The 71,667-nt window shown below is 38.4% G+C and overlaps 2 protein-coding genes across 2 annotated transcripts; one reads left to right on the forward strand and one right to left on the reverse strand.

The window, feature by feature from the left end:
* The first annotated feature begins 20,135 nt into the window (after positions 1-20,135).
* LOC107792283 (SNF1-related protein kinase catalytic subunit alpha KIN10-like) lies at positions 20,136-29,152 on the forward strand. Its single transcript, XM_075250449.1, has 11 exons — positions 20,136-20,341; positions 22,029-22,222; positions 23,668-23,852; positions 23,921-24,103; positions 24,217-24,348; positions 24,826-25,011; positions 25,788-25,877; positions 25,967-26,050; positions 26,262-26,399; positions 26,719-26,955; positions 28,728-29,152. Exons 2-11 carry the CDS (start codon positions 22,033-22,035, stop codon positions 28,839-28,841), a joined length of 1,539 nt encoding a protein of 512 aa, XP_075106550.1. The 5' UTR covers positions 20,136-20,341; positions 22,029-22,032; the 3' UTR covers positions 28,842-29,152.
* A 558-nt stretch (positions 29,153-29,710) lies between these two features.
* On the reverse strand, positions 29,711-31,395 carry LOC107792279 (uncharacterized). The gene has a single exon (XM_016614472.2). The coding sequence runs from the start codon at positions 31,113-31,115 to the stop codon at positions 29,820-29,822; it is 1,296 nt and encodes a 431-aa protein (XP_016469958.1). The 5' UTR covers positions 31,116-31,395; the 3' UTR covers positions 29,711-29,819.
* Between the last annotated feature and the right edge of the window lie 40,272 nt (positions 31,396-71,667).

Raw genomic sequence — 71,667 nt, forward strand, 5'->3', positions numbered from 1 at the left:
AACGTGACAGAAATGAGAATCTCTAATCAGGAAATACACTGCATGGTCGAGGTTAGTCCCACAAATCCTCCTTGGATATTGTCTGCAATATATACTAGTCGGCATTATCAGTTACGTGATATTCTTTGTCAAAGCTTAAATAACTTGCATTATAATACTGTTATGCCCTGGTTAATAGGGGAGACTTTAATAAAATTCTAGAATCTAGGGAAAAATTTGGAGGTCTTCCTATGAATAATAATAGAGCTAATAAATTTGCAAATTGCATGCATTACTGTAGCCTTATTGATTTAGGTTATCAATGTAGTCGTTTTATATGGACTAAGTAACAAAGAAATGGTCGTACAATATTAGAAAGGCTCGATCGTTTTCTAGCTAATTATGACTGGTTAAGCCTATATCCAAATATAACTGTGACACACCTTCCTCGTACTCACTCAGATCATTGTCCAATCTTAATTAACTTAGAACCTCCTCAATCTATACAACATAGGATATTTAGATTTGAGACGATATGGGCATCTTACCCACAGTTTCAACAACTTGTTCATGCAACTTGGTCGAATAACCTGCCTTTACTAGCTACTACTAATAATTTTAGGATAGTGGTCACACGTTGGAATCAAAATACTTTTGGTAATATATTCCAACAAAAAAGAAAGCTTCTGGCTAGACTATCAGGGATACAATCTTCCATCCATTATCCTACTAGTGTTTTCTTACAAAACTTAGAAACTCAATTGACCTTAGAATATAGTCACATTCTACGTATAGAAGAGGAATTTTGGCAATTAAAATCATGAATTAATTGGTTAAATGAAGGGGATGCCAATACTAAGTTCTATCACCTCTCCACACTTCACCGACGTCGAAGAAATAGAATTAATGCTTTACAAGATAATGTAGGCAACTGGGTATCTACCATAATGACATACATAGTTTAATTAATAATTATTTCAATGACCTTTTTCAAACTGATCAATTAATTTCGGAAAAAAGTACTATGAATACTTACAATTGCCAGATCTCTTCTAATGATATACTTAGTCTTGATTCACCTCTTCATCAAGATGAGATTATATCTGCATTAAATAGTTTTAAGGCTTACAAAGCCCCAGGTCCAGATGGGTTACACCCATTTTTCTACCCAAAATACTGATCGGATGTAGGTGATAAAGTTAGTTCATTTTGTAATGATATCTTCTGCTCAAAGATCATTCCTCCAGAACTAAACAAAACCCTTATATGACTTGTTCCTAAGGTAAAGCATCCTACAAAAATTCAACAATTCAGACCTATTAGCCTTTGCAATACTGTCTACAAGCTTATTACTAAGATAATAGTTAATAGACTTAAGCCAATCATTAGTAAAATTATAGATCCTACACAAACTAGTTTCCAACAAGGCAAAAGAGCTTATGATAATGCTATAATAGTACAAGAATTCTTAAATTACTTAGCTAAAATGAAAGGCAAATATCCATCAATGTTATTAAAACTTGATTTAGAAAAAGCATTTGACAGGCTAGAATGGTCTTTTATAAGACGTGCATTATTTTATTTTAACATACCTCCCTTTATGATTTCCTTAATCATGTCTTATGTTACAATCACTTCAATTTCTATATTAATTAATGGTTCAAAAATTCAGTACTTTACACCAACAAGAGGTATTCGTCAAGGAGATCCACTTTTACCCTACTTGTTTATTATGTTCATGGAATTATTTTCACGAAGTATCTCCCTATCAATTGACTATTTAAAGTGGCAACCAATTCGACTGTCTAACAAAGGTCCACTTCTCTCTCACCTCTTCTTCGCATATGATATTATTCTTTTCTCTAAGATTACTACCAAAAGATGTCATGCGATCATTGATGTTTTGAATAATTTTTTAAAACATTCAGGGCAAAAAATCAATTTTGAAAAGTCAAAAATCTTCTTCTCTAAAAATTGTAGCTCCTTTGATAAAGATTTTGTTATTACTTCCTTCAGGTTCCTTTGGTAAATACTTGGGATTTCCTATATTCCAAGTAAGACCCAAAAATGCAGACTTCCAGTTCCTCCTTGATAATTTCAAAAATAAACTAGCAGGATGGAAGTCTATATTTTTAACATTGGTAGGAAGAGCCACTTTAATAAAATCTACTCTAAACCAGTTACCGAACCATATCATGCAGTACATTCGCATTCCAGCTCACATAGTTAATAAAATGAAACAATATCAACAGAATTTCTTATGGGGTACAACTTCAGGAAAAAAAAGAAACTACACATTGTTAGATGGAATGAAATTAGCAGACCAAAGGAAGCAGGAGGATTATGAATTCAAAAATTACGTCAAAAGAACCATGCTTTGCTACCAAGCCTAGCTTGGAGGATATTTAAGACACCACAAGCTATGTGGGCTAACATCCTTCTGAGCAAATACCTTAATACATCACCCAATAATATTCACTCACAAATTTGGACTAATGTTATCAATGGCTGGCAACACCGTCAACTAGGTATAAAATGAAACATAGGAAAAGGCACTCATATTAAGTTTTGGGAAGATCTATGGATTGGTCCTGGCACAACAATTAGATCAAAAACTTCAGGGTTCGTTACCATTAGACCAACAGAATATCGCTATCTCCTCTTTAATAAATAATAAGGGATGGGATTGGAATAAATTGTCATTTGAGTTGCCCAATAACATTACTAACACAATTCAAGCTACTTATCTATCCAAATATAGTAATAAGGTAGACAATATATTCTGGGGTTTAACCCCAACGGGCCACTTCACAACTAGATCTATGTATAGTATCTTGGAAGCACAACTAGATGAATCAATTAATAGTTCTACAAAATACAATTGGATATGGGAACTTCCTGTACAACCCAAAATCAAAGGGTTCATTTGGCTTTTTCCTAGAAAACGACTACCCACCAAGGACTACCTTAGGCATATTAATTTAATTCAAGATACTACTTGTCAATTCTGTCGTCAAGAGGATGAAACTACTAGGCACTTATTCCTTGATTGCACAAACGCAAAAACATTTTGGCAAGAATTGGGTATTCTTTATTTTATTAACCAAAAATTACCCTACACAAATGCTTTTAATTGGGTATATGACCTCATAACTTGTAAGGATCTTCGATTTCCTTACCACATGAATCCAGCTACATACTTGCCCCTAAGCTTATGGAATATATTGTTAGCACGTAATAACAACTGTTACAGACTTACTATGACACGGCTTCTGCTAAATTAACAACTCAACAAGCAGCAAAATATACATACCTAGTAGCTAATAAACATACTTGTGTTAAAAAAAAGACAACAAAATCTAAAATGGAAACCTCCTAAGGAATATTTTTATAAACTAAATACTGATGGAGCACATACAATAACCAAGGCTGGTATTGGTAGACTAATACGAAATTCAAAAGTTGAATGGATGTTGGGCTTTGCAGCAGCAGTCCCAAGAGATTCATCAACTTCAGCTGAATTGCATGTTTTGTTGCAGGGACTTCAGATAGCTTACTCACACAACCTTGTTCCACTAGAGGTGGAAGTGGATTCACAAGACATTATAACACTACTTTACTCTAATAATGTCTCATTTGACAACTTGATTATTGACTGCAGGTACTTCCTGGACAGGTTAGGTAAGTCAGTAGTACAACATGCATACAGAGAGCAGAATAAGGTTGCGGATAAACTAGCAAAGGTAGGCTGCAATTTTGACATTAACTCAGCGGTGCGTATTTTGGAGGACAACCCGGACTTTGCATGGTCAGTTTTTGAGCAAGAAAGGAGTGCAGTGCAAGTACATATTTTGGAAGACTTTAGCCCTCACTCAGATAACTATGATAATGTAAATAGGTATTGTAATAGTAATGCAGTAGATAGTAGTATTAATATCGGCTTGTATAATAGTTTGGCACCCACTACTGGTACATTAACATGTAATAGGATGCAGCATAAGCATCCTCCCTCTGTACACACTACTTAATCTTAATATATGGTTATCTTTTAAACAAAAAAAAAAGGCACAAGAAAGGTTAAAGAAAGGTACATACCGTAAAAATGGTAACAAAAATTAAATTTGATTTTGTGGTTCTAAAAATACGTGACCTATTTTTATGCTAGTTGTTGGAAAATGGATGCAAAATTAAGAGATTAGATAGCAAGGTTATAGCTAGAAAGCGATGTAATAGTCAAACCGAATGGCTGGAGATCAGGGCGTCGAGCTGTCGTATATGGGGCCTCGAGCTCGAGTTAGATGACCGACTTGGAGTGGTCGAGGGATAAATAACAGTTATGAGGGCTACGGCAGTGGTTCTTTATGATCAATGATAAGCAATAAATGAAGAACAAAAATAGAACACAATGAATATAAGCAATAAATGGAAGCAATGAAATCAAGAGAATATGTTAGAGAGCAAAGAGAATGTTCTTGTGTATTAATGTTGAGTATCTGGTGTTTACAAAATGGCAAGGATCTCCTTTATATATGGGGGAAATCCCAACATAGTACAAATGCATTAATTACAAAGATATAGGCTGGTACAACCATTTAATGCCTTGCTTCGTTTTGGACTAGCCCACTAGGCTTTGCCATCCTTATTTATGTGCCTTGGCAGCTCCCCACTTTCCCATCATAGCTGCTAGTTTGTATTGCCTCGAGGCTGAGCGCCAATAGCCCTTCGGGGGTCAGCCTCGACAATAGCCTCGAGCTTTTGAGATGTGCTTACGAGCCATCGTAACGACGGAAGATTGGACCCTCCAATTTTATCGTATACAGATAGTCACAGCGTTTCTTAGAGTGGAACGATAAGAAACGACTTTAATACTCATCTCTTAGAACTTCTCACTATGATGTCATACTTATGACGCAAGCCTTTGCGATAACTGAGGTGTCCCGATGACTGGTTTTTTTAGCGCCATTCAATGTACTGCCGATTCTCATTCTCTAAAGCGATAATATCATCGCCGATTTAGTTCCCAAAAATGCATTGATTGCGCATGACGATACGTCTTTCAAAGATATTTATGGCGTTATCGATTACGTTTTTCAAAGAGTATTGATTGTGCATGTTGGTTACGCTACCCTTTCTCTATAAATGGGAGCTTTCTGGAACCAATTCTTTATTTAAGTGTTCTTCAATAGCCTTTTACCCCTTTCTTCTCTTCATCCTTATTCATTGTTATTCCCCATGCTTGGGGCCCGCGGCCTTAAGGTTACATGGCGGTGTTCTCATCAGTCGCGCCATGGCCTTTTTCCAGGGCTTTCCCTTACCCATCGAGATTGCACTAACTTGTTGTTGTTGTTATTACTGCTGTTGTCGTTGGCTTGAGGCGATGAGATAGGGGGGCTGATTTCTTCCGACTTAGGAAAATGTTTAGACTCTACACCGCTGCTCAGGAGGGTGTTCGGACTTTACACCGCTGCTCACCCCCTACCCTGGTCTGGTGTGGAACTTCATCCCTTTTGCTTTCCGTGGGGTGAAGTGGTACTTCTGGCCGGTAACTTGCATGACACAATGTCCCAAGAAGTGGACTCAAAGTAGTCATGCAGGTAAGGTCGATGCTCGCCAAGTCTTCTATCGGGTCGTGATCTTCTTGGCCTGGTAGAGCTTTTGCTCTTTGGCGGGCTATGACTTTTTCTTCATCTTTTTCTGCTTCTTCACTTTCCTCTTCTCCATCTTCCCATTTTCCTCTTCTTTATCTTCTCCCTTGGAGATACCATTTTGGAAGGCCGAGATGAGACCCTCGAGGAGATGGTGCTCGAAGATACTGCTGTCGAGGATGTACCCCCGAGAACTTGCCCCCGAGAATAGATTAGGCTCTTGGCTTCTACTATATGTATACTTTTTTGCTTCTTTGTTTCTGTGTAAGGACCCATCGTGGGCTTTTTTAATCATATGTGAGGACCTTTCGTGGGCCTTTGTAATTACGTGCTTATGAATATAAAGATATTTCTTCAATTTGTCTCTGATTTATGTTATATCTCTTTTTATCTGTATTTGTGGAGAATCTGAATGCATGACTCCACCGATTGGTGCGAATATCAAACCTGGATGCAAGTATTTATTCCGGCCCTTGATTGATTAATACGATTCCCCGTAAAACCATTTGTCGTTCCTTGGACCGAGCCCATATTGGATTGATAAACTCGGGTTGTCGGGATCCCTAACTTCGAGTTGAATGAGAGTAGGGCTTCGAATCTTTCGGTACGAGACATAGCCTTTAGGCTTTCGGAGCAGTCCTCGAGTGAGGGCTCATTCAAGCTCGGGCTACCTAGAAACTTGTTTTGAACTCAGTGTAGATAGCCTTAAGGCATTGCGGATAGATTCCGGATGAGGGCTTACCCGGGTCTAGATGGTACCTCGAGGCCAAGCCCATACGAGTAGGTTTATAGCATTTATCTTCTTTTTTGAGAGAATCCCTCGAGATCGGGTACCATCTCGAGTCTCACAATGATATTGATGGCTCCTTAGGCTTAGAGCATATCTTCTTTTCGGTAGAGGTCCTCGAGATCGAGTACCATCTCGGGACGTATAGTGATGTCATTGGCTTCCTGGAGCCTATTTTTTTATGGAGGTCCTCGAGATCGGGTATCATCTCGGGACTTGCAATGATGCTAGTGACTTCCTGGAGCTATTTTCTTTTTAATGGAGGTCCCCGAGATCATGTACCATCTTGAGGCTTGCAATGATGCCAATGGCATCTTGGAGCCTATCTTCTTTTTAATGGAGGTCCTCGAGATCGGGTACCATCTCGAGGCTTGCAATGATGCCAATGGCTTCCTGGAGACTATCTTATTTTTATGGAGGTCCTCGAGATTGGGTACCATCTCGAGGCTTGGTTGATGCGGGGGTGTCTGACCCCAAAACATCACATGGAGGCGTCGATTGTATGACACGACCATGAAATGACTGAGGCGATCCCGCCGGCACATCTTTCCAAAGCGATAAAAGCTTTAGCTGGTATTTTTAATTGGCCTTTGAGGTAGGCGGGCGGTCGCCGCTTTTTTCATATATAGGGTTGTCTTCGCCCTTTTGGAGATTTCGCTATTCTGAGTAGTTATCCTCTTTTATATAGTTCTCCTTTCTTGCGCCAATTTCTTCCTCATTTCAACTTTGATGCATTTGCTCAAGTTCCCACTCCAGTTCTCTAGTTTACCATAGTCATGACTGCTACTTCAAGGTCCGCTCGGCAAGGAGAAAGGAGTTCTGCCTCTAGTTCCCGCCTGGTCGTTAGTGTACCGTCAGTGTCAGGCGAATCATCCTCTTGGCATTTTGTTTTGGGAGGGAATCTCTCGTCATAAAACTCTCCCAACGTTCAAGGTCATTGGGAGCACGGCTCGAAGTTTTTTTTCTTTAATAGGTGAGGAGCATCTTGAGTTGGCGAGGAAGGACTATGGATGGGGGGAAGAGGTAGTATTGTAGGTACCTTCCCCAGAGGAGAGCATCATGGACCATGCCGAGGGATTTTTGAATGTGTACACGTACCCCTTTACGTTGGTCCCCCTTGACAGGGTTGTGCTCGACTTCTATCAAAAGTACCAGGTTACCTTGGCACAAATTCATCCGTGATTTTGGCGGATAGTATTGATGATGAGGTTCTTTGCGGAAAAACAAGAGCTCGAATTTACTCTTAGCCATCTTATCAGGCTGTATCGGCCTTTTCACCATCGAGATCTGCTAACCCTACGATGCCGATCCACCGCGCCTTTCGTTGTTGATGATGAAGAGATGGAGACCGGGGATGGATGAGCCGATTCGTCCGAGTATGGATTGTTAACATTATTCCTGTGGAGTTTCTACCATTTCCTGAGGAATGGAATTTTACACGTAAGTGGTATACTCGTGCCTTTTGTAATTTTTTAATTATGGCGAAGGCGGGCTCCATAAATAAGCCTTGTTTTCCTTTTCTGCAGCGATTTCGTGGATGTTGGGCGAGGTTCCCGATTTGCCAGATTGGTCTCGGAATTTGGAAACCCACTCGACTTATAATGAGCGTAAGTGGCGAGCTTTGTCCAGGGGCAGGTGGGAGGCAAAACGCCACGGTACGTGCTATGTGATTTGCTCTCCCCACTTTCTCTCGGAAGGGCGCTTTTTCTTTCTCTGTACTAACTTTGTCATCGTAGGCATTGGGGAGTCCCTTAAAGTGAGGTCATGCCCTTTAGGAGAGGGAGAAACACCGTCGGTTTTAGGACTGGGGGAAGATAATAACAACAAGCAGAAGAGGCCTTTGCAGGACGACAGTGATTGTAGCAAGACGAGTCTAACCTGAAGGCTTAGAGAGGATGTATCAGCCGAACCTGCAGCACCCGAGGTATATGGCTTTAGAGAAACGGTCCCTCTTCCGCTTCCATCTTCCTTTATTGTTGAAGGTGCTTCGAGGAGCGAGGGTTCTCGGCCGCTGGCTTCTTCTCCCGTCGAAGGCACTTCGAGGGATGTTCGACGCCAATGGGTACGTGTATCGGGCGACCGTGTCCCAAACCGGGGCAGTTCTACCAAGGTAGATGGAGCTAGGCCAGTAGATATATGCTGGACTCTTGAGGAAGCTCAACGGCTTTACTTGGAGGTAGGTTTAGGCCATTCGTACTGGTTTTATAGTTTCGTAATTTTCACTTTCTCACCATGTCTCTCTTCCACAGGATTTTGATAAGCTCAAATTTGAGCTGCTTCGTTGTGAGGCCCGATTGCGAAAAACCGTAGATGGGGAAAAGTCCCTCAGGATTCTTTGTGATGAAAGGGAGGACGAGTTGGCACACTTGCGATATGAGGCGAGTAGCAGTTTGAACTACAAAAGCTACCTCGAGGAGCAGGTAACTTTTGTTTCTAGGGAGACCGTGTTTCTTTTTCTAGATCCTAAGGCTAATATTTTGTTTACTTTAGCTGCATAAAAAGACAGAGGACCTAGAATGCCTTCGGAGCGAAGCTAGTCGAGCCAAGCGCGAGTATGATGAGTTTAAGGTTCAGGCGGACGTTCAGGCTTCAGCGGAGAAGGGTGCTTTGGCTAAAACTTTTGCCTTTGAGGTTCAACTTCGCTTAGCTCGTGATAATAACTTGGTTCAAACAGATATGATTACAAAACTCGAGTTTGAGCTTTTGAAGATAAAGGTCGAGGTCGTGGATGCCCGGGCTGAAGCCATAATGAGCCCAACCAAGGCTGACAAGAAAGTGGTGGTTTATTTGAAGGATGCTGTCGATACTCGTGATAAGATAAGAAGGGCTCTAGATCGGGAGAATAGGAATGAAGAGTATGTGAGGTGCAAATCTCGGAGGGAAACCCTCGAGGAAATTCATGCAAGGGGCTTCGATCTCTCGGAAGAGATAAAGCAGGCGAAGGCGGAAGAATACGATGCTAGGTTCCTTCTGTCTAATACCAAAGATAGCGAGAAAGAGGCCAACGGACCATAGTCCCCGAGGGGGACGTAGATTAGGCCTTTCCTTTCTTGTTTTGTGTATAGTGCTTTCAGGAACCTTGACGATTGTATTCCTTCACATGTATGTATAAAAGGAAACCTTGCGGTTTTATTTTTCATGCATTTCCGTTTGCCTTAATTTTATCCAGACGAACTGGTTTTTAAGTTAAAAGGAATCCTCGGATTTGTGATATAGCCCTGGGGCTTATTGGGCTGGCCTGTAGGCTCTTACGCGCTTGGTCGGTACGACTTTTTAGTGTGAGCTGGCAATTGTGGCTCTTATGCTCTTGCTTTTAGGCGTATTTAGATAACTGTTTTGGGTTCAATCTCCAAATCGGATTTCGACTCGAGCTCATTCAACCCTCAAGTTTTTGAATTTCAAGCTGGCCCTTAGGCTCTTACACATTAGGTCGGTATGACCTTTTGTGTGGGCTGGCGACAGTGGCTCTTACGTTTTGGGTTGATACGACCTTTTATGTGGGCTGGCGATAGTGGCTCTTACGCTTTGGGTCGATGCGGCCTTTAATATAAGCTTTATTTTTTCCTTGTTAAGGATTTTTGAAATTTTTTTTGCCTAACTCTTCGACGGTTTGATAAAAACCTCGATTATGAGTCGTTTATATGGCGATGAATGAGCACCTCAGGAGGTTTGGCTCGGTGACTGAGTATCTCGAAGCCTATATTTAGGAGCTGACTTGGTCGAAGCTTATTTGCCTATGTCGAGGGTAGCCTGTTTAACCGATTCTTTTCGAAGTATTTTCGAAGTAATTGAAGGCCTATGATTTTATAGCGACGGTCGGGCATCCCCGAGTCGCATTTAGATTGGCTGGTACAACCTTGTGACCGTAGTCATTTGTTTTTGGCCGGAGTCTTTCAGTCCCCGAGTGAAGTAGTTTCGGCGTCTATATCGAGGGTATGCCTTTTTAGGGGTCTTACAAGTTCGATATATAGCCTTAACTTTAAGATCGGCATTATGCCTTTAGTAAGGTCTTACAAATTTTACGTGCCTTTAAGGTCTTACAGTTTTGTTGTTGCTCACTTAGTACAAGTGTGGCTCATGCCTTGCTTGAGGTCTTACAGATATTGTTGTTGCCCACTTGTTAAAGTGTGGCTCATGCCTTGCTTGAGGTCTTACAGATATTGTTGTTGCCTTATATAGGTCTTACGAGACCAAGGCTGCCCGCATATGGTCTTATGGCCTCGGGCTTTAATAAGTCGATGGAGATGGCGATTGACAGCAGTCCCCGAGTCATCGAGGATTTCTCAGCTTGGGAGCCATTACTTGTAAACTTGGTATTGCCTCATTGAGGGCTTATGATTTCAGAGTTGTCGACCCGGAGTTCATGTGGCCTTGAATTTTCGATACCAGCCCCTGAGTGTTCAGGACATTTTTGGCTCTGGAGCTGTTTTGTGAATTTGTTGTTGCCTCGTTAAGGGCTTACGAGTTTGAAGCTCCGACTCGGGGGTTGCATTGTTTTGAATTGTTGACGCCAGTACCCGAGTATTTGGGACGTTTTTGACAAAAGAGCCATTTTTGCAAAAATATCGAGCTTCGCAAAATGCTTTGATGAAGGGGAAAGTGTTCTTTTGATTACTTGGTACAAGTATACACGTTTTCGCTATTACGGGCTCGGTTGTTCTATGTGGACACGGTTCGTTCGACCGTTTGGCCCGGTACATTATTTCCCTATCGAGACCCCATTTAGTGCATCTTGGCTTCTCCGAGTAGGTGACCTTCCGGGGGAATACCTCCCAGTATTCGAGGTTGATTGCAAAAAGAAGCCTTTGAATACTTGTAGAGTCCTCCTTAGGTAGCATATAGATATTGCCTCGTTAAAAACCTTGCCGGTAAAACCTTCTCGGGATAAAAACCCGGTCGAAGGAAAAGAGTGCAACACATGCTTTTGAAACCTAAGGCCTTCGAGTTGGGAAGTGCCTCGGCCGTTTCGATCGGATACCTGCATTCAGGTTAGTATAAAATGTAACTGAAAAAAGATGGCCATACATTAGTGCTGATGGCGCTTCGAATCTCGATATGATTCAATCATTTGTTATGAGAACCCGGTATGAACCTTTGTTTTGTTTAGTAAGAGTCAGCCGAGAATATAGCTTGTTATCGCTATTTTACTATTTACTTATCCTTTGGTGAGGTATTGGTGTTGGCGTCACATAGTGTACCGCAAACATTTCTCTTGTCACATTTTGTTCCCCGTAGACGGTTTTTATGCCATCTTTTGTCAGGAATTTAATCATTTGATAGAGGGTGGATGATACTGCTCTCATGCAGTATATCGATGGCCTTCCGAGCAAGGCATTGTATCTTATGTCTCCTTTGATGACATGGAATTTGACATGTTTGGTTGTGCCGGCCATGTTGACTGGGAAGGTGATTTCCCCTTTCATTATTTCGCTCGCCACGTTGAATCCGTAGAGGACTCGAGAAGCTGGCATGATTTGGTCAAGCAGTCCGAGCTGCTCTACCACCCTCCACTTGATAATGTTGGCTGAGCTACCTGGATCCATAAGTACATGTTTAATTTGAAATGTATTTACAAGGAAAGAGATTACTAGTGTGTCTTTGTGAGGCTAAGACAAGATCTCGATGTCCTCGTTGCTGAATGTAAGAGCATCCTCGGGTATGTAACCCCGAGTTTGCTTTTCTCTGGTGATGGATATTTTTGTTCTTCTGATCATGGGTTCTCGTGGGGCATCAATGCCTCCCAAAATCATGTGGATGACATGTTGTGGCTCATCCATTTTGTTCTTCCTGGTCGCCTCTCTTTCCCCGAACTGATTTTTAGCCTGGTCGCTGAGGAATTCTCGGAGGTGACCTTTGCTGAGTAGTCGGGCTACTTCTTCCTGGAGCTGGTGGCAATCCTCAGTTCATTGGCCATGCGTGTTGTGAAATTCACACACAAAGTTACGATTTCTTTGCGAAGGATCTGATTGTATAGGCCTAGGCCACCTGGTGTCTCTGATTTTACTGATGGCGAATACGATGTCTGAAAAATCGATATTGAAGTTGTACTACGACAAGCTAGGTGCCTTCGTCGGCCCTATGTACCTATCAAATCCAGCTCTACTGACAAGTCCCCGAGGGTTCTGTCCTCGGTCTGTTCTTCAATCATTCCGGGGTATGTTGCACCTCGGGGCGTTTCTTCTATCTTCAGGGTATGGTTGGTATCTCCCTTTATTCGGCTTCGACTCCTTCACCAGGAGCCTGCTAAGATATATCGAGCCCGAGGGGGCTCCTAATTGGTCATCCTTGACCCTGATCTTCGACTGATATCAGTTGTGAATGTCCGACCAGGTAACGGTGGGGTACTCAACTAGATTCTATTTCAGCTGTTTCGAAGCCACCGAGCTTTGTTCATTCAAACCTTGAGTAAAGGCCTGCACTGACCAATCATCGGAGACTGGTGGTAGTTCCATCCGTTCCATTTGAAAGCGAGATACAAACTCTCGTAGCATCTCGTTCTCTCTCTGCTTGATCTTGAAGACGTTAAACTTCCTTGTTGCTACTTTGATGGCACCAGCATGTGCTTTTATGAAAGAATCTTCCAGCATGGCAAATGAATCTATTGAGTTTGGGGCCAGGTTGTGGTACCACATCATTGCCCCTTTAGAAAGTGTTTCTCCGAACTTCTTCAGTAGGACGGACTCGATCTCGTCGTCCTTTAGGTCGTTGCCCTTCACTGCACAAGTGTAAGCAGTAACGTGCTCATTGGGGTCTGAGGTTCCATTGTATTTCGGAAGGTCTGGCATTCTGAACTTCTTTGGAATGGGTTTTGAAGCCTCCTCCTCTGGGAACGACCTTTGTACGAACTTCTTCGAATCCACACCTTTCAGGATCGGGGGTGCGCCCGAAATTTGGTCGACCCTAGAATTGTAGGTCTCGACTTTTTTGTTGTTGGCTTCTATCTTCCTCTCGCCCGACTCGATCCTCTTTGTGAGGTCCTCGAGCATCTTTATGATAGTGGGGTTGGCTGCCGACCCGTTGTTGCTTGATCTCTCTAGTACTAGCTTGGTTGGGGGAGCCGTCCCCGGTGCTACCGTGCTAGGAGTTTTCTGGTGACTTTGCAGCTGAGCAATCGCCAGCTGTTGTGCCTGTAACATTTCAAAAATAACGTGAAGGCTAACCTCTCGTTCTTCCCTAGTTGGGGTTTTCTGAGCTTCTTGTTGGTCTTCTTGATGCGCGCTCCTGTTAGTGTAGGAGCTTATATCGACGTATTGAGCATCGCGTGAGACCGCGTTTACGGGAATTAGTTCTGGTGTATTCTCAGGGTTTCACGGTGGTACACCAACACCTGGAACATCCACACCATTCTCTCCATGGTCCTCAAGATTGTTGTTTACTGAGTTAGACATTTTGACCTGAAATCAAAGATCTTGGACAAGAAAAAGTATGAAAGGTAACCTGCGTTACGTAGTTAAACTAGCAAGAAAATAATCACTATTATTTTTAACCCCACGGTGGGCGCCAAACTGTTTACCGTGAAAATGGTAACAATATTTGATTTTGTGGTTTTAAAAATATGTGATCTATTTTTATGCTAGTTGTTGGGCAATGGATGCAAAAGTAAAAGATTAGAGAGCAAGGTTATAGCTAGAAAATGATGTAATAGTCAAACCGAATGGCTGGAAATCGGGGCCTCGAGATGTCGTATATGTGGCCTCGAGGTCGAGTTGGGTGATCGGCTTGGAGTAGTCGAGGGAGGAATAACAGTTATGAGAGCTAAGGCAGTCGCTCTTTATGATCAATGATAAGCAATAAATGAAGAACAATAAATCGAACACAATGAATATAAGCAATAAATGGAAGCAATGAAATCAAGAGAATATGTTAGAGAGCAAAGAGAATGTTCTTATGTATTAATGTTGAGTATCCGGTGTTTACAAAATGGCAAGGATCCCCTTTATATATGAGGGGGAATCCCAACATAGTACAAATGCATTAATTACAAAGATATGGGCTGGTACAGCCATTTAATATCTTGATTCGTTTTGGACTAGCCCACTAGGCTTTGCCAGCCCTGTTTACGCGCCTTGAGAACTCCCCACTTTCCCATCAAAACTGTTGGTTTGTACTGCCTCAAGGTTGAGCGCCAATAGCCCTTCGGGGGTCAACCTCGACCATAGCCTCGAGCTTTTGAGATGTGCTTACGAGCCATCGTGACGACGGAAAATTGGACCCTCCGATTTTACTGTATACAGTACAATTTACTTCATTTGTGTCACCTCATAAGAAAGGTATAATTAATTAACAGCTAACTCATAGTTTAAACAAAAAGATATATACTATCTTACTTTCAAGTACTTGAAGCTGTCATGGAAGATTTGCTATAGCTACTCATTTAGAAATGATGTTTTAAATTTCTCTCTTGATGCATGTACTAATTCAAAAGCGGATTCAAAATTTAAGTTTGATGATTTTGATATTTAATATTTTTTTTATCAATACACTCATTGTATTTTTTAAAAATTATGAGTCATGTTTTTAGTGAATTTTCAATCATGCACGCACAAACACATATATCTGTATATATATTTCACGTAAAAAATATTAGATTAAAATAAACCCCTAGCTGAGGAACTGCATCCGCCACCGGGTACGATATAATAGCTAGAATACTTTACAATTTAATTAACAGATGGAACGAAGAGATCGATCGTAGCATATAGGAAGGGAAGGGAATATTTGGGAATTATCGAAGGAAAAACAGATGCATGTGGTGTATAATATAATGCAATCTTCTCAAGGCTCATTATATCACTGGATAATAAAGCAGTGTTTTAATATGCTTTCTTGTCATGTGGCATTGCCTGCTTATTATTACTTTGATTTCATTTCCTTAATTTATTAATCACTCATATCTTTGGAGCCTCACCATTTATCCTTTCAACAATTAAAATACCTTATTCTGGCCCTTATGTCTAATTAATTTGATACACAATACCACATCTAGCAGCTGGTCCTTCAACTTTTTCAAAGCTATCACCAATATATACTTCGATAAAGGCGACAATACATATTAATTCAAAACTTTATTCAGAAAAAAATTACACTGTAAATGTTAAAATAATTCGCCAAAAAACGTATTCACTGAGGAGATGTTGATTAATCGTTTTTAAATAATTCATATTTTGTAATTGGTAACTGGTTGTTTATTAGGTATCTGATGCATTTAATGAATTTTGCAAGGCCTGATATAGCCTATGTCGTGTGTAAACTGAGTAGATATACTCATAATTCCAACAGAGAGCATTGGTCTGCATTAGTTAGAATAATGAAATATTTGAGATGAACCATGAATTATGGTATCCTGAATTTTCTTCTACTTTAGAAGGGTATAGTGATGCAAACTAGATCTCTGATTCAGATGAGACAAAATTCACTAGTGGTTATGTATTCACCCTTGGTGGCGGTGAAATATCGTGGAAATCAGCTAAATAGACGATCATTGCTAGATCGACTATGGAATCAGAGTTTGTAGCTCTGGAGTTAGCTGGTTCTGAGTCTGAGTGGCTAAGAAACTTCTTAGCTAATATTCCTTTAATAAAAGACGTATTGTCTCTCGTATCTATGCATTGTGATTGTCAAGCAACTATAACTATTGTAAAGAATAAATCTTATAATTGTAAGGTAGACACATAAAATTGAGACATGATGTCATAAAACAGTTGTTAAGAGATGGAATAATTTTCATTGACTATGTGAAGTCAGAGATAAATTTGGTCGATCCTTTGACTAAACATGTGGGAAGAAAATTAATTCTTCAACCCTCAAAAGAGACGGCGTTAAGGCCGACATGTTGCCAATAGAAATGGTAACCCAGCTTATGTAATTGGAGATCTCGTGATGTAGATTCATATGGATAATAACAAGTTGATATTGACACTGAAGCACTAAAAGAGTGTTTGACCGCTACTAATTGAGAGGTTGAGTTATAACTCTTAATGAATTCATATTCCTTATAAGGTGATGTATTTAAAAGCAGTATACACTTGATGAATGCACTTATATGAGACTGGAGTGGGGTTGCTCCTATGAGATTTTGACCTAGTCTTTAGAGCTCTCATGAATAACCAAGCATGCGCATGGCCTAGTGGCGCAAAACGACGTTGAACGGCAAAATTACGGGGGTCAAAATGTGATTGATAAGATCTATGTCTTATACTAAGAATTATTAGTTCATAGAAATATTATATTTCACTAGTAATTCTATAAGTCAAGTTTTATTGATCTAAGTTTGATTTATAGTCCAAAAGACACCAAATCTATTACATTTAGATCATGCAAATCCAGTGAGTTTATTTCAAAAAAAAAGTCTTTGAAATAGTGGGGGCTGTGGCTATATTTCAAAGCTTAAATGACAAATATCTTAATTCTAGAAGCCTATGATAAGTGGCAAAAGAAGTGTAAAAGGTGACAGGTCCTCTGTCACATTTGTCGATGCCTACTAACATGTAGATTCATACATTAACAAATGAAAAAATGACAATGTATGGCCGCTCTCGGAGCGAGATCGGTGCACAATCTCATTCAATAATAGCCGAATATATTTTTTGTATTCATATACATATTGTATGTTATAAACAAAAATTATATAAATTTTATACACTTTTTCGGCTATCGAATATAAATAGTTTCTGGTGCGAGCTAAAATTAATTACTAATAGGTCCACCAATCTTAACCTTGTATATCGAAGATAGCTTAGATCATTATATAGGTGAAATACGCCCAACTAGAATATGTTTGAAAATTTGGGCAGAATTATACAAAAAAAGAAAGGAATTTATACTTCCTATAGCAAAGGTTAACACCTTATTTATTTTAAATAAATACCATTTAAAAAAATTATATTCTATAGATATCATTTAAGGTTTATAACAAAATATTTAATTTTGGTTACCTTCTAACCCTAACCCACTAAATACGCTATTCAGTTACACTATTTTCTTTCTCTCTCTACTTTGATACAACCCATTCTCTTCCCCATTCCCTGAAAACGCAATGTTCAATCTCAAAATTCCTCTCACCAATTCAAAGTTGTCGTTATGCCTGGCCCAGTCTCGAACAAGCATCGGGTTTCAGAGCAGTTCCAGTGTAACAATGGTAGAAGAAAATTTGCGTATACACACGTTCGTCGAAATTCCGTCGCCGGAGATATTCTCTTCTCAAATTGAACCCAAAAATGTCCCAGCGGTGACTTCTCTAATTGAGAAAATATACCTATAGCAGTATATAAACACAATACTACATTTGTGCGGATGTGCTCAACAATGTTTTCTTTTTGTTAGGTTTAGGTTTTCAAGGGATGCATAAAACATTGTAAGGCTTTCTCAAAATGGAACCCGTCGGCGGTGGCCTAATACAAAAAGACTAATCTTTTCAATCAAATTAGAAGCCCTGGTATTCAATTAATCGCGATGAAGAATATTTTTGTTAATATATTTCAATGCATTTTCAACGTATCACGCTATATTTTTATGTATTCCATTGTATTCATTATCTTTTCTTTCTCATTGTAATTCAATGTATCTCGCTGTATTCCATGTATTTCATTGTATTCACTATCTTTTTTTCATTGTATTTCATTGTATCCCGCTGTATTTTATGTATTTCATTTGTATTCACTGTCTCGTTATATGCCATGAATATATTCATATGTTTTTTAAAATTAATATAATTTATGTATTCAGATGTATTATATAATTTTTCTGAAGATTGCTATATTTTTGGAGTATTTTTCGGTTGAGAAACTTTTTCATAACGAGAAATACGAAATTTGTGTGTTATAATTGAGTTTGTTGAGTTATATTAAGAGTCTATTATGTTAATTGATTCACTTTCCGTTTAAAAACAGTGTATTCCCCTGTTTCACGCCGTGAATACAGCCGAATATAATAATCTGTCCAGCTGTAATCCCATGTTTCACGCCATGAATACAGTCGAATACACTCGAATACAATAACTGATTAGCTTGACTTCCCTGATTCACGCCTATTTTTGCTACTGTATTCATGAATACAATAGCTTAAATACATCAAATACATCTTATAACCACAAAAAAGGTATCTATAATTCATAATAAAACAAATGGTATCTATAGATGACTAATTACTACTAAAAGATAGTGCTTTATAAAAAAATTTCCAAAAGAAACCATGGGCCGAAATGCTCAACACTGATAGCCTGTTTGGCCAGGCTTCTAAAATCAACTTATTTTGCAAAAGTGTTTTTTTCAAAAGTACTTTTTTAAAAAGTGCTTTTGGTGAGAAACAGTTTGTGTTTGGCTAATTAATTTGAAAAACACTTTGGAGTAGTAATTAGAGTTTGGCCAAACTTTTGAAAACTGTTTCTAAATGTATTTTTCTCAAAAGTGTTTTTGGAGAGAAACTACTTTTTTCCGCATCTTAAAAACTGCTTCTACTTCTCATCAAAAACGTTTTTTTCCTTCCAAAAACTTGGCCAAACACTTCAATTTTTGGCTTGGCCAAGCAGTCTATAAATTCTACTACCAGCTTCTACTCGTGGCTTTTCCCCAAAAGAAGAATTAACCCAAATAATTGCTTACCTAATCGGTTAAATTCAAAGTGATTGACAAGTATATATTATATATATAACTTATATAAATATGCGTATAATTATATAATTAATATATAATTTATGTATATTAGCTAGAGAAAAATAAATAATAAATTTGGTCGGCTATTTTTATAAAGATACCTTTCAAAAATAGAGAGTTCCCAAAATTGATAAACGGCCCAGTGTCCATCAACCTTGGTAGAAATGACACCAAGTAGCCACTTTAAAGGGCTAGTATTTAAGAATTAGCCAGTGCATCATGAGTTTCAGTCTTTCCGTTCAATTTTTTAAGACAAAAATATCCTGAACTGTCCTGAAGTTAAGATTTTTAATTTAAAATTTCAGGAGAAAATAAATACTGGGTAATATCTAAATAACATTCGTGAGAATGGCTATATGTGCACTTGCCCCATCAACTTGTCCACATGCATGGTGTAATATATGCCATACTCCAAAGGTTGAATACATAAACTAGCCAGGAACTATGGACCAAATCCTAGTGAGACATCTTTTGCTGATAAAAATCATCATACACACTCAATTTTTTTTGGAGTGTGTCTTACTTAGGTAAGGTAAATTATATGGTAGTGCAGAGCTAGAAAATTTGTATTGTTCTTATCGGATTCTTTCTTCTCCTCCTCCTACTTGGACATCTCTCAATTTAAAAAATTTAACCCCCAAAAAAATAAAAATCTCTCCCTTTATATAAAGATGTATAGCTAAATACAAAGTTTAACCCATTTATTTATTATAACTAGTGGAAGTCAAAAAAAATAAAATAACTTGCGACCTAATTTAAAAAATAAGATATCACATTAGAGTTTAAAAGATTGAATGATTAACTGAATTTAAATATCTAAAACTTACTAAAACTATATAGAGCATCCAAGAATAATATGATATATTGATCAATAAAGTTAGCAAAAAATTATTGCTAAGCTTTAAGTACCTGGTGAAATAGTTAAAGTCCTCAAACTAACATTTTATGGAATAAAATGGGTCGGATTTCTTTCCATAAACTAAAATATATGAGAATATTTTCTAGATGACTTAAGTTTAAGCTTAATTTAGGAAATACTGTATTTATTATGGTAATACACTTCAAAAGGTAATTAAAGGGAGAAGGAAGCACTCAACTTCCCTCCCCTGCATTCCATGAACCTAGTTACAATCTTTACATTAACCCAAATGCCGAACCTAATCCCTTAATTTTCCCAATCCTTTCTTCTTCAATTTCATACCACTGCTTCTCTTGCTTTCGCTTCTGCATAGCTCTTCTCTTTACGTTGCTTTTCAACGCAGCTTCATCGCTCCTCGCCGGTGAGTTTCTCAATTTCATGTTTCAGCGCTATCTCTGCATGTATGCAATTCGTGTTTGTACAATCTGCTTCTTTGCGTCCTCGAATTTCTCAGATCTGTGGTCTCTTCATTTAAGATATTTGTGAATTTCTAGATTTCTTTTCGCTGTGATAGACTTGTTTTGTTTTGAATGGAATTGGCCAAAATAGAGCAGAATTGTGGTATACATGATTCATACAGCCAAAACCCCGCCTAGTTTTTAATTGAGGCAAGTTGATTATTGATTTTCCTTAAAGCTAATTAGGGAAGACAATTAAAGTTATTTACAGTTCAACAATTTATCCATGGAACTAGTGTTATGCTACCATTGAGGTTCCCTTTAGGGTTTCGAAATTCCTCTCATTTACTTAACTAGGTAAGAGAAAAGCGTTAATGTTGATTTAAAGGTGCCATCTATGATCTAAAATCCCGTGGGTGCCTACCTTTAGGAAATATTTGGACTAATAACCAAATTGAATTTATGTTTTCCTTGCTTATGTCCCCGTTGGTTTGAGACATCTCCTGGATTAGGCTCTACTGATGTATGCAGCTTGTAGTCACTTTGCGGAAGGGCAATTGCTTATGGTTATTGCTGAGGAGCTCCTTAACTAGTGGTGCTCTTCAATCATGCGATGTATTATCCAAGCATCACCCGAATGTCTTCATATTAACAACAACAACAACAACAACAAAAAATCCAGTATAATCCCACAGGTAGAGTCTGAGGATAATAGTATGTATGCAGACCTTTCCCCAGAGACTATTTCTGATAAACCATCGACTCAAGGAAAGATGCAAAAGGAAGCAATAGCAACAAGCAGTTACATCAACAAGATAACAAGAAAGCCGAAGCGAAAGATACAACATGTAATAATAAAAATCTAAAAAATAAGAAAATACAAAATTAACCTTAATATTATTGGTATGGACAAGGAAAATACACGACTGCCTACTAAACTTCAACCCTAATTCTCGACCTCTTACACACTACTATCAGGGGTCATGTCCTTGGTAAGTTGAAGCAGCGCCATGTCCTATCTAATCACCTCCCCCTTGGCCTACCTCTACCTCTCCTCAGACCTACCAAGTCAACCTCTTGCACCTCCTTACTAGGGCATCTGTTCCTCTCCTCTTCACATATCCGAACCATCTAAGCCTCTTCCGCACTTGTCTTCCGCGGGGGCCATGCCCACCTTGTCCCAAATATTTTTATTCCTAAAGTTATCTATCTTGGTATGCCCCACATCCCTCAATATCTTCATATTACATTTTTGAAATTTATACCTAATATTTTGCACTATGTTTCTGTGGTGCTATGTATATGTGTGTGTATGTATAGTGTATGATCAAAACTAGTGGAGATCCTCTTGAAGCTGTTTCTATGCCCTCCTGGGGATGGACTGTTAAGATTAAAAAGTATTATCTTACCTGTCCCTATTGAGTTAACCGTATTTGCGGTTTAGCTATATTAATGCCTTGTTCCAAAATCCCTAAACTAAATAGGACACATATAAGATGAATATGCCACGTCAGCTTTTTGTCACTAGTTCATGTATTACACCAGCTTTGTTTTTGCACAATTTTGGCATCATACTTTTCTGCAAATGAATCATGATTAGTGCCTGTGTACATTAAGCTCTAATTCTAGCAAATTACTCTTCATTGATAGGAAAATGGATGGATCAACAGTCCAAGGTGGGAGCAGCGTGGAGTCATTTCTACGGAACTATAAGCTTGGGAAAACTCTTGGCATTGGATCATTCGGAAAAGTTAAAATAGCTGAACATACCTTAACAGGGCATAAAGTTGCTGTCAAGATTCTCAATCGTCGGAAAATCAAGAACATGGATATGGAAGAAAAAGGTATAGGAAAACTTGTAAATACTGTTTCATTTCTCTACAAGGTCTTGATGGTTTCAAATATGATTGCTGCTATCTGGCTTGATTTAGACAAGCAGAGAAGGATCTCATGCCACCGGTGACTGGCCTGTCTATCCAATCTCTCCTTATGCTTGAATCCTATGTTGCTCGGACTCTCCAAAAGTGTTTCCGCACCCGTGTCGGATCCTTAAAAAATGCACTAAATTTGGAGGATCCGGCACCCACCCAACAACATTTTTTAAGAGTCCCAGTAACATAGCTTGAATTTGTATTTGATTCTTAAATATGCTCAGGTTTCTAGTTAATATTGTCAAAAGGCATGCATGGAGAAGTACAATGGTCTATGGAGTCTTTAAGCACAATTAAAGCATTGGTTTACTGAAAGGCAAATATATGGAATTTTTTTATTTTTAAAATATACATATAATGCAAGAGAGAATAATCATAAGTACATATACACCTTGATGCCTATGTTGAAGCACTGCCTAGGAGAAGTGAAACGCCTAGCGTACATTGCACCCAACTTCAGAGCTTGAGCGCACTTCAGACGAGCCTTTAGAAACACTCTTTCTTACTCATTCTTATGTTTTGAAGAGCATTGTGAAAGCAACTAAAATGTTATTACACTTCCTCGTTCATTGCACATTGCTTTAGCCTTTTCGTTTTTATTTGGGAATGGGGAGGAGGGTTGACTTAGATAGCTCGATCGTGCAAAGGTGCACCTCTAGATATTCAATGGATGGAATTAGAGAAACAATAATACTGATAATCTTTAAAGCCCTAAAGTAAATTAGTTTCAAAAGAATTTGAATATAATGTTAAAGTCCCAGAGGATATTATAAGTATATTATAAGTAAGTCAGAAGGTTGATGGTATTAAACCTGGATACCCTATTTGGTTTTACCAACCTCAATCCAAAGTCAATAACCAGGTGTGGGAGTTGCAGCTAAACAATCAACTAAGAACAAACCATTCGATTGACTGGACAAGTTGGAATTAATAACGTCAATCTTTAACAGTTTGTGATCTGAGAGTTCTCTCTTCTTTTCCTTTCTACCATATTCTATCAGGAAGAAGCATGAAGTAGGCAAGTGGAGAGGGACAAGCCCAATCTTTGCAGATGAAGACTGTTATCTAACTAATAAAGTTTCCTATGTGTTGCCTTCCTGATTTTCTCGATAAATTTCCTCTTTTATCCCTTTCCTTCTGTGCTTTGATCATCTTTTAGAAGGGAGTGGAAGGTAGATTTCTGAATGATTTCCTATACGAATTGGTAGCTTGTATGTGTATGATGGAGGAAATTGATTTTGCTCTTGACATTGGTCATTACTTTCTCTGAAACCTGGCTCATAGTTATCAGATACTACTTTGTTAGTGGTTTTGTCTATAGACTGTATTAAGAGTCATACAATGCTGACATTTGGCAGTGAGAAGGGAAATCAAAATATTGAGATTGTTCATGCATCCTCACATCATTCGGCTGTATGAGGTTGTAGAGACACCATCAGATATATATGTTGTGATGGAGTATGTGAAATCTGGTGAGCTGTTTGATTACATTGTGGAGAAGGGCAGGCTACAAGAGGATGAAGCTCGTAAATTCTTCCAGCAGGTGGAGATATGACCTCCTTTCTCTGTCTTCTTATGCTGTTTACCTATTAATTATTAATGGGTAAACAGATAATCTCTGGTGTGGAATACTGCCACAGGAACATGGTGGTTCATAGAGATCTTAAGCCTGAGAACCTCCTTTTGGATTCCAAATGGAATGTGAAGATTGCAGATTTTGGGTTGAGTAATATCATGCGTGATGGTCACTTTCTCAAGACAAGTTGTGGTAGCCCAAATTATGCTGCGCCGGAGGTACTGTTGCATATAAAATGAGTTGATGATAATAATATTATTTAGGTCCTTCCCAATATCATGGTACAGTGCTTAAAAGTTTGCTTCATTACGATCTTCATTTGTCCATGTAGGTGATATCAGGAAAGTTATATGCTGGACCTGAGGTAGATGTATGGAGCTGTGGTGTTATTCTATATGCTCTTCTCTGTGGCACCCTTCCATTTGATGACGAAAACATTCCCAACCTCTTTAAGAAAATAAAGGTATGCAATTTGTTTGGAATCCACTATTATTAGGTTTTTATCTTCACACAGTTGTTTTGTGAAATGGCTGATGATTGACCCTTGGCGTGACCACATAGCATCGTAGGTTCCAATCTTGAAAACAAAGCTAATTTTCCACATATCTAATGCCTATGCCCTATAGACATTTGTATTGGACAGAATTATTTTTGGTGGGACTGAAGTGAATGCAAAATTTGGCCTCATATCCTACATTAGGTATTATATACGTTATTAATCAGATACTTTCGTGGTGTAGCAAAACTTTTCATAGGTCTGGCAGAACATACTAATATTCTATCCCAACTTTAGTTTATGGTCCATTATTTTATTTATAAACTTTGTCCTTCCAAATTAAAAACAAGAAAGGGAATTGTCCAAGTGTACATAGTTCATGTGTTGAAGCTTCTCTCTCAACTAATTGCTATTCATGTTTATCTGTGTATTATATGTCTTTAGGGTGGTATGTATACTCTGCCCAGCCATTTATCAGCTGGTGCAAGGGATCTGATCCCAAGGATGCTTATAGTTGACCCTATGAAGCGAATGACTATTCCTGAGATTCGTATGCACCCTTGGTTCCAAGCTCATCTACCACGCTATTTAGCTGTACCTCCACCAGATACGATGCAACAAGCGAAAAAGGTTTGTTGGGACCAACATCAAATGTATTAATGGTTTTAGTCTTTCAAGTTTTTGCTTTCTGCATTTCTTACAGTTCTGTTTTGTGCTTACCATATGAAGAGGCTTGCATCTTGACAGAGCCATCATATGGTGGGAATGTTGAGAATGCTTTCTAGGATGCTTGGATAGCTAAACGATCAACTTAAGTAGCCTCTATTTCCCTATTTGCTTATGCATCTTTGTTGCCTTTAAGGATGTTAGACTATCTCCTTATTCTATCTACCCTGCCCTTCTTCCCAGAGAAAAAGAGTGAAGGAATGGTTAAAGAGAAAGGAAAGGTAATGCTCATTTAGTCTTGCATCTGAGTTTGAAATAAGTTAACAATTGTTTTAGAAAACTGAACCTTGGGGAAGTTGAGAGTTGCTTTGCAACGTTCTTGTTATAAGAGCACATTGGTCTGCTTTCAATATATAATAGCTAAAAAGAAGGGGGGGAGGGGGATGAGACTTTGTTAGGACAAATGTCAAATTTGTCTTGCTGAACCGGATTCCCTTTAAATGCTTGAATATGATATCCTTATTTATCAATCCAAGCATCGTTTATCTTTTGATACAAGAACAGAGTCCTTTCCTGCTGTTTCAGTGATCTGGTATTACGAATCTTCACTCACCATCTGCCTGTTATATGATATCTAGGGTCTTCTTAGCATTCAAGTCTCGATTTTCCTCAATTTACAGCTTTAAATACTGTTATGAATCAGATAATCTTCCCTGGTAAATTAAAATATTTAATTGCAGATTGATGAAGATATTCTTCAAGAGGTGGTCAAAAGGGGATTTGACAGGAACAGTCTTGTTGCCTCTCTCTGCAATAGAGTTCAGAATGAGGTAGTGTTACGGATCCAACCATCTTCTTTCTCTTTTTTTTTTGGTTAAAATAATCTGAACAGCCAATTTGACATTTTTCAATGTTTCAGGGTACTGTGGCGTACTATTTGCTGCTGGACAACCGCTTTCGTGCTTCCAGTGGCTACATGGGAGCTGAATTCCAGGAGACTATGGTGCGTTTTGCGTGTTTTTGTTGAACGAATCTGCAGTTTCTTTGTGATCTGTTTCAGTAAACAAGGAGCGCATTTCCTTACCAATTTGTAATGGACCTCTTCCCTAAAAATATGTTTTGAGCATCTAATTATTTAGTTAAGCTGCATTTTTCTAATCCTATCTTTTCTCTGAAACAATTTTGCTTATGGATGTTTTAATATGCCATTACAGGAATACGGTTATCATCAAATAAATTCAAGTGAAGCTGTTGCTTCCCCTGTTGGGCAACACTTGCCTGGAATAATGGATTTTCAACAAGTTGGTGCGAGGCAGTTTCCTGTCGAAAGGAAATGGGCTCTTGGGCTCCAGGTTTGTGGACTTTCAAGCAAGTCACTACATTTATCTTATTTAGTTATTACCGTAAAAATGTGCGAGAATTGGTTCTTGTTAACCAGTGGAGGGAGGAAAGCCAGTGTTTGAGAACTTTGTTCTTCATAGGTTCATGTGGAATGTGTGTCAAAATTCTTACGAGCATCGAGAAGATCTTGATTCATCGGTCAAAATCAGTTACTGTTCCATTTATGACATTTGCCAATTGACTGAGTTCTCAATTGAACTCCTTTAACTCAATCTAGGTCTTTATTCTGATAAACAATATGCTACACCGTTTGTTTTGTCTTTGCATTAGTCTCGAGCGCATCCACGTGAGATAATGACAGAGGTTCTGAAAGCTCTGCAAGGACTGAATGTATGTTGGAAGAAGATTGGACCCTACAACATGAAATGCCAATGGGTTCCTGGCGTACCTGGCCATCATGAAGGCACGAGTAATAATTCCATACACAATCCATTCTTTGGAGATGATTCAACCGTCATTGAGAACGGTGGTGTCACTATACCTAATGCAGTGAAGTTTGAAGTTCAGGTAATGAATATCCTGCCATTCTGTATCTAGATTTCATATGCCTGTGAAGCGCTACGTATATGGTCGTTCCTTTAAGACTGTGTTAAGAATATTTTGAATATTTTTACATGTAGTAATATTTGATTTAAAAGTGAAAAGTCCCACATACAAGGGTTTAAAAGAGTTAAACACAGTTGTTACAGAAGTATCGTGATGATTGAAGGCTAAATGAATCAAAGAAGTCATAACGCGTACTTTTGGGGTAAAACTAAGAGTGATTAATATGATAAGGAGGTCTTGATTTAATGTACTTGAATCATATAATATTTTTATGTTAATGTTTGAGAACCTCACATAAAGTATGATTATCTTGAAGGGCATTGGATAGTCTATGTTGTGGCATACAAATGAATGTTAGAGCTTAATTATGATGTAAACAACAACAACAACAATATACCCAGTGTAATCCCATAAGTGGGGTCTGGGGAGGTTAGTGTGTACACAGACCTTACCTCTACCTGGCGAGGTAGAGAGACTGTTTCCAATAGACCTTCGGCTCGAGAAAAGGTGAAAAGAGAGAAAGGAAGAAGACGAAGGAGAAAGAAAAAAATAGAGGGACGAAGGACGATAAGGAAAAGGGGCGAAAGACAACTATAATAACAACACTAACAACAACAACAACGAAACCACTAACAGAGAATAGCATCAAACAATAGCAAACTGGAACATACGATATACAGAGCGAACGAGGAACTCTCGACTATCTACTAGCCAACTACCCTAATCTTCGACATCCACACTCTTCTATCCTGGATCATGTCCTCAATGAGCTGAAGTAGCGCCATATCTTGCCTAATCACCTCTTCCCAATACTTCTTCGGCCGTCCTCTACCCCTTCTCAGACCCGCCACGGCAGCCTCTCACACCTCCTACTAGGGGCATCCGTACTCCTCTGCACGTGCCCGAACCATCTCAACCTCAACTCTCTCATTTTGTCCTCCACGGGAGCCACTCCCACTTTGTCCCGAATAACTTCGTTCCTAATCTTATCTCTCCTTGTATGCCCACACATCCATCTCAGCATCCTCATTTCTGCTACTTTCATCCTCTGAACATGGGAGTTCTTGACTGGCCAACACTCAGCCCCATACAACATAGTAGGTCTAACCACCACTTTGTAAAACTTACCCTTGAGTCTTGGTGGCACCTTCTTATCACACAAAACACCAAATGATGTAAACAACATCAAATTAATTTTTTTTTTTTTTTGATAAGGTGAATAATTTTTTATTTTTATTTTTGATAAGCAAACAACACAGAATAAATTAGGTGAGAAAGAAACCTTCTCCATGTAAAGATGGTGAAGTATAATGTCCATGATCAGTGGAAGGCTTACTATGGAGGTCCTGAAGCAGATTTTGTGAGTGTTGTGTGTTTAGAGCATATCCCTGTATTTCAGTGAATTAATCGATGTTTGTGGCATTGTTTCAAATTTCTTGCTTGCTTTTAGTTAGTATTCCAGTATGTTTTAGAAGCAAATCTGGATAGATTTTACTTAAAGCACAAACCTTACCGAATAATATAGTCTTGGACTTCTATTGAAAGTCTTGTGTTAGTATTTCTCTCTTTTGAACACTATAATCCAGTTAGTCTGTGTTGTGGTGCTTGAGTGACAGTACATTGTTTGGATGACCCTTTTTCTCTTTTATACTGCTTTAAATATCAGCTAATCAGCTTGGATATTGTTGAAATTCCTTTAAACTGAGTTCTTTTAAATTTGTGAACGATTGCAGCTTTATAAAACTCGGGAGGAGAAATACCTGCTTGACCTTCAAAGAGTACAGGGTCCACAGTTCCTTTTCTTGGATCTCTGTGCTGCTTTCCTTGCTCAGCTTCGGGTCCTCTAAAGTCTGGCAATCTTGATCTAACCTGGAAAACTATTGATGCTTACCTAGAGAGCTAGTCCATGTATATAATTGGTATACCAGCTCAGTTACAAAAATTTGTGTTACTAAATTCCACCCTGCTTTGTCAGAGGTGCCTAGCAAATCTTTTTGTCGACTCGCTAGGAGTTCTAGCTTTTCCCATCTGTAACGTGCTTACTATAGTGTTCTATTGTTCTTGGTTCCCTGGTGTTCAGTTAACAGACTGAACTAATGGGAAGCATTCAAAGATGATGAGTCATTTGACACCTTTTGTATTGTTTGGCTTTAATTTATTAGTGTGCTCTCGCGCGCCTCTCTCCTACTTAATTTATTATTATTTTCGGTTTCAGAGGATTTTCTTTTCTTTATGTTCTGACAATCTGTAAGCTTACAGACATTGATCACTCTGAGATAAAAACCACTTTATGTCAATACTTAGACAATATGTTGCGTAAGAAGTAAGAACATGATAATTTTGAGATGAAACAAACCATCAAGAACATAGTAATAGTTTTGAACTCATTGGTTCTGAATTCACCTGTGCTTCCATTATATTAATTTGAAAAAATGGAAACAAATCAAGAACATAGTAATAGTTTTGAACTCATTGGTTCTGAATTCACCTGTGCTTCCATTATATTAATTTGAAAAAATGGAAACAATGCCCCTTTTTCTTTTTATATTCACATACTCACTGGAAAACCATGACGAATTGACCTAATTCAAGTTTGAAGAGATCAAAAGTTGGACAATAAGTCTACATTATATTCCACAAACCAAACTCATATGAATTCTAAGATAACATCTCGATTTTGCTTAAGATGCATCTATTGATCTTGAAAAAGATAAACTAGAACAAAGAGTAATCTTCATCTTGACCCTGTGAAAACAGAAGTTACCTGATTAGACAACAACTAAAAAGAACAGAAACCAAGAAAATCCCTAGAAAAATTGTTTTTTCTAAGTAAAAAAGGCGCAGATTGGTGGTAAATCAATTGAGCTCCAGAGAGACAATTCACTTTCATAAGTAATCTCTGATAAAGAAGATTGTCCTGTTTCCGATGAGCTTTGTGAACTGCATTCAGTTTCCTTTCTTTCACCCATTTTAGTGCCAATTCCTTCTTCATTAATTTTCTTCTCATCCTCTTCCTCCTCTTTCCGGTTCCTTTTGCATGCATTTCTGAGTCTGCTTAATTGTTCAGATCTTTCTCTCTGCATAACTCCGCCTGATTTCAGCTTCAACTTTAAGCATTCTGAAATTCCGTTAAATGCATAAAGTGATGCTGAGAATTTCCTCTCGTAATTCATCCTCCTCATAGCCTCACTTATCATTAACGACTCATCTCCATAGACCATCCCCAGCTGATCCATTGTGTCTGCTGAGTTAATCTCTTCAGCTATCTCAAATGGTGAATAATAACATGACGATTCAATTTCATCAACAAAGTGGAAGTCAATTGGCTCTACATCTCCTATATCAGTACTATCATTTTCCTCTTCACTCTCTTCTTCTTCTTGGGCGTCTTCTTCCACAGGATTATTATTAATCTCTCCACCACTCCAGTTAATTTCATCGCTTTTCATCACAGGCTGAACTACGCTGTAATCGTTTTCAGTCAAGCATGCCTCCAAGGTGTTTGTGAAATTGTTCATGGCAATTGCACTGGTATTAGTGTTCATGCTATTATCAGTTATTTGATCTTCAGGGTCTTTGAGATACTCCATAAACTGTGAATCCGAAAAATAAGCTGTTTCATCTCTGTATTCCTCTAACTGTTTGTCCTGATCACGAATTTCCACAGGCGCAGAAGAATCAGAAGAAGAAGCGGCAGCGGCAGCGGCAGCTAAGGAATTATTTCTAGCTTTGAGTCTATTAAGAAGAAGGTTAGTGATTTTTGAAGGAAGTGCTGGAGTAGAAGAAGATGATGAAGAACTAGGCCAAAAATTCGTGCGAGTATTGGCTCCACGAAGTAAACAAGCAGCTTCATCATATGCTCTTGCTGCTTCTTCAGCTGTGTCAAAAGTCCCTAACCATACTCTTATCTTTTGTATGGTGTCTTTTATTTCAGCAACCCATCTTCCTGATGGCCTTTGTCTAACACCCACAAATCTTTTTCGTGCTCGTCGCGCTCCACCTAGCGCGGCTGCTGCAGCTGCTTCCTTTACCATCTCTTCCCAGGCTGCGTTCCCAGCTTGATCATCATCGCGGGTTTTATTTTCACCAAGTCCCTCACTGGCCCGTCTTTTCCTTGCCATTTTGCGAATGTTAAGTGTTGGGATAGATAGATCACAAGAGTGAGGAATTGTGAATTAAAGTCATGGATTTGTGATAGTTTTTATACAGAACTAGGTTGGTGAAATGGTATGTATTTATATGAAGAGAGAAGAGAAGATTCTGTCAAATGATAAATAGAGCTAGGAAGTTTCTTTGCACTTGTTAAGATGGATTTTTTGTTCTTTTTTTTAATTATCTATGCTTCTTGTGATAACATATGGAGGGTTTCTGTTTGATATACAGAAATCTAGAATAAAAAGGATTAAATTTGGAGAGAGAGATGTAAATAATAAGATTTAATAGGTAGTTTGACCCAGCCAAAGAGTGCAGTTTCTTGATTCTTCTTCTATGTTTATTTTTTAAGAGATATAACTTGTTTTCTAGGATAAAGTATGCGGCATGAGTTGGTCACTACAATATATGTCACTTGTCTTCTTAGTATATAAACTACAACATGAAGATAATTAATTCAGATTATATGTCACTTATCAATACATTTATTAATAATATTTTTTGTTTCTGATCTTCAAGACGATTGACATTGAAATTATCAGTTATGAAAGAGACTTGATATATTATTGTTCCGTGCATGAAACACACAGGAAACCTATGATCCTTAAATCAAAAGGAACTCAAAGCATCCGCTGAACCAATAGCCATATTTGGTTGTTTACTCTTCGGCGCGACTCATGTTATCATTTGCTTTATTTAATTTGGATGTATCTTTCGTATATACAATCATGTAATCAGTTTTCTTCAGTTAAAACTCATTATCCATATCGCAAGATTTCCAATCTCCGTCACACATACTTTATTACTCCCTTTGCTGCAAAAGGAACGAATGTGGCGAGACTCATGGTCAATAAAGTGGGAGAACTATGAAGTCTTAGGTTCAAAATTCTAACAGAAGAAAAAACACTATATGATTTCTCCACATCTGTCTAAGCCTTGACAAGCAAAGTTATTCGATATCTGTACTGGTGGGAGATAACAGGAATCCGATAAAATAATCGAGATGTGAGCAAGGTTACCCGAACGCCACCATCGTAACAAAAGTGAGCGTTGCCTAATTATTCGTTCTCCATATTGATTTTTCAATTTTACTTCTCCAAATGATCGTAGTACATAAAAGCAAAATATCCCTTTGACTCTCCAATTATGAATATTGTCATTCTTTTTTCCACTGAGGAAAGTTTTTGTGTTTTATGTTACATTTTTAAGACAAGTTAACATATCCGTCACCAGTAAGGCCAAAATATTGCATCACTCTCTAATAATTCATAAATTATCTTACAAAGTAGTTGTGCATGTGTACTTCGTCTATGTTTTGCTTCTTTATTATGATACAATGCAGTTCCTTTGTCATATGTTAAAGATAATGTTGACCTTTGAAATTGAACGATCGAATTACTTGATGTTTTACAAACTAATAGTGGCGCAAATAAGCTTTTGATTTAACCGCGCACAAATTAGAGCTAATTCCAAATGATAAATACTTTTCTCAATATTTTTACTTGGACTAGGTGGGTTAGGCATGTTGCAGTTGGCAAGGAAAGGCAAGAGAGGGAAAGATTGAAACCTTCGCACCCATGTGATGTAGAGTCTATTACTTAAATAATCACTTAACTATTCGAAATATAAAGTCATCTTTCTTTTGTTTTAACAAAAAAGCTACTTAATTATGCCTATAACACTCAGAATGTAACTCAACCAGATTTTTCAAGTTTTTGATTGTCAAACACCTATTTTACTTTCTAAATTATCAACTTGTATCTTCTTCTTCTTCTTCTTCTTCTTCTTCTTCTTCTTCTTCTTCTTCTTCTTTATGATCTTTCTCCTTCTAATCAACATTATGGACTTACATATAGAATAAATAAATTTTATTTATAAATTAAAAAAAATAAAATAATATTCTAGCATATATATTGTCGAATGATCATATAATTGAGCATAATTTTCAAGAATATATAATATATATTAATAAAAATACTTTTATTTTAAATAATTATTTTTTATAGTACGTGCATAGAATATATATTTTAAAACTTTTATTTTCTTTTATTCTCAACTGTGTAAATAAATTTTTGAGTTTTTTTTGTTAATATCAAAATTACTATTACGAACAAATTTTTCTCATTAGTTTTTTTATATGCTCAATATTTTATTATTCTAACATTATATATGCTTAAATACTATTTTTATTTTTTTAATTTATAAATAAAGTTTATTATTTTATATGTAAGTCCATAGTATAAATTAAAAGAGAAAAATATTATAATATTAAAAAAATTAAAAAATAAATAGAAGATAATAATTGATAATTTAGACGGTAAAATAAGTATTTGTCAATTAAAAGTTTGAGAAATCTTGTTGAGCGACTTTTTGAGTGCTATAGGCATAGTTAGGGGTGTTCATGGTTCGGTTTGGATCGGTTTTTCCCTAAAAAGAAACCAAACCAAGTAAGTCGGTTTTTCAAATATTAGAACCAAACCAAACCAATTAAGTTGGTTTTTTCTCGATTCGGTTTATGTTGGTGTTTTGATTTTTTTGATTATTTGTCGGTTATTTCTTAAATAGAAGACATACACCACCAAACACACATTTCGGCGATCACATTTTCAACTTAACACTATCAAATCAATTGCCCTTTGAGAAATCTATTATTTACCAAGATATATTGATAATAATTGAATCAAATAGTGATGAATAATTTAAGGACTCAATTAAAAATATATTATTTTTAACATGAAATAGATTCTTACACTTAACAAAAGAAAACTACCAACTAAACTAGAATGTAAAGGAAAAGAACTGTACTAAAAGTGCAAACGATTAATATTTAATATAAAAATTTTAAAACTTTATATAAAAGTATACATTTATATAGGTGTAATAATAAATTTAAAAATAGCTACTCCTATATTCGGTTTGGTTCATTTTTTTTAATTAAAACAAAACCAAACCAAATTTGATTGGTTTTTAAATTTCAAAACCAAAACCAAATCAAACCAAAAAGTATCGTTTTTTTTGGTCGGTTTGGTTTTTCGGTTTGGTTCGGATTTTCGGATTTTTATGAACACCCCTAGGCATAGTTAAGTGATTTTGTTATTACAAACGAAAAAATATATAATTTTAGTAGGTAATTTTGGATAGTTGAGTGACCATTTGAGTAATGGACTCATGTAATGTAGGGGGAAGTTGCAACCGGTATACTACAACTCAAATGTGTACGTAGTAGTATTACTCTCGTGTAGGCATATAAATTTTATTTAAATTAAATCCATAAAATAATTTTGGACTATATTTTAAATTCAAGATATATTGATCCAAATAAATATTATGGGCTAATATATAAATGAATTAATTATATAGGTCCAACATATATGGATTAAATAAATAAGTCTTAATCCGTTGGGCTAGCCCATTTAATTCGGCTAAAGTGATGAGCTCACTTCATTAGATTCAAAATCAAGCTCAAAGGCCCTTAAATTTAATTATAATTGGAAAGTATAATCAGAGGAATCATAGAGATTGTAACACTCAAATATTCGAAATAAAATACTATGATTGTTACGATATTTTTCGATCTTGATTTTATTTTCTTGACACAATTTATTGTCTACAAATTCTGGCACACCCAGTAGGATAATCTCTACCTCTCATCTCAACTTTTCAATTACCAAAGTCCGAGAACATTGAAATGGCTTCAAAGAAAATCAACTCCGGTTCAACTTCCACCAAGGCTGCTAACTCCAGGTTCTATGCTGATGTGGAAAGCATCCTCGATGTTACCCTTGGAAGCTTTGGACCAGTTTGCGAGGAGCTAAGCAAGCTCTTTAGGACAACAAGCACCCCAAGTGCCATCCGCATTAAACCCTGTTTTCGGATCTTCATCCTCAAAATGAGCAAGATCTTCCACAAACGCATCTGAAGGAGGAAGCGATGTTGCTGAAAAGATCAAGAAAACTCTTGGTCTCCTTGACCTCTCCAGATCCAAGCACTCTACTGTGAAGGAAGATGATGATGCTTCAAGTGATGTATCCTCCCCACATACACCACATAGTGTGAACCAATCAAGGATCAATCTGTGTGAAAATCCATGCTACTCTCCATCGTCCACAACAATCATGCAAGCCATGGTGACAAACACTTCATCTATGGAGGAGCAATTTGCAAACTTGACGGAAGCAATCGCTGGTTTGACCAAATGCATGCAAAATCAAGAGGCTAGAATTGACAAGCTAACAGATAGGGTGGGAATCTTGATGGAAGAAGAATCCACTCACGCACCCGGCAAACTCCCAAAAGTCCAAGAGATTGATCCTCCCCCACAACAAGTTGCATCCACTAAGGAAATTCCAGTCTCTTCGGAAGGGATGATTCCAATTAATCAACTAAAGGAGTTCATTAAAGGGACCATAAAAAACAAATATGAAGTCGCTTCCAAGTCCTGTTTCACCTACGCAAAGCTATACACTTCAAGGATCGATATGTTGAAGATGTCTGCTGGCTATCAACCTCCAAAATTTCAACATTTTGTTGGCAAAGGCAATCCAAAGCAACATGTGGCGCACTTCGTTGAGACATGCAACAATGCTGGGACTTATGGAGATTACCTCGTCAAGTAGTTTGTCCGCTCATTAAAAGGAAATGCTTTTGATTGGTACACGGACCTCGAGGCTGGATCTATTGATAGATAAGATCAACTAGAGCAAGAATTCCTCAATTGCTTTTATAGCACGAGACGCACTTTGAGTATGATAGAACTTACAAATACTCGTCACCGAAAGGATGAACCAGTTATCGACTTTATCAATCGTTAGAGGAATGCAAGCCTCAACTGTAAAGACAGGCTTAGTGAAACTTCAGGCATAGAGATGTGCATCCAAGACATGCATTGGGGATTGCGCTACCTCTTGCAAGGTATCAAGCTTGGCACAATTGAAGAACTTGAAACTCGTGCCCACGACATGGAATTGAGCGTGGCCTCCGCTGCAAATGAAAGGCTGGCCACCTGTGAACCTCGCAAAGGGAATGACAAGCAAGAAGTTAGGAAGTGGGGCAAGTTCGTACCCAAGTCTGAAAGCAAAGAAGCTATGAATGTCAACATGCCACCTATGAAGTTCACAACGAAGGTGAGCAAGAAGCAGAGTATAAAATCTACTTCTTTTCAAGATAAGCCATGTGGAAAGTTGACTCTAAAAGAAATACAGGAGAAAGATTACCCATTCCTAGATTCTGATGTGCCAGCCATTTTCGAAGAACTCCTTGAGTTAAATCTCATTGAGCTTCCGGAGATGAAGCGACTGTCACACCTTTTTTTTCCTACACCTCCCGTGAAGGGAGTATATAAGTGAGTTTTTTTCCAACTTAAAGTGACAATCGAACGGGATTATTTATTTATTAAATTCAGAGTCGCCAATTGGAATAATTTATGGTGTCCCAATCACCGGTTCGAATCCCAAATCGAGGAAAAGATTGACTCTGTATTACAGTCTGCGAACACAGAAATCCGGGTAAGGAATTCCGTTAACCCGGGAGAAGGTGTTAGGCATTCCCGAGTTTCGTGGTTCTAACACGATCTCTCAATTGTTATTATTGGCCTAATTATCTGATTTTAATCATTTTTAGCCTATATGCATTTTATTCTTTTAAACCGATTTTATTTAATTATTTTAGGAGAGATTTAACGTCATCTAAAACACATCTTGAACCACGTCACATAAATGCACCCGCAGTCCACGACATATTTTATTTAACATTGTTAGGATTTTGATTTGGGTCACATAAATGCGCACCCGAGTTTAGGAAAATAATTTTTAAAATAGCGCGCCTAAAGCAACTACGCGTTTTTCAACTTTGTGAAGGCCATGGAAAATTCGCTAAGTGGCGCGCCTCGATTCCTAAGGACAAAACATTAATTAAATGAGGGCCGTGCATTTAAGATTTTTGTTTGGCACGGCACGCCTCGAATTATTCTAACCAAGAGGTTGCTAAACTAAATTATGAGGGCCATAATTATATCTTACCTAATACGGCTCACCTCAACTTCACTTTTAAGAGCCCAATTAATTGACTAAGGCAAGGTTTAATGTGATTCTGATATTTTGCCAAAGGTTTGAACCTACCCAACAACTAATGGGCCTTGGTTAACGCGTACTCTTAGCAAGAAAATGGGGCATAAGGGGCGAAAATTATCCAAGTCCTATTCATAAGTATTTGGGCCCAAGGTGAGCCCAATTTCAGAACCCCCGAGCTACCTCAAACAGGACTCATTATCGAGCCTTCACAACGTATAAGCAGTGATTGAAACAACAAAAGATCGAGATAACTCCAAATGGCTAAACAAAGAATTACCATATACAGTTTTAAAATCATCCTTTAATTGACCAATAGATAATTACATGAAAGCTTTAGCAGTGTCATGATTTTGAAAACAATTAGAAGTCTAATTCTTGGGCAACTGCACAACAGATGACTCTAAAATTTTGAAGCCTTAAATTAACTAGAAGTGCTGATATGGAATTTAAACCTTAATTAGACTTCAAATTAATATAACTTATAGGATTAAATAGCCAAGCTCTTACAATAATCGAACATGCTTAATTAAATACTGACAGTATCCAACCCAGCAATTAAAATCCCATTTCCCCTGAACCTCAACAATCAGACCAAAGTTCTCAACATGGCTTAGGCATTTCACACTTAGTAAACAACAAATGCAAAATACAAAGCATGCCTGTAATCGTAGCTAATACTTTAATTAGCAGAAAAACAACTGTGAAACACCATATACATTTTGATCCCAAATAGGAGTCCCAACCTATATACATATTCAATTGCCTATACAAGACTTGCTTACACCACTTCGGAATATGCTATTTACCTTGAGACTAAACATTTAACTGTAACCCAAACCAGATTTATAATATGCAAATGTCAGCTCATATGACACTTATCATTACAGTTTTACTACATAACGTTAAAGCAGTAGGAACAGGGAAACACTAAATTAAGCACAACTTGTATTCCATCAAGTTTCTACTCGAATTACACAGTCAACATGAGCCAGAGAGATACCTGGAAAGCAAAAAATAACAGAAAGATGAGAAGGTCAGCAACAGGAAATAGCAGTCAGCCTAGATTCAACCACTCAGCAGATGAAATCAGCTCAGGAATGCCAATGGAACAGTAGAAAAAAAAGTCCAAAAAACCAGCTCTATACCAACTCTTGAAGTCCTAGATTCAAAACCTCTCTAATCAGATGCCATGACTTGAAAATAACCTTCTCAGAAATTTTTTAAACTAACACCAGAAATCCAGAAGCTGAATTTTGATGTAATTCAAGCAGTCTCAACAAAAGAATCCAGAAAATCAAGTTGTCGGTCTTTTTTCCTCTAAAAAAAAATCCTCTTGAGCTTGAAAAAATGAATACCTTTATAGGCAAAGCACTAGGGCAGCCTAAAGAAATCAGATTTTTCATTTTGACATTTTTCATATTTTCGTTTTGCTCCAAGTTGCTTAGTTTAAAACATCAGATTTCATATAAGTCCCCACCCCAGCTTCCTAGAAGCTTCCTAATTCAGTTACAAGAGATTCTTTCATCTAGACTCTCTGAACTACCCCTTTAACCTAAGTTATTTACCCTTCAACTCCTGGGTCAAATTGACCCAAATAGAAATCCCAAATCAGCTTTGCAAACCTGGCCTTATTCCCCTTTCTGGGCCTCTGTTGACAGAGCCCAAATCCTACTCAAAATCAAAACTCACAAAAGAATTAATGAGCTGAATGGATTTGCCCAAAATCGGAAAACTTCAAAATGGAACCCAAAACAAACGAGGCAGAATTAAGACTAAACATGAATCGCAACTAACATGATTTTACCCTAATCATGCAAAACAGAACAATGCTTACAGAACGAAAAATAATGACAAAAGAACAGATGAAGCAGAAGGAGATGAGGTCGGGGAGAAGAACAAAAGGACGAAAAAAACAAAGTAAAAGAGAGATGATACCTATAGTAGACAGCAAACGAATATGGCTTGAAGAATGATTCTGAAGTTTTTCGATTTCGAGCCGAAATCGGCCTTAATCACGTGTTCTTGTTAAGAACAAACGAGTAAGGCCAATTTCGACTCTTAATCACTTTGTCAAAACTGGAAAACACTCAAGTGATTTTGTTTCCCTTTCTGCCTTCCTAGATCCGAAATTGGCCTTGTTTGGTGATGAATTGAGGGAATATGGTGATGGGTTAGGGATCAGGGGTGAGTGAGGGTTGTATGGTGTAGTTTTGGTAGTGGTTTGAGTAAGAACCACTGTGACAATGGCGGATTGGGGTTCAACGGAGGAGGAGATGAAGTACAGGGATTTTGGATGAACTGAAGGGTCTCTGAAATGTTTGGACATTATTATGTGAAAAGGGGTGGAGTTCCTTGGCCGATGGATGAAACAATATCAATGGCTGAGATTCAACCAATGTTAAACGGGGTCGTTTGGTGTTAATGGGGAAAGGGTCCGGTTTTGGACGGGTCAGGGGCTGGGTTATGGGCTGGCGTGGGCGGATTCAAGGGTTTTGGGAGGGGAAATGGAATTGGGCTTAGGCATTGAATTAAAATCAGCCCAAAGGTTGATTCACATTTCTTTCTTTTAATCCACTTTTTTTAAAAAAAAAATTAAAACTAAAAATGAAACAAAAATTAATTCCTAAATCAAATTGTCCTACCACATTAAATTAATTAACTTTATTAATTAAAAACTGAATTAAAGGAAAACTACCAAAGTTCAAAAATTAAAAGTGCAAAAATAACTATTTTTTGTGATTTTCCCTTATTAGAAAACAACTTAATTACTAATTAATTCTTACAAATGCAAAGTTAAATCCTAAATGCGAATGCAACATATATATATATATATATTTTGCATTTTTCATTAATCAGATAAAACAAACATGCACAGATAAATGCAAACAATTGACAGAAAATGTCATAAAAATCCACAAAATTGCAAACACTGAAAGAAATTATTTTGTTTTGAATTTCTAGGAGTAATTCATATAGGGCAAAAATCATGTGCTCACAGTTGTCCCTCTTTACTTGGAAACGCGCAGAGTTTTCGGGCAAAGACAAAGTGAGCGGATACGAGCAATTTTTGCCCGTTTGAATACTCTGTGGGAAACATTTTGAAAGATTTGACCGCACCCTGCTTCCGAGGTTGTCTACATATCCTTGGCTAAAAAGGAATCAGGTCAGTGTAGTTCAGGAATGTTTGGTAGCTGGGGACTACCATAAAGCTGTGATTTCACTGTTGTTGTTGTTGCTGCTACTGCTTACTGAACCCCTTTATTACACCATGTCAAAATAAAAAGAAGCTAGACTAAACTATGATTTATGAATTACAAGAGATCCTATCTATATCTTCAAACTTGCTCTTGTGGACGCCTAATGAGCTAATTGGCTTTGTCGAGGTGTTTTCCCTTTCTCCAGGTGGACGCCTGACTGCTGAACTTGCATGTATTCCCTGATCTCCAGGCGGGCTCCTGATTTCTGCACTTGATATGTATTCCCATGCTCTCCAGGCGGGCTCCTGATTGCTGAACTTGAAATGTACCCCCATGCTCTCCACGCGGGCTCCTGATTGCTGCACTTGATATATATTCCCATGCTTTTCAGGCGGGCTCCTGATTGCTAAACTTGAAATGTATTCCCATGCTCTCCAGGCGGGATCCTGACTGCTAACTTGAAATGTATTCCCTTGTTCTCCAGGCGGGCTCTTGATTGCTGACCTTGAAATGTGCTCCCATGCTCTCCAGGCGGGCTCATGGTTGCTGCACTTGATATATATTCCCATGCTCTCCAGGTGGGCTCCTGATTGCTGAACTTGAAATGTACTCCCATGCTCTCCAAGTGCGTACCTGATTTCAACAAAAATAGACAAAACAAAGAAAATTTTCTGCCCCAGTTTGGTAGTTGGGCACATATGTGAGTGTTAAACTGAATCATGTTACCAACTATTACTAGGAATTTGAAAGCTAGGTCCCATTATCCAGGAGGGTCATGACAACTCCTATTTAAATGACAATTTTATAGCTAAATTATGTCTTTTGAAGGTATATCTTATGGTAAGTCTTGTTATCCAAGCAAATTTTAAAACTACATCCCATTATCCATGAGGGTCCTGAAAACTCCTAATTGAATCCTATCTTAAACATGCAAACTTTGAAACCAACTTACCTTCCTCTATGCTATTCATGATTGTTTTGAATTTTAAACTAGGTCCCATTTTCCAAGAGGGTCCTGAAAACTCCTAATTGAATCCCATTATCCAGGCGGGACCTGAGAATCAAAATCAAACTTGCCTAGTGCTTGCCTTTCCCCTGCGGAGGATTTCCCCGGAACAACCGAAATTTTCTGCCCCTGTTTCAATCAAAGAAAAATCTTTTCAGTTTAAAATGTGGTGGTTAGTTGATGGCATTCTTTGCTGAAAGTCTCTCCGCTGTCGTGCTTTGCTTTGATTGGCTTCCTCTGAACTGGCTAAGAATCGCTTGACTTTCTGTCTGACTTTCAAACCCCATGACCTTTAACGACCCGAGTTTTCTATACCCATACTGTTGTTTTACACCTCTGACCCCTTTATTTGAACCTTTGCATCTCCCCTGAAATTGCCAAATTATTTCACCGATGAAACTTCTGGTGACCTCTTATATCCCGCTTAACATCATGCTGTCTTTGGTATGTTCTGGCCAAACTGTGCTTCGCAATTTTGGAAGTTGGTAGTGAGCTTTGAAACCCTTTCTTTCTTACTCTAACAAAATCGACACTGAAACATCTTAGAGAAATAAAACCCAAAAGAAAATGAAATGCAATGACTTTGCGAGTTAAGGATAAGAAGAATCCAAAACCGGATGACTGCTAAAAGGGAGAAAGAAAAGAAACTTATCTGAGTGGAACAACTGTTACCAATGATCATGACAGGCATTTCGGATTAATCAACCCAATCTGTTCAACCAATCAACTTTCAGTTGCCATACTTTGTTGCCCCGGAATTCCACAACCCGATTTCTTCGCCAAAACCTTGACCTTGCTCGGCCTGCAGTGCCCTGAAGGGTTTTCACCAGCAAATGTCTCTCATTTGTTCATTTCTCAACTCATTTTCGCCTTACTGTACCCGTGAGGGTTTTCACCAATAAGACTCTCTCATTTTTTATTTCTCTCAGCTCCTGTCGCCTTATGGTGCCCGTGAGGGTTTTCACCAATAAGACTCTCATTTTCATCATTATTTTTTCCTGCTTGGGCCAAAGTGTTGCCCCTGATATGAATCACCTCCACTTGCTTGACTTGACATTTTTCGAAGATTGATCGGAAGGTCTTTCATGGGACCATAATGTAGGTTTTTGGATAGGGTTAGAAATAATGGGTCTCTAAGGCTCAAAACAATTCAAATGGGTTCAAAATTACAACTTTTGGAATTAGATTTCTTGCAACAACCACAAATTCTGCCCCAGTTTCTTTGCTTGTTGATTTTTGGATTTTTGTTTTAATGGGACCGAACCGTGAGGCTGCCTACGTATCCTTAAAAGGAATCAGGTCGAACGTAGTTCATGTCATAGGAATTACTTTATTTTTGTGATTTTTCTTTCCTTTTCTTCCTCTTTTTTCTCTTCTCTTTCTTCGTTTTCTCTTTTTGTTGTTTTGTTGTTTTGTTGTTGTTGTTGTTTTTTTTTGTTTTTTTTGCACGTACGTTTCTGAGCTTTGCTACTGATTCCAAAAAGGGGTATGAAAGGAAATAAATGAGGCTCAAAAGGGGTAACGAAGGATAAAGTGTTTAGATAGCAGAACAAAATGCCTTCGTCATTCCAATTTTCAAAATATGCTAAGTACAAACAAATACAATTTAACCAAAGAAATCATACATAATATCTTTTGACCGCATTAGAATTGATAGTCATTTCTACACATTTGCCTTCTATATCTGTTAAATATAAAGCACCATTGGACAATACTCTTGTTACGACGAAAGTCCCTTGCCAGTTTGGGGCGAACTTGCCTTTTGCTTCAGCCTGATGAGGAAGGATGCGTTTCAATACTAACTGACCCACTTCAAACTTCCATGGACGTACCTTCTTATTATATGCTTTTGCCATTCTCTGTTGATACAACTGGCCATGACACACTGCTGCTAATCTTTTCTCATCAATCAAACTCAGTTGCTCCATGCGGTTTTTGACTTATTCGTCATCATCAATTCCGGCCTCAGCGGCCATCCAAAGGGACATGATTTCAACTTCCGCGGGTATTACTGCTTCGGTGCCATACACCAACAAATATGGAGTTACCCCTACCGAAGTACGAACAGTAGTGCGATAACCCAATAACGCAAAAGGCAGCTTCTCATGCCATTGCCAGGAACCTTCCACCATTTTTCGGAGTATCTTCTTTATGTTCTTGTTGGCTGCCTCGACTGCTCCATTCGCCTTAGGGCGGTACGGGGTAGAATTGCGATGTGTAATCTTGAACTGCTGACATACCTCTTTCATCAGATGACTATTGAGATTAGCCCCATTGTCTGTAATGATCACCTTTGGTATCCCAAAACCGGCAAATGATATTTGAGTGCACAAAATCAACCACCGCCTTCTTGGTTACAGACTTGAATGTTTTAGCCTCTACCCACTTGGTGAATTAGTCTATGGCTACCAGAATGAACCTGTGCCCATTTGATGTTGATGGCTCAATTGGCCCAATGACATCCATGCCCCATTCAACAAAAAGCCACGGTGCAGACATCGTGTGTAATTCAGATGGTGGAGAATGAATCAAATCTCCATGCACTTGGCACTGATGACATTTACGCACGAAACTGTTACAATCTCGCTCCATAATGAGCCAATAATAACCTGCTCGGAGAATCTTCTTTGCCAGCACGTACCCGCTCATGTGCGGTCCATAGACTCCAGAATGTACTTCGGTCAGAATAGTTGTGGCCTGCTTAGCATCTATGCATCTCAGCAGTCCAAGATCTGGAGTCCTTTTGTACAAAACCCCTCCGCTGAAGAAAAAACCGCTTGCCAACCGCCTAATTGTTCTCTTTTGATCACCTGTGGCTTGTACTGGATACACCCCCATCCTGATATATTCCTTGATATCATGAAACCAAGGCTCACCGTCAAGTTCTTCTTCCACCACATTACAGTAAGTATGCTGATCATGGACCTGAATATGCAAAGGGTCAACATAAGCCTATCTGGGTGATGTAACATTGACGCCAGAGTAGCTAAATCATCGGCAACCTCATTATGGATCCTTGGAATATTCCTGAACTCTACTAATTAAAACCGCTGACAAGGATCATGCAAACATTGCCGGTACGGTATGAGTTTTAAATCTCGTGTTTCCCATTACCCTTGGATCTGGTGTACCAGAAGGTCCGAGTCTCCCAAGACCAAGACTTCCTGGACACCCATGTCTGCATCCAACCTCAAACCCAAAATGCACGCCTCGTACTCAGCCATGTTGTTGTACAGTAGAAATGAAGTTGAGCGGCAACAGGGTAATGATGCCCCATTTCAGAAATAAGTACGACTCATATCCCAACGCCCTTCATGTTAGCAGCTCCGTCAAAGAAACGTTTCCACCCTGGATTTTCAATTGGTTCCAACTCATCAATATGCATTACCTCTTCATCAGGGAAGTAAGTCTTCAAAGGCTCATATTCTTCATCCACTGGGTTCTCAGCCAAATGATCGGCCAATGCCTGGGCTTTCATTGCAGTCATAGTCACATAGATGATGTCAAATTCTATGAGCAAGATTTTCCATTTTGCGAGCCTCCCTGTAGGCATAGGCTTCTGAAAGATATACTTTAACGAATCCAAACGAGAGATGAGGTAAGTAGTGTAAGAGAACAAATAGTGCTTCAACTTCTGTGATACCCAAGTTAGGGCGCAATATGTCCTCTCAAGGTGAGTGTACTTAACCTCGTAAGACGTGAAATTCTTGCTTAGATAATAGATGGCTTGATCCTTTCTACCGGTGATGTCATGTTTACCCAATACACATCCAAAGGAATTGTCCAAGACCGTCAAATACAGAATCGAAGGTCTCCTCGGTTCTGGTGGCACCAACACATGCGGGTTTGACAAATACCCTTTTATCTTATCAAATACTTCTTGACACTCGTCTGTCTACTTGACTGCGGCATCTTTCTTCAACAGCTTGAAGATAGGCTCACAGGTTGTCGTAAGCTGAGTAATGAACCTGCTGATGTAGTTCAACCTCCCTAATAGACTCATCACTTCAGTCTTGTTCCTTAGAGGTGGCAATTCTTGGATAGCTTTAATCTTTGACGGGTCCAATTCAATACCTCGGCGGCTAACTATGAATCCCAACAATTTTCCAGATGGCACACCGAATGCGCATTTTGCAAAATTGGGCTTAAGATTGTACCTGCGAAGCCTTTGGAAGAACTTTCTCAAATCTCTGACATGGTCAGACTGCTTTCTGGACTTTTTGATCACATCATCCACATAGACCTCGATCTCTCTGTGTATCAGGTCATGGAATATGGTTGTCATTGCTCTCATGTAAGTTGCCCCAGCATTTTTCAAACCGAAAGGCATGACCCTGTAGTAGTATGTTCCCCATGACGTGATGAATGCCATCTTTTCTGCATCTTCCTCATCCATTAAGATCTGATGATAGCCCGCATAGCAATCCACAAAAGACCCAATCTCATGTTTGGCATAATTATCAATTAGAATGTGGATATTTGGCAGTTGAAAGTTGTCCTTGGGACTCGCCTTATTGAGATTACGGTAATCTACACATACCCTTGTCTTGCCATCCTTTTTTGGCACAGGTACTACATTGGCTAACCAAGTGGGGTACCGAGTGACCCGAATAACTTTTGCATCGAACTGCTTGGTAACCTCTTCTTTGATCTTCACACTCATATCAATTTTAAATTTCCTCAGCTTCTGCTTGACAAGAGGGAATGCCGGGTCAGTGGGCAATCGGTGAACCACCAAATCAGTGCTTAAACCTGGCATGTCATCATATGACCATGCAAAAATATCTTTGTATTCAACCAATGCTTTAATTATCTCCTCCCTGAGTTGAGGTTCAAGATGAACACTTATCTTAGTTTCTCTGATATTGTCTGGGTCCCTTAAATTGATTGTTTCTGTATCACTCAGGTTAGACTTGGGTTTTTCTTTAAAATGGCTTAACTCTTTACTAATCTCTTCAAAGGCCTCATCCTCGTCGTATTCTGATTCATTATCACTCTCTATTTCTTGAATTACTATTTCCGGATTAGATTGGCTTTTAGGGCTGGGCTGAAGATTCCTCATGCAAGTCATGTTATTGAAACCAACATAAAAAGAGTTGTACAAGGAAGAAAAGAAAACAAAAATAAAACTGTCAGGAATGAGGAAAAGGGAAATTATATTTCATTGAAATTAAAAGATAACAAGGTTTATACATCTAAACGGATGGAATATAAAATCTGAATTACAACCCTGGAATAATCCAGATAAACTGAAAGAAAATCAAAGCAAACTACCAAAACTCCTTCCTGGTGGGAAGAGGAGTAGCTTCCCAATTGTTAATATTTGCACCGGGCCCAACAAATTGCACATTTGCCTTGCTAGAACCCTCTCCAGCTGCCACCATGTTCACCTCATCGAATAATTTCTCAAACCTTTCAAGTAACTCCTTATCAGGACCAACCACAGGATTGAGAACTGTTATTTCCGGGCGTTTCTTGGCGTCGGGCCTGACAAATGATCTGGAGAGACGTGGGATGGGCTTTGGGAGGACCCATGCCCTCTGTTTTAACTTTCTGGCTCTTTTTATGTCCCTAACTGTGGGCTTGAACCCCAAACTAAATGTATCCAAGTTTTTGGGGAGAGACACCGGTTGTACGATACCTTACAGAGATGCGCCCAAACCCTTGCCTAGTACAAAACCATTTTTCAACATTTCAACGGCTACCATGACTGCTGTAGCGGCTACCCTCGGCGCTGGAACGCACTTCCCTTCTGGAATTTTCTCTACCGATACCGTGTCAAAAACCTGATAAACCTATGGCCCCTTGTCGTCCTCGAACTCTATGAACGGAACAATGGAATCACTTGGAACACACCAGTTATCTTCGCCGTGCACAACGATTTCCTGTCTATCCCATTCAAATTTGACCATTTGATGCAAAGTAGACATGACCGCTTTTGCAGCATGAATCCAGGGCCGACCCAACAGCAGATTGTAAGAAACAGCCACATCGAGCACCTGGAACTCCATGGTAAATTCAACAGGCCCTATTGTAAGCTCAAGCACTGTCCCCGACTGAATCTTTCCCTCCACCGTCGAATCCCCGAATGCAGATATTGTTCTTGTGAATTCTTTCATCATCCACCTTCAATTTGTTCAAAGTGGAGAGAGGGAAAATGTTCGCACTGGAACCATTATCGACCAATACTCGGGTAACCACGAAATCTTCGCATTTCACCGCGAGATAGAGGGCTCTATTGTGCTCAGTGCCCTCCATGGGCAACTCATCATCAGAAAAAGTAACTCTGTTTACCTCAAATATCTTGCGAGCTATCTTTTCCAGGTGGTTTACTGAGATTTTGTCGAGAACGTGGGCCTCATTCATGATCTTCATCAAAGCCCGACGGTGCTCGTCTGAATGGATCAATAATGACAATAGTGAGATCTGAGTCGGTGTCTTCCTCAACTGCTCCACAATGGAATAGTCCTGCACTTTCATCTTTCTCAAGAATTCCTCTGCTTCTTCTTCGGTCACAACTTTCTTCACTAGCACTGGGTTGTCTTTGGAGCTTTTAGCCTTCCTCAATTCTTCGGGGGCAAAGCATCTCCCCGATCGAGTCAAGCCATGGGTCTCACAAACTTCTTATTTAACTTCTTTCCCCTTGTAAGTCACTGTCACTCGTTCATAATTCCATGGGACCGCCCTGCTGTTGACTATTGGTAATTGAGTTACCGGCTTGATAATGACAGGGTCTATGCAGGCACTTTCCACAATTACAACAGGCTTGTTCGCCACTCCTAACACAACCACTTTTGCTCTTTCATGTTCCCCTGCAACGTCACTTGAGGACCCTTTCTTGACCACCACAGATGGTTCGCTATTTGCCCCATTCAACTTGATCACAGAATTCTCACTTGTTGACTTTTCAAACGGCCTGGCTTCACTGGACCGAATCATCATCACAGTTTGCGAAGGCTTCTTAGGCTTCCCTTCTTTATGCACTATCTCAATCATATTTGTCTCATGATGGGCTGGCAATGTGTTCTGGTTAATATTAGGTGCCTCCGGAGCTTGGACCTCAATCCGATTAGTATCAATGAGATCTTGAATAGCTATTTTCAATTGCCAGCATTTCTCTGTGTCGTGCCCTGGAGCACCAGAGCAATATTCGCAACTCACAGAGTGATCAAGATTCCTCGGGGGAGGATTTGGCAATTTGACAATTTTGGCTCGATCGGACTCAGCATACCCAATTGTCTTAACCTGTGGAACAAACTGGTATAGGACTCTCCCACTGGAGTGAAGGTTTTCTTCTTCTGCACCCTCTTATTTTTAAATGCTTGGTTGGCCCGGAAACCTGATCCAGGAGAGTTTCGGTATGCTCTAGGGGGTGGATAGGCATTTTGTGGAGCTGAGTATGTATTTTGTGGGATTGGCGCACGCCATTGTGTATGGGTCGGAGGTTGGCTATATGTTTGGGCATGGTGGACAGGAAAATAGGGGACTGGTGGTGGGTAGTAGTGTTGTGGTGGGCTATATGGGGTATGAGGATAGGTTTGGTGGTGGGGTCGGAGTTGGTTATAGTAATGTGATGGACCCCTAGGTCCGAACCAAGCTCCTGAATCAATCGTTGCTACATCCTCTTTCTTTTTTTTCCAATTACTCCCCCAGTTCCGCTTTGAATGGCCTGAGTGGTTGCCTTGATAACTGAGTAACTCATGATTTTGTTTGTCTTGAGACCTTCTTCTACCATACTGCCCATCTTTACCACTTCATTGAAAGACTTGCCTATAGCTGATACCAGATGACCTTAATAAGTAGGTTCTAAGGCCTGCAGAAAATAATCCACCATTTCACTTTCTTTCATTGGAGGGTCAACCCTTGTTGTCTGCTCTCTCCACCTAAAACCATATTCCCTGAAACTTTCATTGTGCTTTTTCTCAAGTTTTGTCAAAGACAGACGGTTCGGAATAATCTCGAGATTGTATTGGAAGTGGAAAGCAAATGCCTGGGCTAGATTATCCCATGTGTACCATATCCCGTGATCTTGTCGAGTATACCATTCTAGCGCTGATCCACTCAGATTTTGACTGAAATACGCCATTAGCAGCTCATCTTTTCCGCCAGCTCCCCTCATTTTGCTACAGAAACCTCTCAAATGCGCCACTGGATCACTGTGCCCATCATACAAATCAAACTTGGGCATCTTAAACCCTGCCGGCAATTGCACATCTGGAAATAGACATAGATCCTTGTAAGTCATACTTACTTGACATCCCAAACCCCGCATGTCCCTGAATGATTGTTCCAGGCTTTTAACTTTCCTGAACATCTCCTCCTGTTCGGGATTTTTAGATGGTTTTTCAGTTTCCGTAGGGAGGTCAAAATGAGGAGTGTAGGAATAGGGTTCGGGAACCTTGAAAGTGGGCTCTGGGGGTAATAATAGTTGTCGTGAATCTGGAACAGAGGCTCACTGGAGGATCGGTATAATGCAGCAGGTGTTGGTGCCACAAAAATAGGAGTGACTGGTGGAGGAGGGTGCGTGACTTGTTTGGGTGGTGGAGCTTGTGATGTATGGGAAGTGGTACCATAGCACTGTTGGTAGAGGGAAAGGCCGGTGATGAGTTCATAGTGGGAGGTTCCTGGGTTTGAGCCAATGGCAGGATAAAAGCAGGGCTGGCAGGGTAAACTGGCGGTGGGTGCCCTTTTGCCCATGCTTGGTACATTCAGCCATCTGCTGCTTCAGCTTGTACAACTCATCTTTCAGATGAACCTCTGATTCTTCCACCTTTTTTGATGGATCGACAATACTCGCCTCAAGTTCCTGGTTGGCCATGTTCAGCTTGTTTTTAGACCGGGTGTTGTAGGAGTGAGTTGCCAGAATGGCAATCAAACTAACCACCTGCTTGACTGGATGTTCATCAATAACAAACTTGTTAGCGATTTAACCGCACATTTGAGGAGTGAATGCACCTAAGCAGTTAACCGTTTCTATTATGCATTTGATCGGCTGCTTGCGTCATTCCGACTTTTCCTTATTTCCATTTGCAACTTCTTCTCCTTTCTTTTCACTCATGCCTTTCTATGCTTGATTTCTCTTTGTTTTTATCCTCTCATTTCTCTCTCTTGTTTTGTCATTGTTTCCTTCTCACGGTTTCTTTCTCTCTCTTCCTTTTCTTCACTTATTTTTTCTCTCCTTTTCTTTTCTTCATTTTTTACTTATCACTCTTTTCTTTCTTTTGGGTTATGGTCGAATCTTATGGAGATTGCATACGTATCATGCCCCGCATGAATCAGACCGAGCGTAGTTCTGGAGAAATAAATAACAAAATATTTTGCGATTTTCAATTTTCATAAAAAGCAAATGTTTTGATTACAAAGACTCAAAACTAACAGACTCCCAAAGTAACTAACCGACTCTGATGAAAAGACGCAATACAGACTCCAAAAATAAACTATCATAATCCAACGAAAGAAAATATAGACTCAAAAACAACTGACAGTAGAAAGAAAATACAGACTCGAAAACAACTGACAGTAGAAAGAAAATACAGACTCAAAACAACTGACAGACTCTAGCAGAAAAGAAAATACAGACTCAAATGAAAATCATGAATACATTAATGCTCCTGGTGCCCACGGGACATCATTTGGTCTCGTCGCGGGCCTATATGCGAGATCCCTTTGAAGTCTATCCAAGTCACTCATTATCTGTTTAACAAATGTCATCACTGCCGCTAAAAAGGTGGTGCGAGTCATATTCTCACAGGCTTGGCACTTCAAAACAATGTAGTCGGCGATGGTTTTTATTCTCTCTCTTATGACACCTTTTTCTTGCAACAAACGCCCGATATGCTGGGCCCTGGCTTTCAAAGTTTGCGAGGCCACATGATTCTGCTCCTGAAGTTGTTACAAATCTATTTCTAATTGTGCCAATGCTGTATAACAATGTTCTCTTTCAGCTTTGAAATCTTTCGCCTGTTTGATCATTTTGTTCTCTGCGGTAATGACCTTCTTTTTTAACCCCGCAACCTCATTGTTGTACTTTTCTTTTAATTGCTTAATCAGGTGTGTTCGTTCATCCGTGTTCTTAGCCAATTGCTTTCGAGCCCTTGCTAGTTCATTTTCTGCTTTGTTTAGATTAAAACTGTATTCGCCCACTTTCTGTCTCAGGTTAACTATAAGCTTTTCATCTTTGGCACTTCGTGTGGGTTTTCTGCCGCTACTTTCATTTTCTGAATTTGGGCTCGAAGGGCCTCGTTTTCTTTGGCTAGCTTTTTCTTTTCACCTTCGTCCGCCGCAGCTTGCAAGCTATTCTCGAATTGAGTCTTTGACTTGTTTCTCCAACTTTCCTATTGTGGCCCTGTACTCATTCTCCTTGGCCAACCAAGCCCATTGTTCTTGTGTCGCCTCAACGAATTCCTGAATGTGAGGCTTTTTGGCTGGTCTTTCTGGTTTAGCCCTTGCAGTGTTCTTCTTTCTATACCAGGCAAGATAGGCGGGTGAAATTTCGCCTCTAGATAGGTCACGCACTCAAGTGTTCACCATCAAATACTTGCATTCGTTCCAAATAGAACGAACTGTTTCTTCATAAAATTGGTCGTCGGAACTGATCTCAACCGCATAAACACTAAGATCTTCATTTGGGTGCATCATCTGACACATTTCCAGCTGTTTCATCACCCGGTAAGGAGCGTAGGGCTGAATACCTTGCAGACCCATTAGGAGGAAGTAAGGACCAGTGACGGGCATATACACAATTTCTTCAACAGGAAGTCAACCCAGTGTCCATTCTATTTGTCCCGCAGTGATGGAACGAAGGCGGGATACCCAATCTCCAAAACCCTCTGGCAGCTTGAACCCTGAAATCCTTGTGTCAAACTCTTCAATGCAACTTTTCTCTGTGGATCCGTAACTCATATACTGAGGGCGATGACACAGGTGCTCGATCATCCATATCTGTAATAGCAAATTGCATCCCTCGAAGAAATCTGCCATAACTTTACAAGCTGTGGGAGCTCGATAAATCTCAGACACTATCATAGGGGCAAGAGTGCTCTTAGCGTTGGTAATCAGGACCTTGACGACTCTAGCCACCCGCAAATCGATATTCCCGTCTTTTCGGGGAAACACAACAAGGCCTAAGAAAGCTACCATGAAGGCGAAACGCCTATGCTCATCCTATTTTGTTCGGTTCCATTTGCTACAAACCCCGCTTTCTGGATCGTTGAACCCTCCTATATGCCCGTACCTCTGGTATATAAAACGTAGAGTGGAAAAACCACCCTCCAACTCGAAGTACGGGACTCCCTTGCTTATCTTTAGCAAATCCATAAATTTGTGAGAGTTAACGTCTCTTGGCGCGATCAGATACTTATGCCTCAGGTTGGGGTGAGTTCAAAATCCGAGAAGTGAAATACGTTATGGGTCGGGTCCCAAAACGTAACCAAAGCCTTTATGATATCTTCTCTAAGTCTGATCTTTAACAACCCGGTGACACCTCCCAAATGTAGACTGAACTTATCTTGCTCCAATTTTCCTAGATCCTCCCACCACATATGCAACTCCAAAGGGATCTTGTTCCTAAAGGTTATTGGCAAACTTTGACTCGTGCTCATTCTGCACATTTATTAGGGTGATTAAGTTAAAAAAATCAAGACTCATTTGACTCAAGGACAAAGTTGACACTTTTCTTTTTATTTTCAAATTAAAAATAAAATCCGGTTTTGCAAATACGGCCTTTCAGCACCTCGAAGACGAAAATTTTAAGGTTGTGTTGGCTAACCGGCGAAAACCTTGAAAAATGACCACAGACGGCTATTCTTGCAAAAGTAGCTTTCCGGCACCCTTTTAAGGACATTCGGCTATTTTTGATAAGAATGGCATCACCCTAATTATTTTCAAATAAAAGTAAAATTTTTGTTCTTTTGGGCTATTTTTGCAAAAAGGGAAGTTGGACCCGATGAGGGTTGCCTACATATACCACACCCTGTGAGAATCAAACTGGCGTAGTTCGGGCAATTTTGACAAAAACCAACTTTTCTTTTTTCTTGAAAACAATAAAAAATTCTCTTTTGTTGTTTTTTTTTTCTTCAAAATCTCGGCAGAGTTTCGGGATATTTTGGGACATTGGTTTTCAAAACAGGTAATTACCTCTCTTAGCCCTTACACCGCTATTTTTTTCAAACTCTCTCCTTTTATTCAAAAGCCGATCATCATGCAAATCCGAAGTAAATAAATGCACAAGTAGCAAGTAAGATGCATCATGATGGTCTTTTCATTTTTGGTACACCTGTCCTAGACAGACCCAACCCCTGTGTTGAGTCTCCAAAGTCAAAATGCACATGATGCAAACAAACGTCCTACTAGGGATCCAGCATGAGGTATTGTTATACTAGGTTTAAAACCTGAGTTTATTTGTTCTAGACATGGCTTACCCAAGCGGACAACTCGAGCCGGGGGGCTGCGTATCGGTAACCAAAAGATCATCTGGCTTTGCAACTTGTCCGAACCTCGTCCTATTTGGGATATGACACTAACAGAAAGAAGTCACGACCAGTGTGCACTCCTCAGGAGAGAGAAGAGAGAGGTTTCGTAGCAGTTTATATATACAGTTCAAATAATATCAAAGCGGTAAAAAGCAACTTTTAGCACATTAGGCCCAAACATGAAATAAAATCAGATAAAGCCGAATATAACAATTTATCTAAGCTCGAATTCTGAACCCTGAACCAGAGATTCTGGGTTCGGTCCCCAGCAGAATTGCCAGAGCTGTCACACCTCCTTTTTCCCACACCCCCATGAAGGGAGTTTTTCCCAACTTAAAGTGACAATCGAAACGGAATTATTTATTTATTAAATTCAGAGTCACCACTTGGGATAATTTATGGTATCCCAAGTCACCGGTTCGAATCCCGAATCGAGGAAAAGATTGACTCTGTATTACAGTCCGCGAACACAGAAATCCGGATAAGGAATTCTGTTAACCCGGGAGAAGGTGTTAGACATTCCCGAGTTCCGTAGTTCTAACACGGTCGCTCAATTGTTATTATTGGCCTAATTATCTGATTTTAAACATTTTTAGCCTATGTGCATTTTATTCTTTTAAACCGATTTTATTTAATTATTTTTAGGAGAGATTCAACGTCATCTAAAACACGTCTTGAACCACGTCACATAAATGTACCCGCAGTCCACGGCACATTTTATTTAACGTTGTTAGGATTTTGATTTGGGTCACATAAATGCGCACCCGAGTGTAGGAAAGTAATTTTTAAAATAGCGCGCCTAAAGCAACTACGCGTTTTTCAACTTTGCGAGGGCCATGGAAAATTCGCTAAATGGCGCGCCTCGGTTCCTAAGGACAAAACATTAATTAAATGAGGGCCGTGCATTTAAGATTTTTGTTTGGCACGGCACGCCTCGAATTATTCTAACCAAGAGGTTGCTAAACTAAATTATGAGGGCCATAATTATATCTTACCTAATACAGCTCACCTCAAATTTGTTTTTAAGAGCCCAATTAATTGACTAAGGCAAGGTTTAATGTGATTCTGATATTTTGCCAAAGGTTCGAACCTGTCAACAACTAATGGGCCTTGGTTAACGCGTACTCTTAGCCAGAAAACGGGGCATAAGGGGCGAAAATGATCCAAGTCCTATTCACAAGTATTTGGGCCCAAGGTGAGCCCAATTTCAGAACCCCCGAGCTACCTCAAACAGGACTCAACATCGAGCTTTCACAACGTATAAGCAGCGATTGAAACAACAAAAGAACGAGATAACTCCAAATGGCTAAACAAAGAATTACCATATACAGTTTTAAAATCATCCTTTAATTTACCAATGGATAATTACATGAAAGCTTTAGCAATGTCATGATTTTGAAAACAATTAGAAGTCTAATTCTTGGGCAACTGCACAACAGATGACTCTAAAATTTCGAAGCCTAAATTAACTAGAAGTGCTGATATGGAATTTAAACCTTAATTAGACTTCAAATTAATATAACTTATAGGATTAAATAGCCAAGGTCTTACAATAACCGAACATGCTCAATTAAATACTGACAGTATATAACCCAGCAATTAAAATCCCATTTCCCCTGAACCTCAACAATTAGACCAAAGTTCTCAACATGGCTTAGGCATTTCACACTTAGTAAACAACAAATGCAGAATACAAAGCATGCCTGTAATCGTAGCTAATACTTTAATTAGCAGAAAAACAACTGTGAAACACCATATACATTTTGATCCCAAATAGGAGTCCCAACCTATATACATATTCAATTGCCTATACAAGACTTGCTTACACCACTTCGGAATATGCTATTTACCTTGAGACTAAACATTTAACTGTAACCCAAACCAGATTTATAATATGCAAATGTCAGCTCATATGACACTTATCATTACAATTTACTACATAACGTTAAAGCAGTAGGAACAGGGAAACACTAAATTAAGCACAGCTTGTATTCCATCAAGTTTCTACTCGAATTACACAGTCAACATGAGCCAGAGAGATACTTGGAAAACAAAAAATAATAGAAAGATGAGAAGGTCAGCAACAGGCAATAGCAGTCAGCCTAGATTCAACCATTCAGCAGATGAAATCAACTCAGGAATGCCAATGGAACAGTAGAAAAAATAGTCCAAAAACCCAGCTCTATACCAACTCTTGAATTCCCAGATTCAAAACCTCTCTAATCAGATGCCATGACTTGAAAATAACCTTCTCAGAAAAATTTTAAACTAACACCAGAAATCCAGAAGCTGAATTTTGATGTAATTCAAGCAGTCTCAACAAAAGAATCCAGAAAATCAAGTTGTCAGTCTTTTTTCCTCTCAAAAAAAATCCCCTTGAGATTTAAGAAATGGATACCTTTATAGGCAAGGCACTAGGGCAGCCTAAAGAAATCAGATTTTTCATTTTGACCTTTTTCATATTTTCGTTTTTGCTCCAAGGTCCTTAGTCTAAAACATCAGAGTTCATATTAGTCCCCACCCCAGCTTCCTAGAAGCTTCCTAATTCAGTTACAAGAGATTTTTTCACCTAGACTCTCTGAACTACCCCTTAAACCTAAGTTATTTACCCTTCAACTCCTGGGTCAAATTGACCCAAATAGCAATCCCAAATCAGCTTTGCAAACCTAGCCTTATTCCCCTTTCTGGGCTTCTATTGACAGAGCCCAAATCCCACTCAAAATAAAAACTCACAAAAGAATTAATGAGCTGAATGGATTTGCCCAAAACCGGAAAACTTCAAAATAGAACCCAAAACAAACGAGGCAGAATTAAAACTAAACATGAATCGCAACTAACATGCTTTTACCCTAATCATGCAAAACAGAACAATGCTTACAGAACGAAAAATAATGACAAAAGAACAGATGAAGCAGAAGGAGATGAGGTCGGGGAGAAGAACAAAAGGACGAAAAAAAACAAAGTAAAAGAGAGATGATACCTACGGTAGACAGCAAACGAATATGGCTTAAAGAAAGATTCTAAAGTTTTTCGATTTCAAGCCGAAATCGGCCTCAATCACGTGTTCTTGTTAAGAACAAACGAGCAAGGCCAGTTTCGACTCTTAATCACTTTGTCAAAACTAGAAAACACTCAAGTAATTTTATTTTCCTTTCTGCCTTCCTAGATCCGAAATTGGCCTTGTTTGGTGATGAATTGAGGGAATATGGTGATGGGTTAGGGGTCAGGGGTGAGTGAGGGTTGTATGGTGTAATTTTGGTAGTGGTTTGAGTAAGAACCACTGTGACAATGGCGGATTGGGGTTCAACGGAGGAGGAGATGAAGTACAGGGATTTTGGATGAACTGAAGGGTCTCTGAAATGTTCGGACATTATTATGTGAAAAGGGGTGGAGTTCCTTGGCCGTTGGATGAAACAATATCAATGGCTGAGATTCAACCAATGTTAAACGGGGTCGTTTGGTGTTAATGGGGAAAGGGTCCGGTTTTGGACGGGTCAGGGGCTGGGTTATGGGCTGGCCTGGGCGGATTCAAGGGTTTTGGGAAGGGAATTGGAATTGGGCTTAGGCATTGAATTAAAATCAGTCCAAAGGTTGATTCACATTTCTTTCTTTTAATCCACTTTTTTTAAAAAAAAAATTAAAACTAAAAATGAAACAAAAATTAATTCCTAAATCAAATTGTCCTACCACATTAAATTAATTAACTTTATTAATTAAAACCCGAATTAAAGGAAAACTACCAAAGTTCAAAAATTAAAAGTGCAAAAAATAACTATTTTTGTGATTTTCCCTTATTAGAAAACATCTAAATTACTAATTAATTCTTACAAATGCAAAGTTAAATCCTAAATGTGAATGCAACATATATATTTTTTTTTGCATTTTTCATTAATCAAATAAAACAAACATGCACAGATAAATGCAAATAATTGACAGAAAATGTCACAAAAATCCACAAAATTGCAAACACTGAAAGAAATTATTTTGTTTTGAATTTCTGGGAGTAATTCATATAGGGCAAAAATCATGTGCTCACAGCGACCAAATGAAGCTGGGAAATTAAATGACCCAAATTACTGCAAATATCACCGACTTGTAAGCCACCCTCTGGAGAAGCGCTTTGTCTTCAAGGACAAAGTCATGGACTTGGCTCGCGAAAAGAAGATCGTGCTTGAAGATGAGAAAGCAAGCGCAAACCAAGTCTCTATCACCTTTGGCTCATTTAGTCCGGATGAATTATGCGGTATTAAAGAAAGTAAAGATGAAGAATTACTAGAGAATGACAAAGCTAAAGTCAATCAACCTGAGGATGATGAAGGATGGACATTGGTGACTCGTCGTAGGTGCCACAAAAGGAGCCCACAAAAAGAATCAATAGAACAACCAACAAGGAAAATAATGGCGAAAAGACCGAGGAGATGGAATCCAGTTAAGCACATAAAGAAAGCAAAAGTGGAGGTGCACCACCTTTAAAAGCCACAACATCCAGTGACCTTGGAGGATTTCTTGCCATGTTGGTTCCTCATGAAGATTTTCCGTGATGGTATTGAAGCCTCTTGTTGCAATGCTGATAAAGGGGAAGAAAAGAGTGACGACCTACCATTGGCACCATATGCAGAAAAGCTCATCGAGCCTATCCCTTAAGAAGCTAATGCGTGCGAGGAAAAGGTTACGTTCAGAAACGATAATCTTCTACTTGGTGACGCTCTTCACAATCGCCCATTATACTTGGTAGGCTATATAAGCGATGAAAGAATAAATAGAATTTTGGTTGATGGGGGATCCTCAGTGAACATTTTGTCAATTTGCACTATGAAAGAACTTGGTATTCCCATGAGTGAACTCTCAGAAAGTCGTGTGATGATCCAAGGATTCAACCAAGCCGGGCAAGAGCCATAGGCGCGATCAGACTGTAAATCACCATTGAAGATATGCAATCAAGTGCATGCCTACATGTGATCGATGCAAAGACTTCATACAATGTCTTGCTTGGAAGGCCTTGGATACATGAGAACAAAGTGGTCCCATCTACCTACCATCAATTTTTGAAATAATACGAGGGTGAAGTCGAGAAGAAGATAGTTGCTGATGATGAGCCATTCACCGAGGCAAAGTCACACTTCGCCGACACAAAATTCTACTTGATGAACCGTATTGTGAAGGAGATAAAAGTTGATGACGGCATCAAAAGCAAGAATGACAAGCCCACAACTAAAAGACCAGAGGTGACTACTCGTGAAGCCAAAGTTGTTACTGAGGAGATACATGCCAACGTGAATAAATCTCATAAAGGGGGTATTGCGTCTTATGGCAAGAAAGTAAGTCTTATGCTCCAATATGTCCCTAAAAGGAAGAAAGACGAGGGCATCTAATCTCCAAAGCAAGACGCTAAAGGAGTTAACTCTTCCGGTAAAATGAATTGAGGCAGTAAAGTTGTCCTCAAAGCCGCTTGCAAGGTTTGTAGCCCAAAATTGTTTGCAGAATGTGGCACTCCCTCAAAGTGAATAGACGAAGGTTTTGATCCTAATGCTTACAAGCTATTTGCAAAAGCTGGATACAATCCCAATTAGCCATCAAAGTTAGGGAAGCTTCCATCAGAAGCTACAACAAGGCAACCACGTGAAGGTCTGGGATACAAGCAACTGTCACCAGTGTGCATCTCAATAAGAAGGGCGAGTAGCAATTATATCACTGTAGAAGATGAATCTGCCGCTTCTAACAAGCCTTTTGTCTTTGATCGACTTGGAAAATCAACTGTGAGAACTTCTGTATTTGAGAGATTGGGTCCATTAAAGAAGGGGAATAAGTTCCAGAGAAATTTTCAAAGCATAAGAACACCCGTTTCGCCCAAAATCCAGAAGATCTCTAAGGATTTCCAAAGTTTGGTTCCTTCTAGAATGAGGCGACAAACAAAACTTGTGGTTTCATGTAAAGAAGTACTGAAGGTAAAGCCATATATTGTGGTATACACTAAGGAGCATGACGAAGATGAAAAAAGTATGAGTTCTTTGTATCATGTTACTGTGCAAGGTGAGAATGATGTTCCATCTTCAATGGAGGATAATGCAGAATTGGAGGATGTTTCACCATATTATCACATATCCTTCAACGAGTGGGACCCTCAAGAAGATGAAGATGCGAAAGACGTTCCACCCAAACTTGAAGAAGGAGTGAAGACGACAGTTGATGCCTTAAAAGAAGTTAACCTTGGCACCGATGGGGAACCAAGACCCACCTACCTAAGTGCTTTACTAGAAGCTGATGAAAAGAGCACTTATATTGAGTTACTCAAGGAGTTTAGGGATGTCTTCTCTTAGAGTTACAAAGCGATGCCTGGCTTGGACCCGAAAGTAGCAGTCCATCACTTTGCAGTCAAAAATGGTGCTCGCCCCGTTAAACAAGCTCAAAGGAGTTTTAGGCTGGACTTGGTTCCCTTGATTGAAACCGAAGTTAACAAACCCAGAACTGATGATCGATGATACTACTGGGTACGAGGCAATGTCATTTATGGACGGTTCATCAGGCTATAACCAAATTCGCATGGCGCCAAAAGATGAAGAGCTTACTGCATTCCGTACCCCCAAGGGTATTTATTGCTACAAGGTAATGCCTTTTGGCTTGAAAAACGCTGGTGCTACTTACCAAAGGGCTATGCAGAATATTTTGACGATCTTCTCCACAAGAATGTCGAATGTTATGTTGACGATTTGGTGGTAAAATCAAGAGAGAAGGGCGACCACTTGAAAGACTTGAGAATGGTATTTGAGTTGCTCTGGAGGTACCAACTTAGGATGAACCCATTGAAATGCGCCTTTACAGCTACTTCCAGAAAGTTCTTTGGTTTCATTATTCAACATCGAAGAATTGAAATTGATCAAGCCAAAGTAGATGCAATCTTGAAAATACTTGAATCGCGGGACATTCACGAATTGGAAAGTCTACAGGGAAAGTTAGAGTACCTTAGGAGATTCATCTCAAACCTAGCTGAGAGGTGCCAACCATTCAGTCGCCTTATGAAGAAAGGTGTCCCATTCAAATGGGACCAAGCGTGTAGCAATGCCTTTGAGAGAATTAAATCCTACTTGATGAAGACTCCAGTTTTGCCAGCCCCTATACTTGGAAAGCCATTGATACTATACATTTCAGCACAAGAAAAGTCTGTTGGAGCGCTACTAGCCCAAGAAAATAGTGAAGGGAAAGAAAACTCCCTTTACTACTTGAGCAGGATGATGACACCAAATGAGCTGAATTATTCGCCAATTGAAAAGTTATGTTTGGCGCTAGTCTTCTCAATCCAAAAGTTGAAACACTACTTTCAAGCTCATGTCGTTCGTTTGTTTCTAGTGCAAATCTCATCAAGTTCGTGATGTCAAAACCTGTCCTTAGTGATCGACTAGCAAGGTGGTACCTCCAGTTTTAACATTTTGAAATCGTGTACATCCCTCAAAAGGCTATAAAAGGACAAGCGTTAGCGGACTTCTTGGAAGATCAACCTATACCTGATGATTGGGAGCTAACTGACGAACTACCTGATGAGGACGCCATGGTCATTGAAGTTCAGCGTCTATGGAAGATGTACTTTGATGGTGCTGCACATCACAGAGGAGCTGGTGCTGGTGTAGTATTTGTCACTTCTCAAGGTGAAGTTTTGCCCTACTCTTTTACGTTGATGCAACTCTGCTCTAACAACGTTGCTGAGTATCAAGCACTAATACTTGGGCTCGAAATGGCTATCGAAATGAAGTGGTTGCAATTGCAAGTCTTTGGTGACTCTCAGTTAGTGGTCAATCAGCTTTTAGGTAGTTATAAGGTCAAGAAGCCTGAACTACGCCCATATCATGATTACGCTAAAAAGTTAATGGGGTGGCTCGATGATGTGACTATTCAGCATGTGCCAAGAAAAGAAAATAAGAAGGCGGACGCTTCAGCTGCCCTAGCTTCATCTTTAACCATGCCTGATCAAGCGCAAGTTACTGTCTGCCAAAAATGGGTAGTACCGCTGCCAAATAAGGCTGAAGGTGAAGAAAATGAACTCAAGCATCTTGTCGCTGTTTCTGAAGTCGAGAAAGAAGAGTGGAGACAACCCATTATCGACTACTTGTGTTATGGGATACTTCCAGAAAATCCGCGGAGAAGAACTAAAATCCATCGTCGTGCACCTCGCTTCCTTTACTACAAAGATACTCTATACAGAAGATCAATCGAGGGAGTACTCTTGCGATGCTTAGGGGAAGATGAAGCACTCCAAGCTTTGCAAGAAGCGCATTCTGGGGTATGTGGGTCACACCAGTCTGGACCAAAGCTCCACTTACATATAAAAAGTATGGGATATTATTGGCCAACGATGATAAAAGATTGCTTGGACTACGCTCGAAGATGCAAGGCTTGTCAATTCCATGCGAATTTTATTCATCAACCTCCTGAAGTGTTGCATCCAACTGTGCATCCTGGCTATTTGACGCTTAGGGATTGGATGTTGTTGGACCACTACCAAAGTCCTCTGGTGGGCACCTATACATCTTGGTTGCAACTGACTACTTCTCAAAATGGGCTGAAGTTGTTGCTCTTAAGGAGGTAAAGAAGGAAAATATTGCAAGTTTCATCCAAGTAAACATCATCTATTGCTTTGGCATTCCCCGTTACATAATAACGGATAATGGCAAGTCGTTCGACAATAGATTGATGAACAAGATTTGTGAGCTCTTTGGCTTCAAGCAATGTAACTCTTCGATGTATAATGTTGCTGCCAATGGTCTAGCCGAGGCATTCAACAAGACACTATGCAACTTGTTAAAGAAAGTCGTCTCCAAATCCAAACGAGATTGGAATGACCGTATGGAAGAAGCTCTATGGGCATATAGGACGACTTATCGCACGCCAACACAATCGACTCCTTATTCACTCGTTTATGGAGTCGAAGTCGTCTTACCACTTGAGCGTCAAATACCTTCATTACGACTGGATATTCAAGAAGGCATCACTGATGAAGAAAATGCTCGACTTCGATTAGTAGAGTTGGAGGCTCTTGATGAGAAGAGGTTGGAAGCTCAATAGAGTCTTGAATGTTATCAAGCTCGATTGTCTCGTGCCTTCAATAAAAAAGTTCGCCCGAGATCCTTTCAAGTAGGAGATCAAGTCCTTGCCGTATGAAGACCCATAATTACTTCTCATAACCCTGTAGGGAAGTTCACTTCAAAATGGGATGGGTCATATGCCGTACAAGAAGTTTACTCAAGTGGGGCTTACATGTTGGTTGATGCAGATGGCATGAGAATCGTCCCTATCAATGGCAAGTTTTTAAAGAAGTATTATCCTTGAAGTTGCTATGCTCCTTGATGCACAAGCCTAAACTGCATGTTGCTATGCTCCTTGATGCACGAGCCTAAACTGCATGTTGCTACACTCCTGGCCCGCATGAGTCTAAACTGTGTACGAACCCTGCAAAAAAAAAGAGTCCGCTAGGTTGAAAACTTCGAAAGAGGCGGCCTAGGCAAAAGTTAGGACATAAAAAAAAATAAAAAAATAAAATAAAAATTACCCAGTTTGAACTACGGTATGACTTGAACCTCTTCACCGAGGTACGTAGGCAGCTTAGAGTTTCATTCTAAGTCCAGTCGAATAAGTTCAAAAGATACATATTGCCCCAATTATTGTTCGAATGAAGTATGAAGGAATATAAGATCAAGCTGAAATGCCAGCCTCCTGTTGAACTTTGATCTCATTTGATTTAAAGGGGGCAACCCTCCATGGTAAAGTGATATCTTCAAGGTGCCGATTTTAGGAGGATGTCAAGTATTTGCATTGAAGTCCAGGGATTCTTTGTGCCTTCAGGTTCTCCAAACCTTCAAGTTTGTTGGTGTCCAAGTCCGCCCTCTGCCTTAAAAAAAGGGGATGTTTGTATCGGACTTCTTTTAACGGTGTTCGTTGTGAACTTTTAAATGTGTTCGTCTCGAACTTTTGAAGGCATCCGAGTTTTTAATGGTTTTCGTTGCGAACTTTTAAAGGTGTTCGTCTCGAACTTTTAAAGGCATCCGAATTTTTAACGGTTTTCGTTGCGAACATTTAACGGTGTCTGCTAGAACTATTAAAGGCATCCGAATTTTTTAAAGGTTTTCGTGGCGAACTTTTAAAGGTGTTCGTCTCGAACTTTTAAAGGCATCCGAATTTTTTAAAAGTTTTCATGGCGAACTTTTAAAGGCATCCGAATTTTTAAAGGTGTTCATCTCGAATTTTAAAGGCATTCGGATTTTTAAGGTTTTCGTTCTGAACTTTTAAAAGGCGCGTGTTTTGAACTTTTAAAGGCGCTCGTAGCAAATTTTAAAGGGTACCCCGCTGCCGACTTTTAAGGATTTCTACCACAAGCTTTAAGGATCTTTGCACGGACTTTTATGGGTCTTTGCTGCAAATTTTAAAGGTAGTCATTGTGAACTTTTAAAGGTCATCACCGCGAACTTTTAAAGGTCTTGACCACGAGCTTTTAGGCCTTAGCACAAACTTTTATGGGTCTTCCCCGTAAATTTTAATGGTATTCATCGCGAAATTTTAAAGATCTTTACTGAGAGCTTTTAAAGGTCTCTACCGCGAGCTTTTAAAGGTCTTCACCGCGAACTTTTAAAGGTTTTGACCACGAGCTTTTAAGGATCATTGCGCGAATTTTTAAATGTCTTCACCGCAAATTTTAAAGATCTTCACCACGTTAAAGGCCTTCATCTCGAACTTTTTGAGTGTTATAGGCATAGTTAAGTGATTTGTTGTTACAAACGAAAAAATATATAATTTTAGTAGGTAATTTTGGATAGTTGAGTGACCATTTGAGTAATGGACTCATGTAATGTAGGGGGAAGTTGCAGCCGGTATACTACAACTCAAATGTGTACGTAGTAGTATTACCCTCGTGTGGGCATATAAATTTTATTTAAATTAAATCCATAAAATAATTTGGACTATATTTTAAATTCAAGATATATTGATCCAAATAAATATTATGGGCTAATATATAAATAAATTAATTATATAGGTCCAACATATCTTAATCCGTTGGGCTAGCCTATTTAATTGGTCTAAAGTGATGAGCCCACTTCATTAGGCCCAAAATGTCATCTTCCTAAAAGCCTAGTTTGGTGCCACATGTCAAATGATGTGGCGCGCCAAGTCAAATGGAAGAGCCAATAGGATCGTGCCACGTGTGAAATGACAAGGCATGCCAAGTCACACTAAAAGGCCAATAAAATCGTGCCACATGGCAATTGACATGTTCTGGCCAATCAAATGCGGTCATGTCACACTTTAATTTGATTGGTCGGAAAGAGTTTGTTCTTATCATAACTCTTCCCTTCCACGACTATAAATAAGAGTTTTCATAACTCAGAAAAGGGACCAGAAGTTATAACAAGAAGCAAGAGAGAGCTCGTGGATCAAACGCTGCAAATTTCTCTACAAGTTTCAAGCTTCAAACAATCAAGTCAAGTTCAAGAAATCAAGTTCAAGCTCAAGAACGAAGAACAAATCAAGGTCAAGTTCAAGTAATCAAGCTCAAGAACAAGATCATCGTTCATGGCAATAAACATAGATTCAAGATCAAGCTCAAAGGCCCTTGAATTTAATTATAATTGGAAAGTAGAATCAGAGGAATCATAGAGATTGTAACACTCACATATTCAAAATAAAATACTACGATTGTTGCGATATTTTTCGGTCTTGATTTTATTTTCTTGACAATTTATTATCTACAAATTGGCATGCCCAGTGGGACTAGTCCTACCCTTCATCTCTTCCTCCTATAAATCGTAAAGTCCAAGTTTCAAAAGCAGCGATTTTATGGTCGAGTACTTCAAGTCTTGTCTTCAAATTTCGCAAGCCTACACCCCGGCAAACCTTAAAGTTGGGGGCATTTGTAGACATCGAAATTTTAATGGATCGAGCTAAATCCTATATTCAAGATACTAGAAGACCTCTTGAAATTCTAGGAGCCTGTTAGTGTTGCTTGGAGGCTACTCTACCAAAACCCTATGTCACTCCTATAAAAAGGGTTACATAATCCTTTAAAAAATATCTCAAAAAATAGAGATCATCTCGAAAATCCTATAAACTCATGGGATATTCACATATAATTCTTGATAATCAAATAATTCAAGAAGATCCACAACATACTTCATGGATATCAAATAAATCCATAAAAGCCCACAACTTCCTACGTTCGAGAAACACGTTGTTCTAGCCCTTGAATCACGGAGATAATCAGGAGAGAAGAATCAAGGGAACAAACAGAATTGTACCCGCATTATTTTATCAATAAAACTATGAACTTCATATTTATATTGTGGTTGCAATTCATTTTTGTATTCACAAATAATTTGTTACAAACACCTCGATCCATTTTTAATGTTTCCTTTTGTCAAACAAATTTAATTTCAAATAAGTGCTCTTTTAAAAAACAAAACAGAAATTAGTTATCTTTTTTCAAATCAACCCTTGCTCTAATTAATGTTGATATAATTTTCTACCAAGTCTAATTATTAGGATAGATGAAAGTGGTGTACTCACATAATCCTTATAATTAATGCCATTAAATAATTTTTGTGCTAAAACTTGAAAGGACACTTAAAAATAACTAGAGACAGTTAATGTACTTTTCTTTTTATACCTTTTCCCTATTTATGTGTCTAATTTTTTTTGGAGTGACTAGCTTCGCTCTTATTTACCCATGTTACTAATTATGCTTACTGCAGTCAGATAATTTTTTATGATAAGATTATATAATACTTTTAATATCATGAGTGAATACACTATAAACTAATTTTTTGAGACATCAAAGTGCACAATGGTAAATCAGAATAAATTAAGTAGCCGGAGTTGCATACAATATTATCACTCTGAAATGTGAAATGGCAACAAAACTTTATATGATTAACCAACGGTCAAAAACATATAGAGATAAGGGTGTCTCCATAAAATTAGTGGCATAAAGTCAAATTTTAATAAGAAACCTTATACTTTTTTTTATTAAGAAAATACATATATAGAAAAAAGTTAGCGTTACTATTATTTTCTTACTTGTTATTTTAGTATAACATTCTTAAATGATAAAGCTTTTAACTTCACATATTAATATTATTATTTATATTAGTAAGAGGTAACTTAAATAAATAAGATGTTAGACATGTATTTTCAATATGTTACCTTTGATATTGTTGTAAAAAAATATTTACTAATATGAATTACTATTATGAAGATTTAAGTAATTTAATTTAAAGTTCTAAAATATTTTTAGAGTTAAAGAGTAGACAACTTTCTTTTTTTTGTCCAAGGTTTTTTGTACTTTTCTTTTTCGCAAACTTTAATATTGTCTAACTTGAAATAAAATCATATGATCCATTACTGAAAAATTTTGGGGACCTAAATCAAAGCTTTACTAGTCTCCTACTTGAGCCACCTGTCCACGCCTGACATTCTCAATCAAATTTTATAGAGTCTCAATTAAGATATGACAACAATCAATGAATGTGTTATTTAATTACCAAATGTGAATGAAGCTGGTTGAACAATACATTCATGGGACAACGATCTATAATAATTGTTGAACATTAATCAGGATGGCTCAATGGAACAGATGGCTTAAAACTAAAATATATTAAAAGACCCTGAAATTTCTTTCATAAAATTCATATAATATTGAGACCAAAAAAAAAGTCTACATGGCTTTGATTTAGTGGTGAGAGAGCAATGTATAATGTGTGGGATAGACACATGTCATATAGTATTGAACTCTCCCCTATACAAAAATATAGCATTAAGGGGTCGTTTGGCAGGGTGAAGCAAAAATCACGTGCTCACAGGGTGTATTAGAAATGTTGGTATTAGTTATGCTTGCATTAGTTATGCTGGCATTAGTTATGCTGACATATTTCTTATCCATTGTTTGGTTTGATGTATTAAAGCATTGCACAATTTCTAAAAGAATTATTTGTTTACAAAAATGCCCTCAAAACTAGTTCACACTCTAACTTTTTAAAAGAAATATATGTTGAGAAATATTTTTATATGAAAAAGTTTACAAAAAATTATTTGATTTGTCTACCTATATTGTAAAATAAAATTAAATATTTATTTATAAAAAAGAAAATATGCTAAGTATTTATTTATTTATTTACTAGGGATATAATTTTATTTCTCACTATTTGGATTATTTTGAACTTGCATTAATATACTAACTAGCATATTTTAATCAAACATAAATTTTGAAGGACAATTTTGTCTTTAACTAAGCTAATGCATGCATTAAAACTCATTGCATTGCTAATACCATTGTTTTCTATGCATTAGTTATGCAAATACTAAATATGGTGTATAACTAATGCATAGGTCCAAAAGGTGTACCAAACAAGGTATTATTAATAGGAAAAATTTCACATAAGAACAACTGAGCTTCCTGCTTTTCAATTTTATAGCTCATATTTCAATTTACAACCAACTAGTCCAAAAATAAAGGCTAAGATTCAACATCCAACTCCAATAGGTTCTAGAAATTGCTATTTAATTTTTAAAAAAGATTGCTCGAGCTTTTAAGTTAATTTTCGAATTAGTAACTGTGACTCAAATATTAGTTCAACAAACCAAATCCATTTGGATGGTGAAAATTAAATTTTTAACAAGCTTAAACATGTGGGTTTAAATTTCGAATTTGATTTTGTGAGAAATTTGGAGTGGGTATTATTTAAACTTGTTAGAAATAGTATAAGGAGGTTGTATATAAAATTTGAAGTCATTTAATGGAGATTTGGACTGGTTTTGAATAAGAATTGCAATTGAAAATCGTGAAAGAAGTTCGTCTACATACGCTTGTATAAAGGTGTATAAAAGTGTATAATAGTGTATAAGATGTGTTTATACACTTATATACACTATTATACAAGATTATACATAATTATATAAAAAACTGACTTAGTCTTCTTCCTTGAGTCTTTTCTAAAATTTAACTCAAATCTTGCTCAAATCTACTCCAAATCACTTCAAATTTAAATTTTGAACTTCTTTTGATATTTTGAATCAATTGGAACAACACGCAATCCAAACAATTAACAAAGTCAAAAAATCCTATTTTCGAAAGCAAAGTTTTGAATAGTCTTCAATGATGAATTTCTACTCTTCAATTTTCTTACATTGCAACCAGGTGACACAGGGTAAGAAGCAGCAATGGCAGACGGCCCTTTGAAGCATATGTAGAAGATGAGAGAAGAAGAGAGAGTGAAAGTAATGTTTGTAAGAACACATATTTAACTCTGTAGCTTTTAGAAGTATTGGTTGTAAGAACATAAATTTTGAATTTGCTAGTGCTTTCAAAATATGTACAATATGGGCTAGGTTGGGTACACTACTACAAAAAAGACCTTTAGCGGCAATAACATGGGTCATTTTTGTTATGGTGTGAAATCATGTGCATTTTCTTATAATTCTTTCTTATTAATACACAAAGCCAATGCATGCATTATTATATCTAATGCATCCTACCATACGACCCGTAAGTGAAAATAGTAAAGGGGTTGAGCATATTATTCATCGTGTTTGAAACCTTATGCCACTTGTCTCGGGAATTTCTTATTTAAAAAAGATGAGACACAAAAGAACTTGTTTTCTGATGTGTAGATCAATCAAATGTAACAAAAATGAATAGCTAATTTAGAGAATTTGAGCTGAAATTAATTTAGTGAGAGAATAGTTTTATCTTATTAACTCATTCAATATTGTCTACCAAATTTTAAAAAAAAATATTTAAATTTAATATACTTTATCAATAATTATATAAATATAAACGTATATATATAATGATATAGTAATCCTTTATATTTTTGGGACTTTAAATATTTGGGAGCTTCATTTGCCTAACCCTAGAGCCGCCCTCGTATAGATAACTAGAAAAAGAACAGAAAAGAAATTCAAGAAAGAGCAGTTTTGTCACTTGCAAATGGAAGGACAAAGAAAAACGGTCTCTCCAAAGCGGCCAACCAGTAAGCCAATGGTCTTTTAAACTTCAACATAAAACTTAGCAACCACTCCGAATTCCAATTTTTATCTTCTCTTTTTGTCTTTTGGTATTATGTTCGATAAATGCGTTTATTGAGAGATTTTTGGGAAAAACTCTTATGTTATACCTGGAATATCCCACAAATGTAAGTTAAAAGGAAAAAAAAAATTACGGCATCGAACTTTTTCACTGTCGTTTTTGCTGGTAGTTACTGCAAAACTGTAAGTCCAATCAAAAGGATCATAGCACCCTTTTTTGAGTCAGAAGATCAAACAAATTGCACGGCTAAAATTTAAGTTTATGGGTTCAGAATTTTAATCGTTTTACAGTAATAGATTCTAAATTAATAATGTATATATATTCAATAAATTTTTAAAACAAATATAGAGTTCGAACCAAAGATATTGGATTCCGCCGAACCCGTACCCGAGATTCTAGCTCCGCCCCTGAATTGCACAGTGCAATGCCAAAACTTGCCCTTAGTTGGATTTCTTCAAATCCTTTGCACCAAATTTCTTCATCCAAATTTCTCTAACAATATTTTTCTTTTCTTCTTTCTTTTAGTTTCAGTTTCGCATTCCGCAATTTTTAGCTTCACATCAATTAGTAATATAATCTTCTAATAACCATTGTCAATGCCAAAACCAAACAAAACAAAAAAGGAGAAAAAGATAAGAAATAGCCTTCTAACACCAGTCTTGAACAGAAATGAATTTCTTTTTCCCTTTTTTTTTCTTTTGGCGTCAGACGCCTAAAAACAACCAACAAAGGCAAAACGAAAAACAGCTATAAAAGGTGACAAAATGTCATTGCGTCCGTTGTGCTGGTTTTGCTTATTTTGCTCGCTGCGAAATGGCCGTAAAACTCCCACTAGTAGTTGAATGCAGAGTGGAACACCTTATTTTTAACCATGGAGAGGTGTTCTCACATGATTGGATTTGTCTACTTTTATCTAGAGGTTTAAGATTCAAGCTCTAAGAATTAATCTTTTTTTTTTAAAGAAGATAGCCTTTTTTGAGGCCATTATTTAAATTCTGTCCCCGTTAACTTGGTGCTCTAAAATTTACTTACAACAAGCAGAATTCATCCAACATTTTAAAGGCAAAAATTAGCCCACTGGGTTAACGGGGATAGGGTCAAAGAGTGGCTTCAAGGAAGGCCATGCGGTACAAATGTTTCATGAATTATTACTTTATTAGTATAGAAAAAATGAGAAAGAAGAGTAGCTAATTTTTAAAAATCAAGAAAAGAGATGTCAACGGCCACTTTAAATCCTCCACGTGGAAGTTTCAAAACAATCAAGAACACTTCTACTTGTGACGTAACTTCTCGTATTAGTTCATTATGACTAGTTTTTTCAACCCCTAACCTATTATATACGGTCTCCTTGACTTCTTCCATCTGTTTAAAGCACACACGCTAAAAACGTCCCACTCAAAGTAACTATATAGGAATCAATCAGCAAGAGAAGAGACCATATGTCAAATGATCAGCAAAAGGTCGGATTAACTCGGACAATTAGCGAAGCCAGAATGGCAAGATATAGTAATTTTTTTTATAAGATTCCAACAAGAAGGCATTAAAAGAACTGAAGCCAAAAAAAAAAATCACATACAAATGGAGGCGTCAAGCAAGAAGAGAATATTTAATGCAATTATCAAACAATTGACCAATCAAGTAACTATAGGGAAGCATTTGGTGTTATCCACAATTTGGCACTTTCTAGTTCGTCCGTATTAAAAATACAGACTATGAACAT

Source organism: Nicotiana tabacum, chromosome 3 (genome assembly GCF_000715075.1).
Source record: "Nicotiana tabacum cultivar K326 chromosome 3, ASM71507v2, whole genome shotgun sequence".
Lineage (NCBI taxonomy): Eukaryota > Viridiplantae > Streptophyta > Magnoliopsida > Solanales > Solanaceae > Nicotiana > Nicotiana tabacum.

Coding starts and splice junctions, on each gene's coding strand:
- LOC107792283 (XM_075250449.1), top strand. CDS start 22,033: ATGGATGGATCAACAGTCCAAGGTGGGAGCAGCGTGGAGTCATTTCTA. Junction 26,051..26,261: donor CTGAATTCCAGGAGACTATG/GTGCGTTTTGCG, acceptor ATGCCATTACAG/GAATACGGTTATCATCAAAT. Junction 26,400..26,718: donor AATGGGCTCTTGGGCTCCAG/GTTTGTGGACTT, acceptor TCTTTGCATTAG/TCTCGAGCGCATCCACGTGA.
- LOC107792279 (XM_016614472.2), bottom strand. CDS start 31,115: ATGGCAAGGAAAAGACGGGCCAGTGAGGGACTTGGTGAAAATAAAACC.